General features: G+C 43.8%; 1 protein-coding gene and 1 long non-coding RNA gene across 2 annotated transcripts; both read right to left on the bottom strand.

Moving 5' to 3' along the window:
• Nucleotides 1–24,232: 24,232 nt before the first annotated feature.
• On the bottom strand, nucleotides 24,233–49,395 carry LOC133451310 (polyunsaturated fatty acid lipoxygenase ALOX15B-like). The gene is made up of 10 exons (XM_061730277.1): nucleotides 49,362–49,395; nucleotides 48,263–48,408; nucleotides 48,010–48,150; nucleotides 45,383–45,583; nucleotides 44,867–44,953; nucleotides 44,615–44,784; nucleotides 27,329–27,450; nucleotides 26,579–26,679; nucleotides 26,028–26,198; nucleotides 24,233–24,672 (listed from the first exon to the last, which is right to left on the bottom strand). Exons 1-10 carry the CDS (start codon nucleotides 49,393–49,395, stop codon nucleotides 24,493–24,495), a joined length of 1,353 nt encoding a protein of 450 aa, XP_061586261.1. The 3' UTR covers nucleotides 24,233–24,492.
• Nucleotides 49,396–63,839: 14,444 nt separating this feature from the next.
• On the bottom strand, nucleotides 63,840–66,288 carry LOC133451180 (uncharacterized). Its single transcript, XR_009783153.1, has 2 exons — nucleotides 66,011–66,288; nucleotides 63,840–64,668 (listed from the first exon to the last, which is right to left on the bottom strand). It is a non-coding gene; the product is annotated as an uncharacterized LOC133451180 (long non-coding RNA).
• Nucleotides 66,289–72,089: the final 5,801 nt, after the last annotated feature.

Below are 72,089 nucleotides of genomic sequence, written 5' to 3'. Positions count from 1 at the left end.
GCTCACCGCTGGCTTACTGAATAAATCTCACTACACCACAGCGGACTTCTGAACTGGATTTTATATTATTCTTCAACAGTATGAATCCTACGCACTCTTTTATAAATGAGGCCCCTGGTAATTTGTGTAGCTGAAAGGAACTTTCATTTCCACTGGACAGATGAGTCAAACTCCTGGGACCGCTGGAAAAAATACTGGTATTAAATAACTCAATAGCATTAACCTTAGCATCAGGTGAGTCAGTGGATTGAAAATCCTAAACCCAGAAACTCATAGAACACAATCAGTAGTACTGACATTACGGTTAACCCACAAATAATACCCCTCAAACTGAGACCCAGACTTCTGAAGAGATGCCAGGATCGATGTTGGTCCCCCGAAGACGCCATCTCTCCAACAGCAGGAACGGGAGCTAGGGCAGGAACAGGGGCAGGTGTGTGTCTCAGTGTCAGACTTTATTCAGAGCAAAACAATGTTCAGCCCCTCCAAAGTCAGCAGGAATCCTTAGGAAAAGGGGTAATCCCCTTGTGAGAAGGTGAGCAACCCCTCCCCTTCTCACCATCACCGTCAGACTTTGTAAACATGTGTGTGGCGTGTGGCTGTGCCGGCGACGGGAGCGTGCAGCGCTACGACTCGCCTTCACCACAACTACAACTCACCTGAAGCAGTTCTCTCCACACATTCATCCTGGCGGGTAGTGAGGTACCCATTGCTCGTCTCATTTTCACCCATCCACAGTTGACGACGCTAGTATAGCACACAGAATCTCAAAGATTCAGACACTCGCATAGACGCACACATTCACCTGCACGTCTCCCCCAGCTCCGCAGTGGAAGCGCGCGCTGCTGCAGGGGCGGGCTTTATCGAGCCGGGGCCTGGGTGGGCATAGCCCATGGTTGCCCAGGGGTGGTTGATTATTTTTGTATGTTTATGTTTGCAGTAATGATTATATTAAATTGTATTAGATATGTGGGCATTATATAAAGTGTTTAAAGTATAATTATTATTGTTGATTATATTATATTATCGGTGAGGTTATACAGCAGTTGGGGACCGTTATGTTGTCGGTGTTCTCCTCAAGTAATGGTTTGCCCCAATTAAGTTTGGCAGGCTGCTGTACAGTACTTAAAGAAGCCGCACTCAGCCCTTTTCGGCTCTGAGTGGAGGTAGCTTGCTGCGAGGCTATGCTCAAAGTGTCATTTTGAATTTTGCTTTTGCCCTCCGCTTGTATGTCTTTGTGCTTTTTTGCATAAAATAAAAAGCCTTTTTTGGGCATTCCGCTCTGCGTGTTCTCTCTTATACCTCATCACCCAAGTCCAGCTTGCCCTTATCCCCTTTTACGTGGGGAGGCCGCTCCGGTCCCTCACACCCCTGTTGCAGTGTTACTGAAATCAATCTAAAGTCTAAGGTTCTGGAACCATCTTACAGGGTCGCGTGGATCCAGGTCGCTCGCTCAGCTATCTTCCCAGCAGTCAAGATTACTAGAAGCACCTAGAAAGGACCATTCCACCTCTCGGTTCTCCAGTGTTTCCGACGAAGATTCTTTACTAGTACCATAATGAGTGTGTTTACATGGGAAGTTTAATTCCTCTTTAATTCAGAATTAAAATTAAATCCGATCCGGCTGGTTTATTCCGATTTTAAATCCGAATAGAATAATTCCGCGATCATGTTTACACTCAGTCCACTTTAAATTAATTCTGGTCTTTCTTTCTGCTCGTTCCCTCGCCCGTCTGTCTCCATGACGCTTATATTCCGCGCTGGGCTGGTTTTCCAAACAAAGTTTCAAGATGGCAGCACACAGTAAACGCTGGTCAAGAGCAGAGACCATTTATTTAATAAATAACTTGGAGGGACCTGGAAATAATTATAAGAACAGATGGAAACAGGAAACATAAAAATTGTGAGCTTTTCAAAGTTGTAGCGGCTAAGCGGCTAAGTTTGTCTTTCTTCCGCCCCTCTATCCAATCAGAACCTTCCCAACCCCCCAGATTGGATCAAACGTGTTTTCCATGTAGGCTAAACCTCAATTCGGAATTATTATTTCCATGTAAACTCGAAGGAAAATAGTTTAATTCGGATTTATTTAATTTGGAATAATTAATTCCGAATTAAAAAACATAATGTAACCGTGGCCATCGCGCCATTCTCCCCCAGGACTGATTTCAGGTGAGGGAGGCAGATATGGAGCTGGAGTGGATGTAACAGATTACATTTAAACTTGAACCTGAACTGACTGAAAAAAGTCACACTCTTTTTCACAAACTATTCTTTGTTCCTGAGTGTTTATCCTGCACTTTGATTTGATTTTTGAAAGTCAAAAATTGGTAAACTGTTCTACCCAGGGCTCCAGACTAACTTTTTCACAGGTAGCACTGGTGCCACCTAGCTTTTCATTTAGTAGCACCAAAACAAATTAGGTAGCACCATATTTTTCATTGCCAACATTAGTTAATTTATTAAGCATTAATTACCTGTTTACAGATTAACAATCATTATGTATAGGAAACACATATAGCCTACAGTTAGGCTAATTAATGTTTACTACTCAAAGTTAGTTAATAAATTAAAAGTTGGATAATATAATTTATATAAATGCTTAGTAATGTTAATGTACTAACGAATGTTAGGCTAATTAAGGTGACTTTATGGTAAAGTGTTACCTCCGTGTGTTTTTATAAGATACCTGATCATTTACCTACAAAAATGAGACACACTCCTTACCTTCTGCATGAGCGTGTTCAACCTCAATATGGCCAATAAGCAAATTGCAGATTAAACAAAAATAAGCAGAAAATTAGAATATTGTGATAAAGTCCTATATTTTCTGTAATGCAAAAATGTCATACATTCTGGATTCATTAAAAATCAACTGAAATATTGCAAGACTTTTATTATTTTAATATTGCTGATCATGGTTTACAGCTTAAGAAAACTCAAATATCCTATCTCAAAAAATTTGAATATTCTGGGAATCTTAATCTTAAACTCTAAACCATAATCAGCAATATTAAAATAATAAAAGGCTTGTAATATTTCAGTTGATTTGTAATGAATCCAGAATGTTTTTTTTAAATTGCATTACAGAAAATAAAGGACTTTATCACAATATTCTAATTTTCTGAGACAGTCCTGTAAACTTGCTGGCGTGGTTGTGTTTGAACCAGTTCTGAATATCCACGGTTACTTTGTGTTAACGGAGCAGCGGAGAGCAGCGTCTTCCTGCTGCAGGAAACTGCTGGAAGCATGAGTGACGTACACTGGCTGATTTATGGTTCCGCGTTGCACCAACGCAAGATCTTACGGCGACGGATACGCGGGGACGCGAAAGTACCGCGCGCGTCGCCGCGTACCCTACGCCGTCGATTTAACGCGGAACCATAAATGAGGCTTAACGCGCGCGCATTTGTTTTCTTTTCGTCTTTTCAACTGAGCCAACACATAAACTGAGGGTGCAATGCTGATGCACCCTCGTAGAACCGGGCCTGGGCCTGTCCCTCGTATCTTAACCACGGGAACCATTGTTGTTGAAAGCTGTACTTTTTTTTCTTCTCCCCACTCTCCCTCTCTTTCGCCAACCTATCACTCTCTTCATCAGAAGAAGAAGAATCCATGATTCTTGTCGCTCCCTCTGCTAACCCTTCTCTTCCTCCTCCACCAGCCTCGTCTGGCACATTTTTCTTCTTAAAATGATCGACTATAGACCGCTTCATCCTGCATCTGCTTTGTTTACCTTTTTGAGCGCGCTGCGTTTATGCGCGCGTTAACGCACTAACGCAGCCGGGTGAAAAAAAAAAAGTTTTTTTTTTTCCACTAGTCCTCTTGCAAGTAGCACCGGAGCGACCTCATTAAATTTTAACTCGCACCTTAATAAATTAGGTCGCATATGCGACCTAATAGGTCGCACTCTGGAGCCCTGGTTCAACCTGCGAAAAAAAAGGGAAAAGTTACCTAAAGAAAACTAAATAGGTGATCTAAAAATACTTACACAATATATCTATATAAAAAAATATAAATAAACGTAACCATATTTGACTAAGATCGTTTCTAAACGTAGGTAGAAGAAAAAGAGTAAAATACCTCTTACTATATTTACCTTTGATAAACTTGCAGGGTCAGGCGCGTCATTTCCACCGGGGACGGTGGGGACGCGTCCCCACCACTTTGTCTGACGAGCAGATTTGTCCCCACCACTTAAAAAAATAATAATAATAATAATAATAATAATTAAGTAAGACGCGATTTGTCCCGTATTTTCATTAACGCCCCATACACACGTCTGTCACACACACACATCAACACTAAATTTATCAATAATGAACAAAATAAAACACAGGAAACATTAAGGCCGGCAAAATCTTAGTGGCGGGACAACAGGACCTGCTGCGTCTGTGCCCAGATCTTTCTATGTGCCAGACAGCGCTGCGGGGAGGACTGAGCTTCACCTCCAGGTAGGAGTTGGGAATTGGGAATTAAAAGTTGCGTTCTGCAGGCCCAGTTCTACGAGGGTGCATCAGCATTGCACCCTCATTTTATGTGTCTTCATGCTCAGTTGAAAAGACGAAAAGTCTGAAAAAACTGACAAATGCGCCTGATTTATGGTTCCGCGTTAAATCGCGTTAAATAGCCTACAGCGTAGGTTACGCAGCGTCGCGTACCGTACGTTCGCATCCCTGCGTATCCTACGCCGTACGATTTGCGTTGGTGCAACGCGGAACCATAAATCAGCCAGTGCCCGTCACTGATCTGCTTCCAGCGCGCAGTTTCCTGCACCAGCAAGACGCTGCTCTCTGCTGCTCCGTTAACACAAAGTAACCGTGGATATTCGGAAGTGGTTCAGCACAACGACATAAACAAGTTTACAGGACTGTCTCAGAAAATTAGAATATTGTGATAAAGTCCTTTATTTTTCTGGAGTCCAAAAATGTCATACATTCTGGATTCATTACAAATCAACTGAAATATTGCAAGCCTTTTCTTATTTTAATATTGCTGATCATGGTTTACAGTTTAAGATTAAGATTCCCAGAATATTCTAATATTTTGAGATAGGATATTTGAGTTTTCTTAAGCTGTAAGCCATGATCAGCAATATTAAAATAATAAAAGGCTTGCAATATGTATATGATGTTTCCGACGACCTAAATAAGACCGCGCAGATGGCTTTTAATATGGGGACAATATCGCGTCAATACGCATCATCTAATGCAATGCCTATTATTTATCATGAAACCTCAATTCGGAAGTAATGGGCCTAGCTCGTACCCAGCACTTTTCAAACCTTACTCAGGTTTATGGTAAATGTCCCCAGCACTTCTGAAATCAAACTGACGCCCATGTGCAGGGTACATTATATTGGTGTTGATTTGTCTATTGTGTTTGAAACATTTGTTGAGAATTCACTAAATTGCTAGCCTATTGCATTTTAAAGCTGCAACCCCTGGCTTATTTTTTGCCCCCCCACTTCTAAAGAGCCTAGAACTGGTCCAGTGCACAGTTAAGGGTTGATACCAATGCTACATCGGCATTTCAGATGTATCTTGGTAATTTGGGAATATTTGAAATAAAATAGTGGATGTAGTGGTACAGCAGCTTCTATAGTTTGCAATTTTTGGTTATCTTATCTATGTTTGTGGATTGCCAAAGAATCAAATAATATATATATATATATATATATATATATATATATATATATATATATATATATATATATATATATATATATATCCCTCACTTATTCAGGTAAAACTTTTAGTTTCAAATTGCACCAAATGTCCGCTTGATTAATTGTAATATTTTATTTTCTAATGTTGATCGTGTTACTTATTTGAATTAGTTTATTATCCTTTTTATATTGTTTTTTTTACTTTGTCTATATACCTGGCTACTATGACAACTGACTTTCTCTCAGGGATCGATTGATCCATCCATCTATGGCTTCATTTCCTGTTCTCTTTGTATATCTGTTGTACCTTATCTTTCCCATATTGGATCATTGATTATAGATTTACCTTCATTATATATTTTTTTTAAATTATATTTAAATTGTAATTTATTTATATAGCTTGTAAATCATGGCAGCACTCACTCAGTTTAACAGTTGACCTGCTGGACAAGGTGCTATTACAAAATCTGTAAATTTTCTTACATCCTTCAGATGAAATTGCACAAGGAACCATCATTTATTTACGATGATAAAACCCCATGGACAAGGACCTATGGGACTTTTGTGACATCCTGACACTGACTTCCTGTTGTGTCCGTTTGACTGAGCTGGAAACTTAAATCTAGCAGACCAACCTGAAATAAGCGTTCTAGAATTCAAATTAATCTTTAATTACAGAACATAACTGAAGTTGAAGAACATTTTTCAATTTAATCGAAGATTAAAAATCCAACAAAACATTACAAGGAGAATTATACAGTTGTCACTGACAGTTAAAGTAGAAAAAAAAGATTATAATTATTATATAAATTATAATTTATTTTTATTTTTATTTTGTTTACATTATACCTTCAAATTTTACTTTTTTTAATGTATTTATCACGATTTTTTCCCCCATTTTATCACCCAGTGCTCCTACCTAGTAACAGTCCTGGGCATTGCCATCCTTTACCAACCCCGGGAGGGCCCTGCACTGAGCTCAGGTCTCCTCCTTAACCTGAGGAGTGAGCAGGCCGCATCTTTTCACCAGACAGGGTGGGGCTTTTCCGGCCGGACGTAGCGCGTGGAAGGATCACGTTATTCCGGCCGGATCCTCCCCACCCCATCTGGCGCCCCGGTTGGCCAGAGGGGGCATGTATAGCCCAGGACTGTGTGCATGTTTTTGTGAGGTTGCTACCCAAGGGAACACGGGGAGAACATGCAAACTCCACACAGAAAGGCCCTTTCGCCAAATTTTACTTTTCATAGAATGACAGAAACTCAGTTTTCCAAATCTGGTTATAGTTGAACAGCTTCCAACTGTATGATTCTGTTGTTGGTTTTTAGATTCAAAGCTTCCAAAATGTTAAGCACCAGTATTATTTATTTCCAACAGGTCCAATTTTCAAATGTTTTACTAAATCTCTCATAACAAAACCAATCAGTGTGTATAGGTTGGTGAGCCCTTTGATGATCCGATGTGACAAAAGTTGCTCCACACTGATCACATCTGTACGATTTATGATCAGTGCGAATACACTGGTGACTACTTAAACTACCTTGTTGGGTAAAAGCTGACGAACACTGATCACATCTGTAGTCTTCTCTTTAGTGTGTATATATTGGTGCTTCCTTAAATGACTTTGTTGACTAAAAGCTGCCCCACACGTATTACATTTGTATGGTTTATCCCCAGTGTGAATACGTTGATGACTCTTTAAATTACCTTGTTGAGTAAAAGCTGCCCCACACTGATCACATCTGTATGGTTTATCTCCAGTGTGAATACGTTGGTGACTTGTAAGACCATCCGGTCGTGTAAAAGCTGCCCCGCACTGATCACATCTGTATGGTTTATCTCCAGAGTGAATACGTTGGTGTCTTCTTAGATTATTCAGGTTGGGAAAAGCTTCCCCACACTGATCACATCTATAGGGCCTATCTCCATTGTGAGTTCGCTGGTGCACCGTAAGACTACCTTGTTGGGTAAAGGCTGCACCGCATTGATCACACCTGTACGGTTTATCACCAGTGTGAATACGTTGGTGATTTGTAAGACCATCCGGTCGTGTAAAAGCTGTCCCACACTGAACACATCTGTATGGTTTATCTCCAGAGTGAATGCGCCGATGAGTGTCTAAATGACCTTGTTGAGTAAAAGTTGCCCCACACTGATCACATCTGTATGGTTTATCACCAGTGTGAATACGTTGGTGATTTGTAAGACCATCCAATCGCGTAAAAGCTGCCCCACACTGATCACATCTGTATGGTTTATCTCCAGAGTGAATGCGCTGATGAATCCTTAAATCACCTTGTTGAGTAAACGTTGCCCCACATTGATCACATCTGTATGGTTTCTCTCCAGTGTGAACACGTTGGTGCTTCCTTAGAGTACCATGTTGAGTAAAAGTTGCCCCACACTGATCACATCCGTATGGTTTATCTCCAGAGTGAATACGTTGGTGACGTTTTAGATTGCTTGACTTGCTAAATGCTGCCCCACATTGATCACATGCATATGTTGGATCTCCAGTGTGAATCCTCTTGTGAATCATCAGACCTGATGAACTGGTAAGGACTTTCTCACAATGTCTGAAGCGGTAACTTCTGGATCTCTCTTTGCCTTTAGGTTTCTGTAAGGACAGAGAAGAAGACTTAGATCGTCCAAATGGCTGAGTGTCAAAAGCTTTTTCAGTTTATATCAAGTGTTCTGTTTAATGTCCAGTTTGTTTTGCTCCTGTGAAGCACAGCATTATTCTTTTACGTTGTTTTCACTGGTTGTTAGTCTGATGCTGCCATGGCAACCAACGGTCGCCAGTAGATGGCAGCATTGGACCGTTGGTTGGACCGTTATTCGGCAAGACGCTCTTAGCAACGGTAACGCGATCCGGGGAGAGAGCGTTTAACACGTCACAGAGCCTCAAGATTGCCTTTAAAGCATCGTTGGCATGTTTTTAATTGCATTTGTGGATGATTTTAATGCTGAGAAATATTCGGGTTATTATCTGGTTATAAATGTTACATAATCCACAACATTTCTCTGTTAATGTAAATAGTAACCTGACGTCACTCTGACGTTACTCTGACAGACTGTATGTAATTTAAGTCTACCTTTGTATTGTATATTTGTTCTAAATAGACTGTATTCTATTCTGTTTTCCTAGTTTTAACCTACTTCATCGTATCAATCATAAAAGTTCAAAGGAATTAGAACTTGTCTCCGTGGTTTTGCTTTGAAGAGGAGTTATCTGACTGTTGACCCTGGCAAGGCGTTGGGGGAGAACAGTACATCAAGTGTATCTTGCCATGTTTGCAGTGAAATAATGATTTTTATGTCTGAAGGTCATATTAAACATGTTCTTGCAAACTTCAAATGAAACATCTCAGCACATCAGAACAAAAGTGTGAATTGTGAAAGCTGCTGAAATATCAAGCCTCAGAATACATTTGTCAAATGTTTATAAAAGTCACTTGGGATGACTAAGGTTTTTTGAAAGAACACATTAAACACACCGCCAGTCAGCACTCAGCAGTCAGTTTTTTAAAACAGCTTGGGCTTCAGAACTTGATGGGGGCACTTCAGTTTCACTATCTGATAAATGTGATGTCAAAAATTCATCCTCAATGTGAGAGATGTAAAACAAGTACAATTTGAGCTGATCCAGTCAAACTGTCTGGAAACTGGAAGTATGCAAATTAGTATGTGAAGCCTCTACAAAATAATTTTCTTTACATGCAAACCTGATTTCACATCTACCAGGAAAAATAAATCTTTGTTATAATTAATTGACATCTATTAATTCCTACTGTCAAAGTATGTGAGAAAGAACAGACAGGATTTCTGATACTTTAAAAGGCACTTTGAGTTTCTCAGACTGGAACATTAAATGGTACCACAAGAGCTTTAATGAGCTGTGTAGCATGAAATAGAAACAGCTTAAAAATTGATACAGTGATGAAAATATTACTTAAAGCTGAAAGGTTACATGATGTGTGTGTTTTCGCACAGCAAAATTATCCTGCTGCATAATCACAGATATGTATTTTTTGTTGATGACTAATTCAGATTGAGATCCTGAAATGAGTAAGGTGTAACACAGGTTCAATGAGGAGTAAAATTCATATGAAAACCACAGACTTAAGTTTGGAAATAATAATTTGTATTGCAATGCTTCACACAATAAGTAAACAAAATTAAAGTAAACACACAAGTCTCAAGTTCTGAGATTTTGGAAGATTCTCTTCCTTAAAGAGTTCTGTTTTTAAAGTCATTTGTCCATTGAATCAAGGAACAAGACTCAAGTAATCTTCATTCAGTTCAACAAGGTTTGACCCTACCACCAGTTGTGGAGGTTTCATTGAGTCCAAGGAAGCTCGCCATCAAGGATTGAAGAGGGGTTCTTTGTCCAAACCCATTCAAAGGTTTCAACTAAAAAAAAAAACCTGACCTGGAAGAGGTCAGAAAAGAGTAATCAATATCTCTTAAATCAAAATCAAAGTTCATTATTAGTTGTACAACATGCCTTATCTTAAATTGTTTCAAAAATTGTTTCAACATTTACCTAATACAAAATGTCATAGGGAAAACCACTATATTTAAAGGGGACCTATTATGGCATCTAATACCTATTTTAAACAGGCCTTGGATGTCTTAAAAACAAGCTTTTGATTGTTTTTGCTAAATAAATTAGAAATTCAGCCTCTGAGCCATGTCTTTATCTTCTCATTCTCTAACCTCATTATCTATGAGGGATTCTGAGTGGGCGGGGCTATGATAATGAGGCTCTGTGCTGATTGGCTGCCTGAATTACGCGATACACTGCTACGAAAAAATGGCGGAAACTCCGGCGGGTGGAGTTACACCGTGTCATAACTGCATGCGATGCGAGTGAGCGCCAGCGACAAAATCAACTCCATCCATCCATTTGCTTTATTTTCTGTTGGACTGTCCTAACTGGCCGCAGCGACGCAGCGACACAGCGCGCCGTTTTGAGCTGAACATTTGTCGGACACCCTGCTTCTATTTTCTTCCTGCCGCTCGCGTTGAAAGCCGGTTGAAAGCGCTGTAGGAAACAGTCATGGATGAGGAACGGCTTATCCAGTTAGTTGAAATGAGAAGTTATCTCTATGATTCCTCCTCATTTCACTACAAAAACCTCAATAAAGTGGCAGCTGGCTGGAGGGAGATGGACAGAGAGCGTCCGATGTCACACAGTGCGACGCGATAGTGGGACGCTCTCATGCAGTTACACAGTTTTATAGTTGTGGGCGTGGTTTGCATTTTGGTTACGTAACGAAAATGAGCAGAATCTGAACGGCTCGTAGAAGTCACATCAGACTGGACGGCTCATCCGGGCGGCTGTACAGACACTGCAGAATTTGTTTACTTTCCTCCTTCTCTGAGTTGGCAGGCTGAGGGGAGACCACTTTATATATGTTAAAGCAAGAAAAAACCTGTTTTTCATAATAGGTCCCCTTTAAAGCAGCACAATGTAACTTTCAGCTTTTGCTGAGTTTGGCGGCTCCTTTGGACAAAAGCGGTAGTGCTTTACCAGAAAGAACACTACATTTCCCATGAGCACCAGCGCGTACTGCCGGAAAACTCCTGTCCCCGTCGCGTGCCTTTGTTTTGATACTGAATGAGAGAAGACGGGATGGACTTTCAAAACTACTTTTCTGTTTTCAGCGGTCGTTTGCAGGATGGATAGCGAAGAGGTAATGTATCTATTTTTGGCTAAACAATATAATATGACGATGTTGAAAAACACTAAGTTCACTAAGTTGTTTCAGCGAGATAATGCAAGATAATTACTACTGCACCTTTTTCCTGTCACGTTTTTTAGAGGGACTTCTTCATAAATTAGTAGTCCAACATACTTACTGACAAAATAAAAAAATACTTTATAACCTGTGAATAACTGAACGCCCATTCCTTATACTTTGCAGATCAGCCCTGCACAATTTTACAGTTCTCAGGAAAAATACTAGAACCCAAGACGAATCACCTGTATGTGAAAACATTCTAATGATGATTCTTATTGAACATAGAACTCTACATTTACATTTGTATCATAACAATTCTGTCTCTCTTGTCGGACATCCCTCCTCGTCTTACAGCTCACGCCAGCGAGTGAACGCTGGGCCAATGTTTATTCTTGTCCGGGCATTTAGCTTGTTACTCTTCGGCTTTCTTTTTTTCGCCTTCTCGGATAAAACTTTTATTTTCTTCGGTCTTTCCACTGCTTCGGCCATGACACCAGCTTCTCCTGAGCTCTGCGCTCCACGTCCCGCCCAGCTTTGTATCGACCACGAATCGGGAAGGAGGGGGAAGTGACGTATGCCGCAGTCAAAGCCGTAAAAATGTGTAGTTTTTTAGTGTGGCAGGGTTCCTACCATGCTCCTCAAAGTTACATAGTGCCAGTGAAGGCGATACAGACCCCTCAGACCATGACAGAGGTGTCATTAAACCTGTTGGAAGTTGATGTACCATCACAATGACTCTGGAAATATGATAGTAAGGTGGAAAAGTTACATAGTGCTGCTTTAAAGGAGCTTGAGGCCGGATTGTGGCAGGATTTATGAAAAAAATCCGTATACATTTTAAGTTTTCTAGTAATAATGTCAGATGAAGCGTTCCAAACCAAAAAGGATGAGCCCTCTAGCGTATCTCTCCTTTGCCTTGAACAGGCTGTGTGCTGCAAAATGTGCTGCAATTCGGTCCCGAATTTCCCGCGCTGGGCTGCGGATGTGACGTCACATGACGCTGCATGTGCGTTCTCCCCGTTCTCCCGTGCCGGCTTCACTGTTGGCTGCAGTACCCCCAACGGCCGTCGTGGTGAAGGGTGGCGCTAGAGAGTCTCATTTCTTAAAAGGAGCCTTAAGCTCCTTTAAGTTAAAGGAGCTGTCTGTAAGAAATGGCCAAAACTGGTACTGCAGTCACTTTCAAAATATTGTTGAGAGGCGTGTACCCTCCCCCTCCTCCCCCCGACCAGAGGTTGCCAGGTAGGCTGCAGAATGCAGCAGGAACGTAGGCTGCCATGGCTGCGATAATTAGAGCCGAGCTGGCAACCCGGATGCCAAAACAATACTGACTTGGTGATTGGGAGATAGGTGGAGGGTGGAGCTTCAGAAACAATACTGACTTGGTGAATGGGAGATAGGTGGAGGGTGGAGCTTCAGGCCAAAACAAAAAATGACAACATAAACATCAGTTGAGGGCTGCAACTCCTCTTTTTAAACTGGAATATCCTGGCTTGAGTGCTGTTGTCAGTGACATAAGTATTTGAAATGAACATGCTTTTTAAATGTCTGTTGACATATCGGGGTCATTTTATGATTAGTTTTATTATTGCTCTTACATACAGCTCCTTTAATAACGTCAAATGCACCGATGCGTTTTGAAAATGTTACATGGTTATATGGCATAGAAACATGTTTTAATGCAGCTCTTTTCTGCTCATATGTGAATATCTGTATTGTGTACTGATAGTCGAGACACTGCATTTATTTTATTGACCCCCCCCCCCGGGAAATTAGATGCCTGTATTTTGTCCCATGAGTTTGCAGTAATGTATGTTGATTACTTGTTGATAATGTTGATAAATCGGAAAGGCTGGCCTTCCTATGTCCTTCAGGCCATTGTGGATGACAGATTAATGTAAGTTTACTAAGCATTCCGTTTATGCACATCCCTTGAAAAGTCCCTGTGGCAGGGTGGATAGGTTGATGGGACACACGCACCTATGTCCCATCCACCTGAGTGGCTGCCCCGCCTCCACCCTGCCTGCCTTATAAGGCAGAGCTGGACAGCAGCAAGGGGACGGAGGAGTTGCTGCTGAGGTGCTGCTGGCGTGAGGTGCTTGTGCACTGTGTCCTGGGTGATTTGCTACAATAAAAAGGGTCTGCACTAAACTCCGTGTCCTCTCCATCCTGTCGGTCGGGCCCCTGTGGCACTCACACTGCTACACTGGCGCCCAACGTGGGGCCCGATAGGGTGGAGAAGGGGGGCACGGAGCGGGCCCTGGACGCGCTCGCCCAGGCCATGGCGGACCTGACAGCCGTGTTCCGTGAGCAGGGCGAGCAGCAGCTGGCGAGAATGGAAGCGCTCGTGGCCGCGGGGCGACCCACCCATGCGCCACGCCGGAGGGTCGCCGCAGCAGCGCGGGAGGAGCTGGCGGCGCCGCAGCTGAGGGCCGGGAGGCAGAAGCTGCGGGCCGCCAAGCGACGGCTCCCGAGGCGGCGGGACCCGCGGAGCGACCCATCCCTGCACCCCGCCTGAGGTTCGCGGCAGCGCTGGCGGCGCTGCAGCCGACCGGCCGTGAGGCAGTCGATGCAGCCCGCCAGGCGACGGCTCCTGGGATGGAGACGGAGGCGGAGTTGGCTGGGGAGGCGGCTGCGGAAGCGCAGCCGCCAGCGACGGCGGGTCCCGCGGAGACGGGGCCGGACCAGCGGCCAGAGCAGTGCGTTGTGGAGGAGGCGGTCCTGGAGGCGGACCGGCAGCCCGCGCAGGGCTGCGCCACGGAGGAGGAGGCAGTCCTGGACGCACCAGCTCCAGAACGGGGCTGCGCCGTGGAGGAGGCGGTCTCGGAGGCGCACTGGCAGCTGGCACGGGGCCGCGTCGCGGAGGAGGAGGTGGTCCTGGACGCACCGTGTGGCCCGAGGCCACCATGGGCCCGGCCCCGAGAGCGGCTTCCACGGCGGTCGGGCCGACGCCGGGGACGACCCCCCCGACCGTTCCGCTGGTCAGCCCGGCGCCGAGGGCGACCCCCCGACCAGGAAGGCCCGGGGGGTTCCGAGCTTCCTCTCCCGCTCCGAGGGGGCGGGGGGGGAGTAGGCTCCACCGGACGGACCCCGGCGCGAGATTGGCGTTGGGGGTGTGTGGCAGGGTGGAGAGGTTGATGGTACACACGCACCTGTGTCCCATCCGCCTGAGTGGCTGCCGCGCCTCCACCCTGCCTGCCTTGTAAAGGCAGAGCTGGACAGCAGCAAGGGGTCGGAGGAGTTGCTGCTGAGGTGCTGCTGGCGTGAGGTGCTTGTGCACTGTGTCCTGGGTGATTTGCTACAATAAAAAGGGTCTGCACTAAACTCCGTGTCCTCTCCATCCTGTCGGTCGGGCCCCCGTGGCACTCACACTGCTACAGTCCCATACAAACTTATTTTAATAGATAGCATTTGACAGCATGTATTCTTACTGAGTACATCACACGCAAGCCCACCCAAGCAACAACAAAGCGTGTTCAACCATTCAATACAACTTTACTGTCCCTCTTATGAACCCAGTGCCATGTGGCCTGCCTGCTACCATTACAGTTAGAAGCCCAGATTTAAAATGGTATGCTACAAGCACCATCTTGTCACTGGAATGAAAGCTTACATGCTTTATTATGTGCATGTGTTTTTCTGGTTGGTGTGCTATTATTCTAATCATTCGTGTCCTATAGTTTCAGGAACATCAGCTGCAAGATGCCCGGGTGTGCCCATGATTCATCGATATTCCAGAATTCTGACCTCTTTAGAAAAGCTCACCTGCTGCCACAGGTGGGCATTCAGAGACTAGATAGAGTAGCCTACATGTATACAGTACTAATATCACTTTTTCAGGCCTTGTTTTTTTTCCTTCTCTCCAAACTACAGTCGTATGCGTAAGTCTTGGCACCCCATCAAAAACAGCGTGTTTTGGTGATTTTTTTTTATTGAAAAGATGAAACATCAAAATAGCCTACTCGAAAACTGGAAAAATTCACAATACTATAAGGAAACATTAATACAAAGATTTTCAATTATGCTTAAGTCTCGATGTCTGCAACAACCCCAAATCATGAAGGATCCACTTCCAAATTCAACAGTTTGGCAAGGGGAACTTTTCATGAAATGCTGCTCCACCTGAAAGAAAAACCTTACCTGCACTCTCATCATAACATACAATGTCTAAAATATAGAACACGAGTTTTTTTTTTGGGGAGGGAAGAAAGCTTGGTTTTCCAGCTTTCCCTGGTTCTTAGTGCAAGTTAGTTGTAATAAAACTTCAGCAAAAATCTAATTATGTCTATGATGTATTGAATAACCATTTCACACAGCAAACTTCATTGCAATAAATAGCAACAGTATTTTGTGGCTGAGCACAGGCACTTTGACAATGTTTGACTCAGCCCTAAAGTAAAGTAACAAGTGAACAAGTCACAAAAATAAATCACAAAAATAAACAACTTCAAACAATAAGATACTTAGAGGAACAAAAAATACTGGTTGTACTTAAATATCACCACTATAAAAGTAATAAATCACAAATAAACAAGATGGTAGCAAGGTACCCGCTTTGGCATTTAAAGCCAAAAGGTGCTGCACTTGTTCAACTTGAAGGAACAAAAAGAATGTGTTATACAACAGGTTGTGCGTGTGTGTGAGAGAGAAACAGATCACATTTCTTATGTATCTAGTCTAGTGTAACTAAATTATAGTTCAGACTCAGCTTCTGGGTTTTCATTCTGTGTGGGGAAACGGAGTTGAGAGTGGACTTGGTGGGCGCGGCGGCGGGGTGGCACCATTCCCAGGTGTCTATGTCTTATGTTGTCAGTATGAATGGGATGGGTCTACTGGATGGCCGGTGGGGGAACGTGAGTATCTCACCAGGGCCGGCTCTGCTGGCCCTGCCTCCTGGCTTCGGCCTCTGCTCCCCCTCCTTCCCCCCCTACACGATTCATACGCACATAGGCGAAGGGCGGGGGGTCCGGGTCGTGGGGGGCATTGTCCCGCGTGGCCCGGCACTCCCCGCCTCACGGCTTTAACAGCAAAGTAGACACTGCACATTCAACACTTAATAAATACATTTGACAAGGACACGTAGTTCGGGAGGGGGGGGGTCGGTGTCAAATCGATACTTGGCCCTCCCCCTCCCTGTTTTTATGGCATTAATCACATGCACTCAACACCAGGGGCGGGAGGGGGTCCCAGATCACCCGCGTTCCCTCCCCCGGCCTGGGATAGGTGGGTCGGGTTACCCGGGCCTGGGGGGGCTCGCCGCGCAGCCTAAGGTGCCTTCTGGCAGAGCTGGACCCCCCCGGGGAGGGGGAAACGGTGCATGATTGTGTGTCTGCGTCGGTGAGAATGCGGTATGGAAGGGTCCTGCCATGGAGGATTTGAGCCTCCATTGGCAGGACATCAAAACTTAATAATTTATCAATATTATATTATACAAAGATGGTTATTATTATTATTATTATTATTATTATTATTATTATTATTAAATTTTAGTCTTGCAAATTCAAAGCTTGAATTTATGTATTTCTAATGTATATGGTCCAAATGTTGATGACTCCTCGTTTTTTCACTATTTTTTCACCTCACTTTCTGCTCACCTAGACAACACAGTCATCATCGGAGGAGACCTCAACATGGTTCTGGACCCTGGAGTGGACAGGCTCAGTAATGCAGGCGGACACAGGAGTTGGCAGTCAGCAAGTATTGTTAAGCAATACATGAATGATCTGGGTCTTTGCGATACAAGCTCTTTACACCCAACCCTTAGGAACTACACTTTCTTCTCAGCCGTTCATCACTCATACTCTAGGTTAGATTATTTTTTAGTCAGCAGCTCTCTGATGAGAGATATCTCAGAATCACAAATCCACCCAATCAATATTAGCGATCACGCACCTGTTTCTTTCACTCTGGGGAAGAGGGGGAGCGTATCATCCTCCAAAGTTTGGAGATTTAATACATCATTGCTTAAAGACCCCAACTTTACTAACTTTTTTAAGAAAGAATGGGATATATTTTTGCAAAATAACGACCAGCCGGAAATATCAGCGAGCGTTCTATGGGAAGCAGGGAAAGCAGTAATGCGAGGCAAAATAATTTCCTTTTCCTCAAATAAGAAAAGAAAAGACAACTTAAAAACAAAAGAATTAGAAGGTGAAATAAAAACGCTAGAGGAGGCCTTCCAGACCTCTGCAGATGAACGTATCCTTAACAGAATAAGGAAAACTAAAATAGACTTAAATAAAATAATTGACGCAAAAACGCAGTTTCTAGTACAAAGGCTTCGCCTGGAAAACTTTGCACATGCTAACAGATCGGGAAAATACTTAGCCAATCAATTAAAAATAAGCAAAGAAAAAACAACCATAACATCCATTAAGGACCAGTCAGGGGAAGTTACACATGATCCCTGTTTAATAAATTCAGTCTTTAGAGACTTTTACTATAAATTATACTCGTCACAAATTGAACCATCTGATCAATCCATTAATGAGTTTCTTGGAGAAATTAACCTGCCAAAGTTACATCAGGAACAGGTTACGAATTTAGACTCACCGCTCTCAATAGGAGAACTTCATGAAGCTCTTCAACATATATCCAATAATAAAGCTCCGGGCCCAGATGGTTTCCCAGCTGAATTTTATAAGGAATTCTGGAGCATATTAGCACCAACATTTTATAAAATGATTCTAAATATTAGGGAGAATAAAAGCTTACCCTTAAATATGAACTCTGCTAATATTAGTCTTTTATTAAAACCAGACAAAGATCCCTTGCTCCCATCGAGCTACCGCCCAATTTCATTGATAAATGTAGACCTTAAAATAATTAGCAAGGCCCTTACTGAACGTCTGAAAAGAGTCACCCCTTCTATTATACATCCGGATCAAACAGGCTTTATTAAAGGTAGACATTCCTCTACTAATATTCGCAGATTATTAAATATTATAGACTATTCGAGTATCAATAAACAGGAAACTACTATTATATCCTTAGACGCGGAAAAAGCATTTGATAAAGTAAATTAGAAGTTTCTATTGGCAACTTTACATAAATTTGGATTTGGCGAATCTTTCATTAACTGGATAAAAATATTATACAGCTCTCCCAAGGCACGTGTAAGGACAAATGATCAAATCTCTACAAGTTTTACCTTGCAAAGAGGCACTAGACAGGGTTGCCCTCTCTCTCCCTCATTATTTGCAATATTTATTGAACCTTTAGCAGCAGCTATTAGACAAAATCTAAATATTAAAGGTATACAATGCAAAATAGTAGAGCACAAAATAAGTCTTTATGCGGATGACGTACTCCTCTTCCTCCAGAACTCACGATCTTCACTATCACAGACAATCGCACTTATAGAGGGATTTTCATCTTTGTCTGATTATTCTATTAATTGGTCTAAATCCACTGTTTTGTGTGTTAACTGCAATTTTAGGAATATAACCAATACTCAATTACAATCAGGGAACATTAGATATTTAGGCATAAACATCTCCCCTAGGCTGTCAGAGTTAATAAAATTAAATTATGTTCAGCTTATCAAGAAAATAGAAGATGATCTTTCCAGATGGAGCTCTCTCCCCATTTCACTCATGGGTAGAATTGCCACCATTAAAATGATGGTTTTACCAAAAGTAAATTATTTCTTCTCAATGATACCATGCAAACCCCCTCTTTCCTGGTTTAAATCGTTGGACTCATATGTATCAAAATTTCTGTGGAAAAATAAAACTCCACGTATTAGTTTAAAGACATTGCAAAAATCCAAAGAATATGGAGGTTTAGAGTGACCTTATTTTCAGTATTACTTCATAGCCAATAAATTACAGTATATTGTAAAATGGTCAAAAGATCATCCTTTAGATAGTCAATGGCTGGACTTAGAGCAAGTGTTTTGCAACAAACTAGAAATCTCAGAGTTACCATTTATTAGTCAAAGTATCAAACGTCATCAATGTTTCAAAAGCATTAATATTAGCACAACTTTATCAGCTTGGTGGGAATTTCTTAAAGTAGCTCAAATTTAACTTTTTCCATGTGACCGTACACCCATATGGAACAACCCAGACATCCTGAAAAATTATAAAAAGATGGTAAACTTTGTTCAATGGAGAGATCAAGGAATACGGTATTTACAGCACGTAATTGTAGGAGGACAGTTTGTACCTTTCAATACACTTATTGTTCAATACGGAGTTAGCAGGAATACATTTTTAGAGTACCAACAACTTAAGGCCATAATAAATAAACATATAAAATTAGCCAATTAGACTTACAACTTCCCGCTAGGATAATAGATTTATTGAATCTAAGCACTCTAAAGTTGTTATCAAAACTCTACAGGTTAGTGTCTAAACTGGACAATTCAGTCTCTCTCCCGATCTCAAAGTGGGAGGCGGATCTCTCTCTTAATACCGACCAGTTTTCTTGGTCACAAATATACTTAAATACGTTTACTATGACTAAGAACCCAAACTTACAACTTATACAGTACAAAGTTCTTCATAGAATACACTATACTGGACAAAGGATGTTCCAGATGGGCTTTGTCACCTCTAATATCTGTTCACAGTGCACAGAGAACACCCCAGATAATTATATGCATGCTTTATGGTTCTGTACACCGGTACAGAGGTTCTGGAAGGAGATTTGTGAGGAGGTGTGTCTTACCAGGGCCGGCTTTGCTGGTCCTGCTTCCTGGCTTCGGCCTCCGCTCCCTCCTCCTTCCCCCCCTACACGATTCATACGCACATAGGCTAAGGGGCGGCCTTTGCATTAAAGTTAATAACATTTAACCAGTTAAATCTTCTTCAAACATTTCATATGATGAAGAAAAACACACTTATATCTGAATCAAGCCAGTCAGAGCTCACGAGGAAAATAGATGACTGGGACTGTAAAAACAAGCCCAAAACAGGCGACCCAGGACCAAAAAGGACGAAAAACACAACACAAGTTATTTATTGCTACTGTTAACGGGTGTGGCAAATAACATGAAGTCATGTGCTTTGTAATCTCAAATATTTCCCTGATTATTTCAATTAAATAACCTACTATTAACACAATGCAATTCAACCCATTGGCCATTCAAATTATTGGATACATTTATGAAGTTGAAAGTCTCTGTAGAATAGCCCCCATATTGTGGTGTGTAGAGCGAGGGGAGACCCAGGAGCGGAAGATGTTAGAAGCAAGATTTATTTCCAATAAGTAAACAGTCCAAAAAGGAAGGAAGCCCAACAAGTACACAAGGTCCACAAAAACAGCGTTAAAATGTACGGAGAGTGCAGGGCTGTGGGGGCATGGGAGGCACTAGAAAAGAATGGAGAAAAAAAACAACAATTACTTAACAGGGAAATCAATAGAAATCAGCGATCAAAACGTTACCATTTGGGTGACCGGGAGCCAACTGGTACCACGGTAGGTCTCTGTATAATCTGGCGTCAAGGAGGGCCTCAGCAGGCTTCAAGTAGGCATGTTGATTAGCGGAGTGGAACCAGTGATGTGCAACACAGGTAGCTTAGCTGTTCAGTTATCAGTGGTTATTAATAATTTTATTCAACAATTATTGATAATTAATAAAGTCGACTATTTATCAAATTTAATTATCAAAAGGATATAATCCTCGTGGGGCACCACCTGGTTTTCCAGGAAAATTATTTTAACAGCAGAAATCAGTCTCAGAGATTAGGGGTTATTCTGCAGAGTAGCAAACCTTACTATTATCACTTACAGAATAACGATTGAAGGCAATTAGTTCGGCACTAGCTCTGTCAAACAGCCATTGTGACCAAAATTTTGTATGGAACAACACAAACAACTCATTAAAAATCAATCAGAATTTATTTACATACAGGTGTCAAACAGATGGTAAACGCGACACCCCAAATAAATCCTGATGGCACCTACATTAACATAAAATCATCACTAAAAAGAAAAAAAACAACAACAATAAAAATGAAATGAAACGTTAAATGCATGGAATGTAAAAGGAATCAAAACAATAATAAACACGATCCAACGAACTACGGTTCAAACAACGTGGCTGCCAAAGATGGCTGCGGTGTTTAAAGAAAACGTGAATAACTGGCAGAAAATGGCGACTACAAAATAACGAACACAATAATGATGATAATGATGATGATGTATACAGTAATCTCAGCTCTGAAAACAGATGTAGACTGAAACGCTCTAAATTAAACTGATACACTCAGGACTCAAAACCTCATGCCTCCTCTGGGTCTCCGGGTGCTGATCAGGGGTTTCTGCCGGGTTGTTTGCGTGGGAGTTCTCAGTCCAAGCGATCTCCCGTCTCTCTGTCTTCTCCCTCCGACTCTGAAATAAAAGGGGACGGTGGTGCAGCGTGGCAGCAGCCGGCGGTCCCCCTCCCGGTCACGGAGCCTGTCACGTCGCCTCGGTGCGCGCGGGGCCGGTCCACTTCGTCGGACGTGCGGGCTCCCGTCTGGGCTGATGAGCGCGTGGGCCTCCCGGACGTCGGGATGCGTCGGGGTCCTAGCTGGGCAGGCTGACCGGAGGATGCAGCTCCTTTGCAAGAGAAACTCAGAGCGGAGATGGAAGTTAGAAAGACAGGAAGCTCAGGAGCGCAGTGCGCTCCTGATAACGGTTCTTACGCTCCGCCGGACACTCCAAGCTTTGAAGCGGCTCCCCGAGAGAAGAAAAGAGCGCTGCCGCGCTCCGTGGGCCGCAGCTTCCGCGTACAGATCCCCGGGCAGTCCCGACCTTCTTCCCCCCCACCCGGTGGCGGAAGGAGACGTGGTCTTTGGCCAGCTGCTCAGCATAAAAGGTGAGGAGAAGAGAGTGATGGGAGCACGCAGCGGAGCTTTGTCCTCCGCGCGCTGCGGTGACGTCACCAGCGCCTCGCTTGTGATTGGATGCACGCTGCTTTAGGCGCCGCCGCCGCCCCCCACCCGCAAGGCATGCTGGTCTTGTAGTTTTGGACAAGGCGGCCATTTTAGGAGGCACATTAAAGCGGGGTTGAGGCGGCTTTAAAGTTGAAATACACACATTCACAAAATGTTCATAAACATTTATAAGAGTTCACATGACCACATGACGTGGCACAACACCAGGTTAGTCCAATCACTCGTCAACGCAGCTGGGAAGGTAGGCTCCAGCAACATGAGAGATTAGCTGCCAAACAACCACCACACATATGAGCTAAGAGTGACTTGCCCTTGTTTTCTTTAATATTTGCTCAAGAGCCATGGTTTTAGTAAAAAAAAAACACTATATAAATGAAATTGAATGGCACCAGGATTATGAAGTAAATATTTTTAAGGTATATCATGTAAATCCCTCTCAATTAGATCAAAATCAGTAATAATAAATGTTGTTTCCCATGGAATCATAGTTAGCGAGGGGTTAAAAAACACAACCTCTGTGTCTGTGGGAGGAAACAGCAATGTGTAGTCGTATAGTAGCCATTACAAAAGTTCAATGGGAACATTGTGGTACTCAGCAAGAGGGCTTTTACTCACTCTTACATTTTCTATAGATATGAGAGAAATGCCCAATACTTATATCAGATCACTGGTAAGTAGTGATAATGAGACGAATTTGGAATAAACGAACTCGGGGACGCTTGGTCACGTTGACTTTTGCCGCATCGTTCTTTTTTCCACCTGCCCTGTCGCTCCACACCGAGGGTACGTGTACCGCTCATTTCTGCTGGGAGAATATCAGATGTTCTGATACTCCAATGTCAACCAGAAAGTAAAACGATGACCATTTAAAACCAGTGATAACTGAGGAAAATCTTTGGATCCCTGTTGTATTGAACAGAGCAGGAGCACATGACACTCTGATTATTTTTGATCACTTGAACAGTTACATAGCAGAATGTAGCCAACGATTAGTTTATTAAGCAAAACAAGAAAAGTATCAATATTATTGATGGAATAATCATCTGTAGTACATGATGTTCCTCGCTTGATCAAAGTAAAGTAACAAAGATGTGACATGTTGTCATTGATTAGGGAAAAAAAGGCAATAAATCTTTAAAGGTATTGTGACATCATTTTTAACATGCTTTTAACACTATTAAAAGTCTTGGCCAACATCCCTCAAATGTGTCTAAAAGAGTGTAACAAGAAAAACTTCACTCTTAGTACTCTTTTCCTGGCTTTTTATTACAGTGTTTTTTTGCGCCGTGAAAAATGCTTCCTTTCCCCCCTTTCCTGTCAATCATTGCTCCGCTCCTCCTCCAAACCTCCTCCAGCCCAACCATACGCTCACAGCGGCGTCGGAGCGACAGGCGAAGCATGCACGGAAGAGCAGCAGGGAGAACCACAGCAAACAATCATAAAAATAAAGGCATACAAGCAGCACTGTCCCCTTATCTTAAGTCCAGTCAGTGGCCGCGGGTCTTCTTAGCAGTTTTCCTCCGGTGATTAGAACAAAAGACGCTCTAAACAGCTCCGTGTTAAGCCTCATTTATTGTTCCGCGTTAAATCGACGCAGAGCCTACGCCGTAGGGTTCAGCGTATGGTGCGCGTCGCAGCGTAACCCTACGCCGTAGGCTCTGCGTCGGTGTAACGCGGAACCATAAATCAGCCTTTATGGTGCGCTGGAGAGGAGGCAGGGAGCTGGGTGGAGGGGGCGGTGATTTAGCGGGCCGTTACGTAACGGCCCGCCACCAAACCACATGCGCCGTTTTTGCACAGTTATGCGGAAAATCCCAGAAAGCACACAATACACTGAATGTTAAAAGTTCGTTGTTTTTTGGGTGTAATTGATGTCAAGACACCCAACAAAACACAAAAAATCAAGAAAAATGTGTTTTTCATGTCACAATCCCTTTAATGAAACTAAAAATTCCAACTGAAAACACCCTTGAAGCAGCTGCTAATCAAAAAGATCTGCTTCAAATTTGATTATGTTTTGTTCAGAACTGTGAGAATATGATGCGATTAAATCACTTTTACACAGCTGCATTAATGCACTTGTATGCAGCCTGATCAGCATTCAAAGATCATAAAAAGCATTTTCCCTCCACCAAAGTATCAATTAAAATCAGACTCTTGGTCTCTTCTCCGAGTACAACGAACAGCTGACGCTGAGATTCAAATGCTCACGCTGTTTTCCATCACCAATGGGTCCAGGTAGTTGTATTTTATCTCCATGTTCTTGTTTCGGTCGTTGATTTCGGTGCTTAACTTCTTAAGCTCTCGTTGGAAGGCTCTTATCTTCAATCGGGAACATTCTTCGGTGAATTGTTTCTGCGGGTAGTCACCAAGATGGACCTGCAGAGGTTAAAAACACTTTTAGTTTGTCTTCTACAAGCGTTTATCAGCAGATAATCTTAAAGGTCCCCGTAGTCGCTCTTGTCTCATCAGGTGGACCCTGCAACGTTGTTTCTAAACTAAATCTTAAGTGACAGTGGTGACTGATTGGATGTTGAGTACATGTGAACAAGACAAGACTTGAAATGTATCATCTTCATGTGTCTAAAACTAGTGAAACATGAACATGAAAGGCCTACTGCCCTATTGGTTAGCATGTGATTACCTTAGCTGGAGTTCAACAAAATGCCACTTAAACCAGAAACATCTTGATTCAAAGCTGCAGCTCAACTGGACTTTAATGTGACCGCAGTGTTACAATGTCAGGTTCAGCTGATCTGTAGTAAACCATATCTGAGGATGAAGTCTTCAGGACATCTAATGATTCTGTCAGTAGGTGTGAAAGGAGGCACCAAAATGCCCTGTGACCATGTGTCTACTCCCTGGACCTGGTGCACCAGGAAACATTACTGCTCCTCCTGAATCTTTTAGAGAGGTCTGAATTAGAGGTCACTCAGGACAGAAGCCTGATTTAAGGTTCTGCATTAAACCAACGCAGAACCTACGCCCTTGCCGTGACGCCGTCGTGAACCCTTCATCTTCTCCGTCACTCCATTTCTCCGCGGTGCAGTACCCCCCAGAGCGCTAGTTGATACTTTGTTTAGCTTCCGGCTTTTCCGGTCACAGTGAATCAAAGAGATAAGGACAATTATTGTGGTCTGGGTGTTGGGAAGGTTCTGATTGGATAGGGGGGCGGACCGGAAGTTACGTCTACCGGAAGAAAAACAAACTTAGCCGCTACAACTTTGAAAAGTTCACAATTTTTATGCTTCCTGCCATCTGTTCTTTTAATTATTTCCAGGTCCTCCAAGCTATTTATCAAATAAATGGTCTCTGCTCTTGACCAGCGTTTACTGCGTGCTGCCATCTTGAAACTTTGTTTGGAATACCAGCCCAGCGCGGAATATAAGCGTCATGGAGACAGACGGGGGAGGGAATGAGCAGAAAGAAAGACCGGAATTAATTTAAAGAGGAATGAGTGTATACATGATCACGGAATTATTCTATTCGGATTTAAAGTCGGAAAAAAACTACTTCAAGCCACTTACTTCGGAATTAAGTTTAATTTGGAATGGCCATTTTCATTCGGAATTAGGCTTTACATGGTAATTTTTACTCATCTTAAATTGGATTTAATTTTAATTCTGAATTAAAGAGGAATTAAACTTCCCATGTAAACGCACTGATTGTGGTGTATTAGAACCTCAACATTATGTTCAGTTGCAGACATTTTTCATGAGGTCTTGATGACTTACCGCATCACCAAATGTATTGCTGAGCAGCCAAACAGTAGACATGGCATTAACTGTTGTTTCCATGTTGGGGAATGTGGCCAGAATTCTTTTTTGAGTCACTTCCCCCTTTGTGGTTGGTGGCGGCAGCTGCAGGCTGCTGGGGCCGTTGGGCATCCAGCCGTAGAAGTCATACTGCAGTGAACCAAGACAGGTAACATTAACTGGTGATCCATTTTCCAAGTTTCCATGTTGACGCAGTAGCTTATTATCCCAGCTTAAACCAGCCATCTGAAGTACTTTTATTAGTTTGTGTGTATTTAAAGGCTGGAAATGCTCTCAGCACAAAACAAACAAACAACGCAGTTGTCAGAAAAAGTATGAAACCCAGTCCCTGAGGGCCAATGCCCCTGAAGCTTTAGAGGTTTTCCCTGCTCCTGCACCTGAATCAGATGCATTGTTCAGCATTGTTCTGCAGCCTCCAGGACCAGAAGTAGAAACACTGATGAAGATTAATCTGTTTGTTCCTCAGACAACTGAAACATTCAACGTCTGGGTAAAATAGAGAGATTCACCTGTCCAGTGTTCACAGCCGAATGCTGAGCAGAGCAAGTGTACATCACCATGGTAACGAACTTGACCAAATCAGGCAGACTCTCAAATTTGTCTGGAATTCCTAATAATAATAATAAAAAATGCATTAGTTAAAGACATTCATGTGAGTACATTAAAGGTATTCTATGCAACAAATCCCTGATCCCTGATCAGCTAGCAAGATCTAAGCCCCGCCCATTCGGTCCGAATGATATGGATTGGTCCAGGTCCAGGAAGGGAAAGAACCAATCAGATGTCTTCATTCTAAACCACGCCTCCCCCGCCCTGTCCCATGCGCGCACTCGCTTCCAGCCCCCGTGTCCACTTCTCACGGGTCCTCCTGGGCTCACAGTGTCCCAATGTAACCCCCCCCCCCCCCTCCCTGCCACGGACCCCAGTATATAGATATTATGTAGTTATTTCCAGAGCAGCTCGGTCCCGCTGTGTGTGACCGGGGAGCGGGAGCCGTTAGTCCGCTGCTGCTGCTGCACGTGAACAGCCGCAGCCGTGAAAAGCTGCAGCAGCTCCGGCTCGGAAGCTGTATGGGGTCCGTGGGGATGTAGGCGTCTCACGGCGAGAGCGGAGAGCGCCGGTGCACGGCACGGCAGCGCGCTTAGAGGAAGCGCCACTTTCAAATATTGCTAGCTCTAGGAAGTTGCATAGAATAATTTTAATGGTGTGTAGTCTATGAAGTGAACCTAAAGCCTTGCGACCATCATGAATTCACCCACCATGCTCTTTACAAGAAAGGAATCCATGTTTGAAGATGTCCAAAATCCAGTTCTGCACTTCACAGTCTTGCTTGACCTGATTGTCATCTTTGTAGTAGAGGCCGAGCATTTCCTCCACAAACCTTTAAAAAACAAAAATACAATGAGTAAAATAGATTTCCACGCCTGTTGGAGGACACATGTAATGTGATGTCACTGGATGCTGCCGTCGCAACACTCAGGTCAGGTCAATTCAGTTCACTTTAGCAGAAACAGCTGAATGTTCAAAAGGCATAAATGGGAGGACTCGTCTGATTGAATCTGAACTTTAGTTTGGTAATCGGAATCCAAATATTTTTAGGGGAGTATGAACACTTCCTGTAAGATAAGAGGGCCATTCTTCAACATGCATACTTGTTTGTTGTTGTTGCCAAAGTAACATTTCAATTCTCAAGCCCAGATCTGGTCTCATAAGGGCCTAAATCCACGTTTTAACTTTAAATATTTTAATCAAATACAATACAAAGCTGACATCAGCCCACTTAATCGAAAATAAAAAAAAAATAAAAAGTATAATTCTTCAACTTGCAAGTGTTTGCACTTCTGAAAAGTAGAAAAGCCACAGCTAACAAGTGCCTTTTCAGTTTCTGGCAGGATATTGATGAATGTCCTCAATATTGAATTCTATTGATTTGGATTCTACTCTACTTTTATTATGACGCTGAAGTCGTTCTTTGATTCACCATAAAACTAAATGAAACCTAAAAGAAACCTTTTTTCAAATTGTGAAAACACAACAACTGTTGTTTTTTGTAATGGACCACATTCTACTAGGTCCCAGCAATCGAAAAACAATTTGCAATTCATCAACCCATTATTTTGACTAAAGGCGATCAATCATCAACTATGTAATTTGTATTACCGGATTGATTCAAAATATTAAAAAAGGAGAGAAATCTGTTTGTCTGTTAGTAACCTTGTTTTGTAAATCATCTTTTTCCCTTTATGGAGGTTGGACAGCTATTCGTTTGTGGTGCTGAGTGACCTGGTTTTAGTTCTTAACATAACAATTATCCATCTTTTGTGGATTCATTATCAGTATTAGAGTTTAGCAATCTTGAAGTAGGCTAGTGTATGAACATCTCATTCTCATCTTAAACCTACTTTTTGGTAAAATAAAATCTGATTTTAGCCCAAACCTCCATAATATATCAGGACTTCCTGGGCATAAGAATGCCTGGTACAGTGGAACCAAGAAAATCGTTTCAAGCTAGTTGCAGTACCTGTGTCAGCAGCTTCCAGGTGTGGAATTAACCGGTAAGTGATAGCCTTTGTTTGTACACCCGATACCCACGTTGTCATTCCATTGAATAGGCGCATTATCAATGATATCATGCCATATCTACCAGTAGGTTCTGGTAGATTGATATCACCCATTTTTAAGGCTGACATAATGTTAGTGTATGTGCTGTGACGTTACTGGCCCACCAGTAGGTTCTGGTAGATTGATATCACCCATTTTTAAGGCTGACATAATGTTATTGTATTTGCTGTCACGTGACCCAACCCAGTCTCATATAAAAACGTACCCTGGCTACGTTGGTCCAAAGTGCAAAAACGTAGAGGGGTTACAATATTAGCCCTTGAAATGTATAACTGTTACATTTTTCTAGCGCTTGAAATGTATAACTGTTACATTTTTCTGCCTATTCGTTTTGCGTCCAAGTCACGTGACTTTTAAGATTCTGGCCGTGATACCAACAAACACTGTGGACATTTTTCATTTTTGAGTGAAAAAAATCTATATTTTGAGTTAACAAACACGGTGGACATTTTTCATTTTTGAGTGAAAAAAATCTATATTTTGAGTTAGTTTCTGCATAGAAATGCGTTTTGATTACATTTCTAGCAATATATAAATGTAGATAATCTCTTGCTTGCTCGTGGTTGCAACGTTTTTTTTCAGATCTCGTCAGAATAATGTAAAACTGGAACGTTTTAATAACGTGAAATGGTTACATTTTTGGTTGCTGGACACGCTGTGAAAAAAAATCTATATTTTGAGTTAGTTTCTGCATAGAAATGCGTTTTGATTACATTTCTAGCAATACATATTTCACTTTCATAATATTCACTCAGTAAATGTATATAATCTCTTGCTTGCTCGTGGTTGCAAGGTTTTTTCAGATCTCGTCAGAATAATGTAAAACTGGAACGTTTTAATAACGTGAAATGGTTACATTTTTGGTTGCTGGACACGCTGGGAAACAAATCAATATTTTGAGTTAGTTTCTGCATAGACATGCGTTTTGATTACATTTCTAGCAATACATATTTCACTTTCATAATATTCACTCAGTAAATGTATATAATCTCTTGCTTGCTCGTGGTTGCAAGGTTTTTTCAGATCTCGTCAAAATAATGTAAAACTGGAACGTTTTAATAACGTGAAATGGTTACATTTTTGGTTGCTGGACACGCTGTGAAAAAAAATCTATATTTTGAGTTAGTTTCTGCATAGAAATGCGTTTTGATTACATTTCTAGCAATACATATTTCACTTTCATAATATTCACTCAGTAAATGTATATAATCTCTTGCTTGCTCGTGGTTGCAAGGTTTTTTCAGATCTCGTCAGAATAATGTAAAACTGGAACGTTTTAATAACGTGAAATGGTTACATTTTTGGTTGCTGGACACGCTGGGAAACAAATCAATATTTTGAGTTAGTTTCTGCATAGACATGCGTTTTGATTACATTTCTAGCAATACATATTTCACTTTCATAATATTCACTCAGTAAATGTATATAATCTCTTGCTTGCTCGTGGTTGCAAGGTTTTTTCAGATCTCGTCAAAATAATGTAAAACTGGAACGTTTTAATAACGTGAAATGGTTACATTTTTGGTTGCTGGACACGCTGTGAAAAAATCAATATTTTAAGTTAGTTTCTGCATAGAAATGCGTTTTGATTACATTTCTAGCAATACATATTTCACTTTCATAATATTCACTCAGTAAATGTATATAATCTCTTGCTTTCTCGTGGTTGCAAGGTTTTTTCAGATCTCGTCAGAATAATGTAAAACGAAAGTTACGCCTGTAACTACGGTTCTATGAGTCCCGGATGACCGCCAGGCGGTGCTGTAAGCACTGGATATCTCCCCCTCGCGCATGCGCATGTCGAGTACAATACCAACAATGTCACGTCACCCGTGACCCCTGCATGACCCCCGGAAGGGTATATCTTCCGGCGTCAGCATGGGATCGGCTCCTAGAATCTTCTCGCGAGAGCACGAGGATTCGGAGTGACCGGCAGGCCTGGCGGTCATCCGGGACTCATAGAACCGTAGTTACAGGCGTAACTTTCGTTCTATTTCGTCCCTACTGACCGCCAGGCGGTGCTGTAAGCACTGGATGACGAATACCAACAATGTCACATAGAATCCCGGTCACATACCACACTGATCAGGGGCAGAAGGACCCGGGAGTAGAACCACGCCCAATGGTTGGGGAGTGGCGACATTGATCCGGTAAAACCTGGAGAACGTGTCTGGCGACGTCCACGAAGTCGCGGTGCAGATGTCCTCCAGAGGCACCCCCTGCAGGGCAGCCAAGAAGCTGCGACGCTTCTGGCCGAGTGGCACCTCACCCCCACTGGTAAGGGGCGGCCACTGGCCCTGTGGGCGCGCTCGACGGTGACCACCACCCAGTGGGACGGCGCTGTCCAGAAACAGCACGCCCCCTGTTGGGGCCACCATGGCAGAGAACAAGCTGCTCCGACCGTCGCACAGGCGCGGTAGCATAAGCAGCAAGGGCCCGTACGGGGCACAAAGGGCTCGGCCCACTCTCTGCAGGACCTAGGGCAGGAACGCCACGTTCGGCCACAACATAGCCCCTGAGCTGACTGACAGGGCATGTAACTCATCGACTCGCCGATGTCATGGCGAGGAGAAAAGCTATCTCCGTAGAGAGCCACTTCAGGCCCACCCGGGCCAAGGGCCCAAAAGGGTGGAGAAGAGAGGGCACCTAGCACCATGGGCAGGTCCCACACTGCTCGGGGGTTTATATACATGTTTATGTTCAGGTTCTCTGGAAAGCGTCTAGAGACAACATCTGTTGTATTAGACGCTATATAAAAATCGAATGGAATCGAAAACTGGGGCCTTTGGGCTCCTCGGGGGGGGCAGCCTCAGAGCCCCCCTGAGAAAGAGAAACCAGCCCGTGGCACCCCACGGTGGCATTCTCAACCAGGGCATGTTGCGATGAAATGACCGCCACATACACCCTTAAAGTGGACTGAGCACGGCCACCATCCAGGAGGGACCGAAGGGACCCCAGGATCGTGGCCACGGGGCAAAGAACAGGGTCCTCTGCCCCGTCTGCACACCAGGCAGAGAATCTCCCCCACTCGCACTCATACCAGAGGCGGGTGGGAGGCACATGGGCATTCGAGATGCCAGCCCTGACGGGTTCAGGACAGCTTGACAACAATGGGTCGGGCGCCGCAGCGGCCAGACTCAGAGCCAAAAGCGACGGGGTCGGGGTGCAAAACCTGAATCCCCGGCTGGAAAAGACGGTCCCTCTGGGGGGCGTCATGTTGTGTCGCAGCAGAGCCCCCGCAGCAGTGGAAACTATGTTTCCCCGGTCGGAAGGGGGCCACCAAGAGGAGCCCGTGAGCCCTCTGGAGGACCCTCTGCAAAGGCGGCTTGCGCCGGGAGAGGAAGTCCGTCACCCGGTTCCCGTCTCCAGGCAGGAACATCGCCCGAAGGCCGGGCAGGCGAGAAGCTGTCCACGCTAGGAGGCCCCGGGACACCTGCAGCAGCTGTGCAGAGTCGGGGCCCCCCCTGTTGGCCGATCAAGGAACAGTGGACACACTGTCCGACCGACCCGGCACGTGCCTCCCCCACAGGAGTTGCAAAAAATGTTAGTGTGAAGTGCAGAGCCCAGAGCTCCAGCACGTTGATGTGGCCCGTGCGGACCCGGGAGGACTACTGATGACAGCCTCCCGGCAGGGAGGGGACAGCGCCTAAGGGCACACCCCTCAGCCGGAATGTCCCGCCTTTCCAGGGTGCAAGGGTATAGACACACACCCGCGAACCCTGACCAGCCTGCGCCCGTGCCTCTTGGCATCCAGGCGAGGCTGTCCAGCCACATTGCAGGGGGCGTAGCGACAGCAGGCCCAAAGGTATAAGAGGGGCAAGGGTTGCCATCACGCACCTGGTAAAAAAAATCCTCGGTGACAGGGAGAGCCCGCACAGGAGCACCCTGAACCGACAACGGTGGCCCCGGTAGGCTAGCCCCCGGAACCACCGGTGACGTGCCGCGACCGGCACGTGAAACAAGCGCCCTGTAGGTCCACAGTTGCAAACCACTTCCTCCTGACCTACGCAGAGCATCTGCTGTGGTCAAGCCTCCGGAAGGGCAGGACCTTCATGTATTCGTCGAGGTCCCTCAAGTCCAAGATGGGACGACGTCCGTCGCCTCTCTTGCTGATGAGAAAGTAGCTCAAGTAGAACCCCCAGGCCGCGGCGGGGGGTCCACCGGCATGATGGCGCTCTTGGCCAGTAGGGCGGGCAACACCTGAGCCCAAGCCGGAATGTTTGCCGGGTCTCTGACGATGGTCATCTCAACCCGGCCGGAGATAGGAGGCCGGTGTCGGAACAGCAATACGTACCCCTGGGCTAGGGTGGAACCCACCCGGGCCCCAATGAGCAGGCAGCCCAGTAACCGAGCTGCTGCCGGAAAAGTAGCTGACGACCGGCTCCGTGGCCTTAGCGCCGTCTCCCCCGGGCTCCGGACGTCCCGGGGGGGCGACGGTCGGGATCAACGCCCCGACGCTGGTGGGACGGTCCGCGCACAGGGGGGGCGAAAGTCACCAGCAGGCTGACTCACAGACCGCTGAAAGCCGCGCCGGCCGCCGTGGGCAGGCGGCCGGGGGCGAGGCCCGGGGGCCGTTGAAGGGCCTCCCGGTGTACAGGAGGCGGCCGCACCCCTGTGAAGGTACACCAGCCGCTGCCTGGTCTCATCAGCCAGGGCGGTGCGGTTCAGAGCTTCCAGGGCAGTTGCCCCAAACAGCTCCCCCGGTTCTGCCGGTGCCTGACGAAGAACCCTACGAGCAGTCTCCGTCAGGGGTGACTGCGCCAGTCAGACATGACGGCGCGTGTGCACCAGGGTGGACATCAGCCGCCCCAGTTCCCTCGTTCGGGAGGCAAAAAGCCTGTAGGGATATGTCACACATGTCCTGTGTGGAATCACCCACCTGTGCATCCTGCAGGGAGGTGGAGAGAGCCAGTAGCAGATGAAAAAAGGGTGTTCCCCAGCCGGCCGATGCGTGCCGCTGTTTCATAAGCCTTACGAATATGCCCATCAGTAACCCTACTCTGGGTAGAGGGGCACTTGGGATCTGGCTTCAGAGCCTCATCAGGAGCCACTATCAGTGCTGCAATGGAGGGCTCGATGGGGGGGGGGGGGGGGGCATGTGGTGGAGACCAGCCACAGCAGCGTCCTCCATCGCCGTCAGAGCACGGTCATCAGCCGGCTGTGACATCTCTCCAGCATGAGTGCAGCTCCCTCAAAAAAAATCCGACGAAGACGGAATGTGAATTCCACCGGAGAAGGATTGCGCCTGTGGAAGGCGCTAGAGGCCACCTCCGCACGCGGTGCATTCGGCTGCAAGTGTGCCAGGGCTGCTCAGGGCCGAGGCACGACATGCAGAGGTCCTGGTCATCCGCAGGGTCCAGGGCGGCCATGCATCCTGGGCATGAACGCTCCATCACAGCGACCGGTGGGAGAGGGAGCGGACACGCCGCCGTCACCACGGATGTGCTGGCAGGAGAGAGGAGCGGACACGCTGACGTTCACACTAATGTGTCGGTGGGAGCGGTCACGCTGCCGTCACCACGGATGTGCCGGTGGGAGAGGGGAGCGGACGCGCTGTAGTCACCACGTAGGTGTCGGTGGGAGAGGGGAGCGGAAACGCTGCCGTCACCACAGCGAGCACGCTGCCGTCACCACCAATATGAAGGCGGGAGAGGGGAGGGCCACGCTACCGTCAGCACGGATGTGTCAGTGGGAGAGGGGAGCGGAAACGCTGCCGTCACCACAGCGAGCACGCTGCCGTCACCACCAATATGCAGGTGGGAGAGGGGAGCAGCCACGCTCCCGTCAATACGGGTGTGTCAGTGGGAGAGGGGAGCGGAAACGCTGCCGTCACCACAGCGAGCACGCTGCCGTCACCACCGATATGCAGGTGGGAGAGGGGAGCAGCCACGCTACCGTCAATACGGGTGTGTCAGTGGGAGAGGGGAGCGGAAACGCTGCCGTCACCACAGCGAGCACGCTGCCGTCACCACCGATATGCAGGTGGGAGAGGGGAGCAGCCACGCTACCGTCAATACGGGTGTGTCAGTGGGAGAGGGGAGCGGAAATGCTGCCGTCACCACAGCGAGCACGCTGCCATCACCGCCAATATGCAGGCGGGAGAGGGGAGGGCCACGCTGCCGTCACCACGGCTATGAGAAAAGGCAAAAATAGGCGTCTTTACTCAAAAAGAAGAGAACAATCCTCTTTCGTTTCTTTCCTTTTTTTTTTTTTTTTTTTTCAAAAAAAGAAAAAAATAATCAGCAAGGAAAAAACAATGTCACATCAATAAAGTGGGAGAGGGAGCGAAACGCTGCCGTCACCACAAATGAGCCGGTGGGAGAGGGGCGTGGCCTTCACCACGGCTGTAAGAAAGACCAAAAGAGGTGTCTGTGTTGTTTTTTTCAAAAGAAAAAAATAATCTACAAGAAAAAAATAATGTCACATTAATAAAGTGGGAGAGGGAGCGAAACGCTGCCGTCACCACAAATGAGCCGGTGGGAGAGGGGCGTGGCCTTCACCACGGCTGTAAGAAAGACCAAAAAAGGTGTTTGTATTGTTTTTTCAAAAGAAGAAACTAATCAGCAAAGGAAAAAACAATGTCACATTAATAAAGTGGGAGAGGGAGCGAAACGCTGCCGTCACCACAAATGAGCCGGTGGGAGAGGGGCGTGGCCTTCACCACGGCTGTAAGAAAGACCAAAAAAGGTGTTTGTATTGTTTTTTCAAAAGAAAAAAATAATCCTTTTCTGTCTTCTTTTTTTTCCTTTTTTTTTCTCAAAAGAAAAAAATAATCTGCAAGGAAAAAATAATGTTGTCACATTAATAAGTGGGGAGAGAAAGCGAAACGCTGTCTCCCTGCGCAGATTGTGATCAGGTGTCAGGCGCAGCTTGACAGCTTACCTTCTGTCAGCTGGGCAGGGGGGCGGGGCGGGGAGACGCCGCCGCAACCCGACACCATCAATACCGCGCCGGCCACAGCTCCTTGGAGGACGAAAAAAAAATCGTTACTCCTACCTGAATGGCACGAAGCTGCACAGGGCCGGCGGGTTTCTTAGGGAGGAAAGAAGAAGCTTCAAAAAGCTCCTATTTCCGTCCTGTACTTCAGACGCGCGATGCGAGAAGAAATAAGGAGCCGATCCCATGCTGACGCCGGAAGATATACCCTTCCGGGGGTCATGCAGGGGTCACGGGTGACGTGACATTGTTGGTATTGTACTCGACATGCGCATGCGCGAGGGGGAGATATCCAGTGCTTACAGCACCGCCTGGCGGTCAGTAGGGACGAAATAGAACTGGAACGTTTTAATAACGTGAAATGGTTACATCTTTTGTTGCTGGACACGCTGGGAATAAAATCAATATTGTGAGTTAGTTTCTGCATAGAAATGCGTTTTGATTACATTTCTAGCAATACATATTTCACTTTCATAATATTCACTCAGTAAATGTATATAATCTCTTGCTTGCTCGTGGTTGCAAGGTTTTTTCAGATCTCGTCAGAATAATGTAAAACTGGAACGTTTTAATAACGTGAAATGGTTACATTTTTGGTTGCTGGACATGCTGGGAAACAAATCAATATTTTGAGTTAGTTTCTGCATAGAAATGCGTTTTGATTACATTTCTAGCAATACATATTTCACTTTCATAATATTCACTCAGTAAATGTATATAATCTCTTGCTTGCTTGTGGTTACAAGGTTTTTTCAGATCTCGTCAGAATAATGTAAAACTGGAACGTTTTAATAACGTGAAATGGTTACATTTTTGGTTGCTGGACACGCTGTGAAAAAAATCAATATTTTGAGTTAGTTTCTGCATAGAAATGCGTTTTGATTACATTTCTAGCAATACATATTTCACTTTCATAATATTCACTCAGTAAATGTATATAATCTCTTGCTTTCTCGTGGTTGCAAGGTTTTTTCAGATCTCGTCAGAATAATGTAAAACTGGAACGTTTTAATAACGTGAAATGGTTACATCTTTTGTTGCTGGACACGCTGGGAATAAAATCAATATTGTGAGTTAGTTTCTGCATAGAAATGCGTTTTGATTACATTTCTAGCAATACATATTTCACTTTCATAATATTCACTCAGTAAATGTATATAATCTCTTGCTTGCTCGTGGTTGCAAGGTTTTTTCAGATCTCGTCAGAATAATGTAAAACTGGAACTTTTTGATAACGTGAAATGGTTACATTTTTGGTTGCTGGACAGGCTGTGAAAAAAATCAATATTTTGAGTTAGTTTCTGCATAGAAATGCGTTTTGATTACATTTCTAGCAATACATATTTCAATTTCATAATATTCACTCAGTAAATGTATATAATCTCTTGCTTTCGCGTGGTTGCAAGGTTTTTTCAGATCTCGTCAGAATAATGTAAAACTGGAACGTTTTAATAACGTGAAATGGTTACATTTTTGGTTGCTGGACACGCTGGGAATAAAATCAATATTGTGAGTTAGTTTCTGCATAGAAATGCGTTTTGATTATATTTCTAGCAATACATATTTCACTTTCATAATATTCACTCAATAAATGTAGATAATCTCTTGCTTGCTCTGGTTGCAAGGTTTTTTCAGATCTCGTCAGAATAATGTAAAACTGGAACTTTTTAATAACGTGAAATCGTTACATTTTTTTGTTGCTGGACAGTGCTGTGAAAAAAAAAATCAATATCTTGAGTTAGTTTCTGCATATTAATGCGTTTTGATTACATTTCTAGCAATACATATTTCAATTTCATAATATTCACTCAATGTACACAATCTCTTGCTTGCTCTGGTTGCAAGATTTTTTCAGATTTCATCAGAATACCCTGGCTACGGTGGTCCAAAGTGCAAAAACGTAGAGGGGTTACAATATTCAACCCAGTCTCACAGGAAAACTTGGTACAGGCTACATTTGTCCACATTGCAAAACGTGGCCAATGTTACGATTTGCCCTCCTAAAACGTGAGATGTGAACGCGTTCCGTGGCTCATTCATTTTAATAGGTTTCGTTAGGTTTCGTTTCTGTCACGTGATTTTCAAGTTTTCGGCTGTGGAGGAAAAATAAAATTGCTGCCATTTCTTTGATTCTCGGTCTAAATTGCAATATTTTAAGATAGTTTCGCCATGAAAAGCAGATTTTATCATATTCATAGCAAGAAATATATTTTGGTTATTTTACCCTCATTTAATGGATCTTATTGACGGAAATGTATGAACCATGTGCTTGTTTTACTTCCTTTGAGTAATAAAACCACCAATTCTCTTGCATGGCCCCGTTATTAAAATATATGCCAGGCCCAGTGCTTAATTTCTAAAGTGGGAGGTCCCGGAGCGCAGACGATGAGTGGCTCCGGTGCGAGAGAAAAAAAACACACACACACACACACACACACTGTTGAACTGTCCGTTTTGACGTTAACGGCGATTTTCACAATGATATCTGCAACATTTCTTAAGGCAAAAACACCACTGTATCATTGTTAATTACACAACATTAGTGGGTTAATTTCCTGCACACCAATTTTCATGTTTTTCCCTTCGATTGTGAGAAAAAAAAGTTGTTTCACGCTGAGAGCATCATGCCAGCCAATCAGAATCCTGGAAAAAACATCAACAAATGACACGTGTGACTTCCAGCCTGATTTATGGTTCCGCGTTACACCAACGCAGAGCCTACGGCGGAAGTGATACTAGTAGCTGATTGGCCGATATGTGATCATCATCATCATCATCATCATCATCATCATCATCATCATCATCATCATCATCATCATCACCATCCTTATCATCATCTTTATCATCACCTTCATCGCCTTCATTGCCTTCATCATCACCTTCATCATCATCACCACCATCATCATCATCATCATCACCATCACCATCATCATCATCATCATCATCATCATCATCATCACCATCATCACCACCATCACCTTCATCATCATCATCATCATCATCATCATCACCATCATCATCATCATCATCATCGCTACCACCATCATCATCATCACCATCACCATCATCATCATCATCATCAGTCAAGTCAAATTTCACGTGCGAGGTCCCGTTCATCGCTGCTTGCAGCTTTAATTTATATATAACTATTTTAACATTTCCAAACACAAAAACACGAAAGTGTCCTTGATAATTCAATAATACAATAGGTTCATTTTAAGGACATCCGTTTTAATTAGTTCTCCTTCGATTATGAGATGTTATTAATGCTCAGTAGACACAGGAGGTTTGTTATGTATTGTTATGAGGCCTATTTCGTGTCTATTTTTGAACAATTCACTAATGCTTTGAGCTAGGAAGCTGAAATTCTAGACTCTGTATCAAGAGGTGACTTTCATCCACTGTGCAGATTTTCAGATCTGTGTGATCTTCGGAAGTGTCAAAGGTCACCGCATCTGTTGCTTTTCGGCCTGCTAAGACTATTTTGTGTCTTTTTTTGCATAGTTCACTAACGCTTTGAGCTAGGAAGCCGAAGTTCTAGTCTCTGTATCAGGAGGTGACTTTCATCCACTGTGCAGATTTTCAGATCTCTGTGACCTTCGGAAGTGTCAAAGGTCACCGCGTCTGTTGCTTTTCGGCCTGTTAAGACTATTTCGTGTCTTATTTTGCATAGTTCACTAACGCTTTGAGCTAGGAAGCTGAAATTCTAGACTCTGTATCAGGGGGTGACTTTCATCCACTGTGCAGATTTTCAGATCTCTGTGACCTTCGGAAGTGTCAAAGGTCACCGCGTCTGTTGCTTTTCGGCCTGCTAAGACTATTTCGTGTCTTTTTTTGCATAGTTCACTAACGCTTTGAGCTAGGAAGCCAAAATTCTAGACTCTGTATCAGGAGGTGACTTTCATCCACTGTGCAGATTTTCAGATCTGTGTGACCTTTGGAAGTGTCAAAGGTCACTGCGTCTGTTGCTTTTCGGCCTGCTAAGACTATTTTGTGTCTTTTTTTGGATAGTTCACTAACGCTTTGAGCTAGGAAGCTGAAATTCTAGACTCTGTATCAGGAGGTGACTCTCACCCACTGTGCCAGACCCATGCAACCTTCGGAAGTGCCAAAGGTCACTCAGATTTCTATGACTTCTGCAACAGTGTTTCCTCTAAAACGTTCTGGCTGGTTAGGAGGGTTCAGAAACCTCTAGCTCTGAGAGCCTCCTGACTAATGGAACAGGGCCTATTTTGTGTCTTTTTTTGCATAGTTCACTAACACCTTTAGCTAGGAGTCTGAATTTTTTATATGTTGTTTGGGGGCATCCCCTGATCAGACAGACGTTAGTTTGGTGCAGATCAGACCTGTACTTTTTGATGGGTGGGGCTTTGAAACGTCACCTTTTCCAACATTCGAACGGACACCGTTGCCACAATATTTGACCAAACCAAGTAAAACTTGACCTGTGGCCTCCATATGGGGCTTAAATTGGGCTTGCCAAGTCTCAACTCTGTAAACCCTCTGCAATGCCAACTAGCTCTGTGGAAGTCGTACAGCCACGAGACCAAAAGATCCTAGCAAAGGGCCTTCTGCATTGCAACATAGTCTAAAATCAGTCTCCCAGCTCAAAGCGTTAGTGAATTATTCAAAAAACACACAAATAAGGCACGAAAAAGGCACCACACACGGTGACCTTTGGCACTTCCGAAGGTCGCATGGGTCTGGACCTCGGCACAGTGGATGAGAGTCACCTCCTGATACAGAGTCTAGAATTTCAGCTTCCTAGCTCAAAGCGTTAGTGAACTATGCAAAAAAAGACACAAAATAGTCTTAGCAGGCCGAAAAGCAACAGACGCGGTGACCTTTGACACTTCCGAAGGTCACACAGATCTGAAAATCCGCACAGTGGATGAAAGTCACCTCCTGATACAGAGTCTAGAATTTCAGCTTCCTAGCTCAAAGTGAACTGTTCAAAAGTAGACACGAAATAGGCCTCATAACAATACATAACAAATCTCCTGTGCCTACTGAGCATTAATAACATCTCATACAACTAATTAAAACGGATGTCCTTAACATGAACCTATTGTATTATTGAATTATCAAGGACACTTTCGTGTTTTTGTGTTTAGAAATGTTAAAATAGTTATATATGAATACAAATATAAATTAAAGCTGCAAGCAGCGATGAACGGGACCTCACGCGTGCAATTTGACTTGGATGATGATGATGGTGATGATGATGATGATGATGATGATGATGATGATGATGATGATGGTGGTGGTGGCGTTGATGATGATGATGATGATGATGATGATGATGGTGATGATGATGATGATGATGATGATGATGAAGGCGATGAAGGCGATGAAGGCGATGAAGGTGATGATAAAGATGATGATAAGGATGGTGATGATGATGATGATGATGATGATGATGATGGTGGTGGCGATGATGATGATGATGATGATGATGGTGATGATGATGATGATGATGGTGGTGATGATGATGAAGGCGATGAAGGCGATGAAGGTGATGATAAAGATGATGATAAGGATGGTGATGATGATGATGATGATGATGATGATGATGATGATGATGATGATGATCACATATCGGCCAATCAGCTACTAGTATCACTTCCGCCGTAGGCTCTGCGTTGGTGTAACGCGGAACCATAAATCAGGCTGGAAGTTACACGTGTCATTTGTTGATGTTTTTTCCAGGATTCTGATTGGCTGGCATGATGCTCTCAGTGTGAAACAACTCTTTTTTTTCTCACAATCGAAGGGAAAAACATGAAAATTGGTGTGCAGGAAATTAACCCACTAATGTTGTGTAATTAACAATGATACAGTGGTGTTTTTGCCTTAAGAAATGTTGCAGATATCATTGTGAAAATCGACGTTAACGTCAAAACGGACAGTTCAACAGTGTTTGTGTGTGTGTGTGTGTGTTTTTCTTTTCTCTCGCACCGGAGCCACTCATCGTCTGCGCTCCGGGACCTCCCACTTTAGAAATTAAGCACTGGGCCTGGCATATATTTTAATAACGGGGCCATGCAAGAGAATTGGTGGTTTTATTACTCAAAGGAAGTAAAACAAGCACATGGTTCATACATTTCCGTCAATAAGATCCATTAAATGAGGGTAAAATAACCAAAATATATTTCTTGCTATGAATATAATAAAATCTGCTTTTCATGGCGAAACTATCTTAAAATATTGCAATTTAGACCGAGAATCAAAGAAATGGCAGCAATTTTATTTTTCCTCCACAGCCGAAAACTTGAAAGTCACGTGACAGAAACGAAACCTAACGAAACCTATTAAAATGAATGAGCCACGGAACGCGTTCACATCTCACGTTTTAGGAGGGCAAATCATAACATTGGCCATGTTTCGCAATGTGGACAAATGTAGCCTGTACCACGTTTTCCTGTGAGACTGGGTTGAATATTGTAACCCCTCTACGTTTTTGCACTTTGGACCACCGTAGCCAGGGTATTCTGACGAAATCTGAAAAAATCTTGCAACCAGAGCAAGCAAGAGATTGTGTACATTGAGTGAATATTATGAAATTGAAATATGTATTGCTAGAAATGTAATCAAAACGCATTAATATGCAGAAACTAACTCAAGATATTGATTTTTTTTTTCACAGCACTGTCCAGCAACAAAAAAATTTAACGATTTCACGTTATTAAAAAGTTCCAGTTTTACATTATTCTGACGAGATCTGAAAAAACCTTGCAACCAGAGCAAGCAAGAGATTATCTACATTTACTGAGTGAATATTATGAAATTGAAATATGTATTGCTAGAAATGTAATCAAAACGCATTTCTATGCAGAAACTAACTCACAATATTGATTTTATTCCCAGCGTGTCCAGCAACCAAAAATGTAACCATTTCACGTTATTAAAACGTTCCAGTTTTACATTATTCTGACGAGATCTGAAAAAACCTTGCAACCACGAGCAAGCAAGAGATTATATACATTTACTGAGTGAATATTATGAAAGTGAAATATGTATTGCTAGAAATGTAATCAAAACGCATTTCTATGCAGAAACTAACTCACAATATTGATTTTATTCCCAGCGTGTCCAGCAACAAAAAATGTAACCATTTCACGATATTAAAACGTTCCAGTTTTACATTATTCTGACGAGATCTGAAAAAACCTTGCAACCACGAGCAAGCAAGAGATTATATACATTTACTGAGTGAATATTATGAAAGTGAAATATGTATTGCTAGAAATGTAATCAAAACGCATTTCTATGCAGAAACTAACTCAAAATATTGATTTTTTTCACAGCGTGTCCAGCAACCAAAAATGTAACCATTTCACGTTATTAAAACGTTCCAGTTTTACATTATTCTGACGAGATCTGAAAAAACCTTGCAACCACGAGCAAGCAAAAGATTATATACATTTACTGAGTGAATATTATGAAAGTGAAATATGTATTGCTAGAAATGTAATCAAAACGCATTTCTATGCAGAAACTAACTCAAAATATTGATTTTTTTTCACAGCGTGTCCAGCAACCAAAAATGTAACCATTTCACGTTATTAAAACGTTCCAGTTTTACATTATTCTGACGAGATCTGAAAAAAACGTTGCAACCACGAGCAAGCAAGAGATTATCTACATTTATATATTGCTAGAAATGTAATCAAAACGCATTTCTATGCAGAAACTAACTCAAAATATAGATTTTTTTCACTCAAAAATGAAAAATGTCCACCGTGTTTGTTAACTCAAAATATAGATTTTTTTCACTCAAAAATGAAAAATGTCCACTGTGTTTGTTGGTATCACGGCCAGAATCTTAAAAGTCACGTGACTTGGACGCAAAACGAATAGGCAGAAAAATGTAACAGTTATACATTTCAAGCGCTAGAAAAATGTAACAGTTATACATTTCAAGGGCTAATATTGTAACCCCTCTACGTTTTTGCACTTTGGACCAACGTAGCCAGGGTACGTTTTTATATGAGACTGGTTGGGTCACGTGACAGCAAATACAATAACATTATGTCAGCCTTAAAAATGGGTGATATCAATCTACCAGAACCTACTGGTGGGCCAGTAACGTCACAGCACATACACTAACATTATGTCAGCCTTAAAAATGGGTGATATCAATCTACCAGAACCTACTGGTAGGCCAGTAGGTGGCCTACTGCCCTAAAGATATGGCATGATATCACTGATAATGCGCCTATTCAATGGAATGACAACGTGGGTATCGGGTGGTTTGTATTAGTACATTCTCACTTTCCTCAACATTTAGAGTAATTAGGGCAGTCGTGGCTCACCGAATTTCCTGATTCCCACATGTCAAAGTCAAATTAAACAGTAAGCCTACAAATTGAGAAGCTGATCTGTTAATACAATACACCTTCTGTAATATGTTATAAAATAACTCCTTTTACATGAAAAGAAGACCTTTTCCATTCTTTCTCCTTTCATCAAATGAAAATTCAGAAAAGGATGGTGGTGTCCTCAACTGAGATATCTGTTTAGATAGTTGAAGTACTTCAAGTACCAAGACATTAACCTTTCCCATTTTATCCAAGCCTTCACTTTTTAATAATGAAAGAAGGATAATGTGTTTTTTTTTCCTCTGTCAGACTTAAAAATGGAAAAGTTAAGAAAAGTTCCTGGGGATTGTGGATGTGGTTCTGTCCCCAAATGCTCAGGATTAGGAATTGAGTGGAAGCCGTACTGATCTGGATTGTATCTAACTGCATTTACACTGAAGCTGTTAAGTCTGTCCGGAGAAGACTTCTGTTGGGAATGGGCTTTGTACTGATAATCTGAAGTAAATTAACTCATAGGAACCCAGACCCATTTCTACTGGGGTTACCTAACACAGACCAAGTGGACTGTGTACAACCTTTGCAGTGCATTTAGTAGCAGTGTGACACCTTTATCACCATTGGTCCTTATGGGTTAACGTGTTTCTGAGTAGAAACTGTGTGTAGGACCTGTGGATGATGTCCCAGAGCTTCTCTCCATCCTCCTTGTAGTAGAAGTTTGGCACATCCTCCAGCCCACGATCCTTGATGTCATCTTTTATGCAGAGGGACCTGTACGTCAGTGTTTCGAGGGATCTCCTCAAGATGGTCAACATGCCTTCTCCACCAGAAGCTGCAAACTGGACAGTTCAATCTCCTTTAGACGCTTTGCATGACATTGGAAAGGGAAACACTGTTGGAATCAGAGTCATGCTTTGATACCTTGGTGAAGGTTCCATCTTTAGATATGAGAGACTTTCGAGCTTCACTGTTGATGAACAAAGTGTAGCGAAAGTGTGGAATGAGAAGCTGGAAGAGAGAAGAAACATCTCATTATTTTCTCTAACTGTTTAGGACGTGTTACTTTTACAGTACTGAGAAAAAAAAGTCCTAAGAAGCCTCTCAGAAGTTTTCATGTTTTATCAAAGGTTAAATGACCCTTTGTGTTTATTTTCCAGTCTCTTTATCAGTATGACAACAAAATAAAATGCTAATATCAGAAATAGACCAAAATATACATGTACAAAATCAAATCAAATCAAACTTCAGAACGAGTCCCAGACTGAACTCTTTCTAGGGACACAGTCCCAAACATAAAACAAGAAGGTCATTCAAACATTGCTAGAACCAGACTGGAATGCCAACAGTTGTGTATGTGTTGTGTTTGTGTGCTTTTTGTGTCCTTGTACGGGTTACAGAGAAATAATCAGAACATCACGTTTCGTCAGCTGTAGGTACCTTGTACAAAGGATGCACCATGGGAAGGTTTCGCTTCAGTGACACTGCAAAAACGTCAGCCAGCAGGTGAGTGCTCAGCAGGTGACTGTTGAGTTCATGCAGGTTGAAATCTGCACTTCGCACAAAGATCTTTGCCAACAGCCAGTCGCTACGATCGGTGGGACGAAAGACAGGATTGTCCTGTCCTGGAGTCTGCTTCAGCTGCAGAGGAAATGACAGCGGGGACATAGTTCTGGTTAAGACTGAGGTGGACCGACGGAGAGTGTTTTTTTTACTACAGGTTTGTCTTTCTTGGCTGATCACTAACAGGGAATTTCCCATGAAACCTCTCAGCGTGGTGATAGAAGCAGCAACTATTAAACTTCCCAGACATGTTGGGCACACATGCTGAAGACTTGTTGAGACGAAAGCTTTGCCTGTTTGGTTTTCACAGGTCACTATGCTTCACACGTGTTTGTGCGCTGCTGGTGAAATCTATCTGTGAAAGCCAGGGGTGGAAAGTAACAAAGTACATTTACTCACGTTACTGTAATTGAGTACTTTTTAGGAGTAATTTGTAATTTTCTAAGTAGTTTTTGAAATATGTAATTTTTACTTTTACTCGAGTACATTTTGACCCAAGTATTTTACTTTGCTACATTTGAACCCCCTCACGTTACTGAGTACAAAATTTATGGTGAAAAAATTAAATGCGGGCAGAAACAAGCCACGAAAACAACCAAAACCCTTGGAAGACTTATTCGCATTCAAACACACAAAAGGCAACAACATTATAATGCAGTGTAAAATGTGCCTGCCCGGCAGAGCGGAGCTTTCAGCATTCAAGACTTCAACATCTAAAAAAATGTACTCGAACAAGTGTGGATGTGTACTTTAATACGCCTCCAAGTTGATTAATTTGATTTGTGACTCATCCTTTTTTTTGCATTAAATAACTGAAAGTAACTTTTACTCAAATTACATTTTAAATGAAGTACTTTAGTACTTTTACTCGAGTAAATTTTTAGATGAGTACTTTTACTTTTACTTTGAGTAGGATTTAAGCAAAGTAAAGATACTTTTACTCAATTACAATTTTTCAGTACTTTTTCCACCTCTGGTGAAAGCACCCTAAATTGTATAATTCTACTGAGAGTTCCTGCTGAAGGAAACACCTACTGAGTTCCTGCTGAAGGAAACACCTACTGAGGGCTCCTGCTGCTGTAGTTTGAATCTACAAGCTGCTGAATTATGGGGTTGATTGGTACTCCCCACATTTGTTTTATCTTCTTTCAGGCTTAATCTAATTTCTCGACTTTTGGCTTGTTGTGCTGCGACATGCCCAGGGATGGAGCTGTTTTACACCGTTGAGGCAGAATTAAATTCCAAACATTCACAGCTACCACCTATACACGAATCCGGCGACCGGTTTGTGTGCGCCGCCATCTTGCGGCGGCGCCATTGCTGCGGTGGCAGGTGTCAATCTGCCACCGCAGCGCTGTTATTGTAACCTGGCGCTACAGCATCATTATAGCTGGATTGATGATGTTAGACAGTGGCCTTCCATAAATAATGAAGGTATCTTAAATTAATGCTGATGTTAATTTATAAATAATGATTTGTTTGAGCGATAAGCAGGAAAGAATAGAGGAATAGGGAGATAAGGGAGTGTATGATTAAACACTGTAATATAGCTCTCTCCACCTCCTCTCCTTACGAGGCACGTCTGCACAATTAAATATTACCTGTGTATGTTTTGTTTAATTTTAGGTATCCAAGAATATTTTATTGATCGCCTGGCGTCCGATGACGAAAAAAAACGCAATTACAGGTCTCTAATTGAAGGGCAGAACTATCTCAGCTCCGGATGATACAGAATACATACATACATAACCCCAATCTGCAGATAAAACTAGTTTGTTGAGGAAAAAATATTAACTCTATTTGTAGCTGCAGAAGAAAAAAATAATCTCACGAGGAAAAGAAAAATATTGCTCACGCCTCTTCAGCATAAAAAAAAAGAAAAGATAAGTAAGAGTAATAAAAAAGATGTACTGTATGTTGTACTATTATACTAATTTATTGAAACACATGGCGAGTCAAACATTTACCAAAGCAGCTGCCAACACTAAACAAGGTAGTAAGACGTGGGTTGTGCAGAACTGCGGCAGTAAATCCTCATCGGAGCTCCATTCTTTAGTAGGGATTTCATGAACCCAAACCGTTAATAATCATTATTTTCTCCATATACCGCTCCCTGGCTTCCTTTTTTAAGGTATCCAGGTAAATTCCAGTTCCTTTCCAGCAGTTTAACATCTTTTTTTGCGTTCCGTCTGTTCACTTGGTGAAACAGAAAAGTAGTTTTTAAAGTCCATCCCTTCTTCATTCACTATCAAAACAAATGCACGTGACGGGACAGGAGTGTTCCGATGATACAAATACATTAAGAGAGCCTGGCAGGGAGCGGAGTAATAGATCCATACGTATATATGTCTATGGGCTGGAGCGGAGGAGCGCAGCCGCCACCGCAGTAATGGCGGCCGCTCGACTTCCGGGTTTCGCCGGATTCGTCTATAAGCATCGCTACTCATGTCTTAGATTTTCTTGTTGCAGGAAGCGTCTCAGTCATATTTGAACTGTTGTCTCACCTGAATGGCGATGGGCTTCATTTTTCCACCATCCAAGCGGAGCAGAACAAGAGGAGCCGCCAAGTACTGCTTCTTCTCATTGATGGTGTTTGTTTCCACTCCGTCCAAAATCTTGTAGTCACACAGGAAAATGTTTCCATTCTGTTGGGAATTTCAGGAAGAATAACACATGATTTGATGCAGAGGCAGACATGAACCTGTAAGGGGTTCTACATGGACAGTGTCAGTCTCATTAGCCTCAGTTTCTACGTACCTTTATCTCCTCCTGGAACAACACATTACTGCACACAGGAAAGTTTTCAGGCAAGGCTTTACAACGTTGGATCAGCCTGGGGTTGATGCCATTTAGAAACTGGTAGCCAAAGAAGTCATCATCCTTCCAGTGGTCACGGACATAATCTGAAGAAAGAACTTTTTACTCTTCTGCTTTTATATTTGGACTAGAGCTGTCAGCTTAGCGCGTTAATTAGATTAATTAATTACACTGCTAATTAACGCATTATGAAAATTAACGCAATTAATTATGAGTGGCGAAATGCGTGAGCATTTTAAATTTGTCCCATTGAGGGAGCCGTAGTTCACTTGGCAGTAACAGGTCACTTCCCTCCTGCTGCTGGTCAAACTAACAAAGCAGTGACAGACCTGGACGACTCAGGGGAGACTCAGCAAATCTTTGCTAGGGCCTTTGAATGGCAAGTTTATGTATAAAAAGAAAGAAGACAGGACTATCAACAAGAACGTGGTGATTTGTACATTTTGTAAAAAATAATTTTCCTATCACCGGAGCTGCTCCAGCCTGAATTATCATTTAAACGCTAAACAAGTTCCACTGTAAACGTTACAGGTACTAGTACTTGAATCGCTGTATTGAGTCAGCTTTAGTTTTAATTTTGAATTGAGTCTGCTTAAGTGTCTATTTGAGACTCAGCCTTATTTTATTTCTGAATTTGATTTATTTAACTGTATTTGTATTATATTTGTGAATATTGCACCTAGCCTAATTGGTTTGCTGATGTGCTTGAACTTTTTCTTTTGAAATTCATTTATGAAACACTTCACCAATAAAAATGTGGATTTCAAATCTTCTCTTCTCAGTGTATTCAATTGATTAGTCATGCACTGCAATTTTAATGTCCTAGAATTCGAATTCTTTATTTGGGGACCTTTAGCAGATATGAGATTAAAATGTGATTAATTAGATTAATTAATGATAAATACTGTAATTAATTAGATTATTTTTTTTAATCGCCTGACAGCACTATTAGTAATATCAAAAATCCTATCACAGTACAAGACGCAGTCACATTAATGGAACAGTACCAGAAACGCGAGTCCCTGGCTTCTCATGATACTTGGATTCGATATCACTGATAGAAGTCCACTCATCCTTGCCCCAGTACCATTGTTTCAGTCTCCGCCATAGAGAGCTATAAAAGAAGAATTCAGTGATTTGATTACTTTAATTAAAAAATGTTCACAAGTGTGTAGTTGTATAGTAGTTTCTTACGCTGTGAAATTGTGAATGTAATATGAAAAGTATGTGTATCCTGTTTCTATTTTCCTGCTCCGGGAGTATTGGTCATCATAAGGCAGCGAAGAGGGGCCATCAGCCTCCATCCCGTAAGGAATTCCTTCCTCATCTTGACCCCAGCTGAGACAATCAGAGAAGTGCAGTTTTAACAGAGTCTGCAGGATTCTGTATGTTTGTATAGATGCTGAGCCGATGCGACTGAATAACAACAACATATTTTGAGCTTTTATTCAAACAAGGATGAAGGTTTTTAGATCTTCCAGCTTGTTTGTTGGAGCTGAACATCTTCTAAAACCTAAAATATACATTCTTTGATGGGTTTGATGATTGTTGCTATGTTAAAAATAAGTGAAGTATAGAGATAATGATAGATGTTTAATGTGAAACTCTCAAGAGGAGGAATGTAGGAAGAGAGGACGTGGACTTAATTAAAACTGATGTTAAAGTGTTCAAGGTCTCACAATAAATACTAAGTTATTTTATAGTTACAACCTCAGGTCTTCACTCATTTCTCTCACAGTCACTGATTTAGTCTTTTTCCATAGTTGTTGTTAATATTCCACAAACTGGATTGATGGAAAACAGCGAAGCTTTGCTGTCATGATAAAGGTTAAGTTTCTCTGTTCTCATGTGTATTTCCCTACACTGAACATCAGGGGGCGCAACATGAATGTCCAGCACAGTTACGAAAAAATAAATCTAGAAACAGGTTTTAGTTTTTGGAAACACAGAGCTGTCCTCGTAGAAGCACTGAGGTCTTACCAGTAGATTGTCCTTCGCTTCTCAATCTCCTGCTCCCGAATCCTTCTGAGTTCCTCACTGTCCTGAGACCACAAAGCAGCTAAAGAGAGAAAAAACAAGATGTTGGAGTTTTCTTCAGCCTCCTCATCTCCTCCTGATTGCAGGAGTATCTATCATTACTGTTCAATTCAATTCAATGTATGTATGTAGCGTCTATTACAGAAGTTGTCTCCAGGATCTTTCCAGAGACCAGAACATAAACCCCCGAGCAAATTATTACATAAAGATAACATAAACACTGGCAGGTAAAAACTCCCCTAGTGGGAGGAAAACCTTAAGCCAAAAAGTGGCAAGAAAAACTCCCCGTTTGGGAGGGAAGAAATTGAGCGGGACCTGGATCATAAGGAGGGACCCTTCTGATGAAGACCAGTTGGGCAGAGCAGGAAAAGAGAGAACAGACAGAGAGAATGAAGAACAGAGAAAGGAGAGACACAGACACAATGGCTAACTGGTGCAATACAGGGATGACTATAGAGGGAAAGCGCATGACGTCACAGATGCGACTTCACAGCAGGTTTCGCCCACTGAGTGTCAGAAAGACTGAGTGTCAGAAAGACTGAGTGGCAGAAAGACTGGGTGTCAGAAAGACTGAGTGTCAGAAAGACTGGGTGTCAGCGTAAACTTTCAGTTTGAGCAACTGGAAAACATCTAAAATGGGAAAGAGCTGTTGTGCGATCGACTGTACTCATAAGCCCCTTTCACACAGAGATTCCGCAATATTGGTGTAAAGAAGTCCTGCCAATACGCCGCCTTTGTTGGTTCACACAGAACCATACAACGCCGGCATAACGCCGCTCCCGTCTGTAAATTCACACAGCATGCCGGCGTTCCGCAATCAGAGGCGTGACGACAGCGTCAGCGCTGGCCCCGGCTGGCCCATGGATGTATTAGGGCTGGCCCCGGCATGCCGGCTGTGTCATTCACACAGACCCCGTTTCGTCTCTGTGACGGCTCTGTGACTACCTCCGCTGCCGGCTTATTGGTGGGGCCACTTGGCCCCCCCATTCCGCCTCCGTGACTTTCACACAGAACAGCGAGGCGGCTTAAAGGCGCAACGTTCCCGCCTCGAACTGGCTGTGTGAAAGGGGCTATAGATTTAGCAAGAAATCAGAGTTATCGTTTTACAGACTGCCGAAAAATCAGCTTAAGAGAGACAAATGGATCGCTGCAATTCACAGAAACAACTGGATTCCAGGCACCGAAACGTGGATTTGTGGTTCCCATTTTGTATCAGGTAATGTTGGATTTTTGGGTAGCTAACGTTAAACGATCAAATCATAAAGTTCGGTGTCCTCATCACTTTAATTTCTACAACAAATCCTGCCTTGAAGTCGGACCAAGCGTCAAGACTTTTGTAAGCCTGATTTCTGAATCTGATTCTGATTCTGATGCCTTCAAGCTTTGCTTCGTGTAGTTCCCCAGTGTAGAAATTAGGTACATATAAATATCAGGAAACTGGATTCGTGGCCAAATATTAATGTCCATGGACCACTGGTTCTTGGGGTAACTGTACGGGTCAATGTCAAGTCCAACTGCCTTTAATTTAGGCCCATAATCAGCTGTTATCCCGTCTTCTCCACTAGTTGCAGCTGTTTTTGCTGATGTTTTGCCACTCAGTGTGAGTAAGGGGGCTGGTCCAGTGAGGAAGTGACGTCAATGCAGTCCCTCTATAGAAACAGGTGTAGACAGCAGACACTGGGGGGTCAGAGGGGCTCCAGGTCAGTGGATCATGTTGGAGTCCCCCTGCAGCGTAGCTCTGTAGCAGCGTAGCTCTGTAGCAGCGTAGCTCTGTAGCAGCGTAGCTCTATATCAACATATCTAGGATGAAGCTGTTTCAGAGCAGCTGCTCTAGTCTGGTCCTGCAGCTGCAGCTAGGACTACTGGCCCTAACACACTACAGTTACACTAACTAGAGGTTTACTAAACACTAACTAGAGGTTTACTAAACAGAAACTGTTCATCTTCATCAAACGTGTTGAGGATCTCCAAACCTGTTCCTTCTCTGAAGCAATGCCCTTCATCATCAGTGATCCAGCGGTAGATGGGAAAGCAGAACTTCTTTCCGATGGGAGATTCCACCTCTGCAATAGTAGGACACCATGGATCTTCAAACCCTATAGACCATTTATCAAGCTTAATCAGCAAAATTTTCCCAAGGTCTTCAGGGCAGGATATGGCACCACTGTACTCCTACAATAATAAGAAAGAACTTTGAGAACATGTACAGATGAAGCTGATGAATATTTGATCAGCAGCATCAGTTGAACAATGTTATCACTACAAAGATGAACTAAACCAGATGATGTTACATGAACTCCTGGCTTAGACATCTCTGCGGTCACAACTTGCAGCGTTGCTTTAGCCATGACTAGACAAAGGTAACAAAGTTGTCTTTAAAATGTATGCAGACTTACATTTTTCCCTAAGAGTGAAATGCCCCCGTTGATATACTGGCTTTCACTCTTCCCCTTTTCTCCTACCAGGGTCACATAGACCCGGTTTGTGGTGTCTGCCCCACTCGCATCTGACAGGTGAATGGTCACGTGATATTCCACTGGCATTTTCACGAAAGAAGGATCCTGACTGGAAGACAGCTGTCAACAAAAACAGCAACAACCATCAACATCTGGACTATGATCCAGCATCCTTCAAGTGACATGTTAGAATAAGTTCTTACCTGTTTTAATCACACCAAGAAGTTCTTTGAGGAACTGCTCTGCAGGTAAAACTCTACGGCCGAGTTCCCTTTTATACTTCCAGAGTTGTGGGAGTGGTCTGTAGTCAGCCCTGATAACGTCCCGTTAGACAGGTATGAACCTGAGATACGACAGAAAAATGATGCAACACTTCTTGGTGAAAGATGTTTCGGTTAATTTTCAGAAGAAGTTGATAACAAACAAAGTCAATTGAGCTTCCAGTGAATCGACTTTACGTCCCAACATATGTTTAATTCATCCCATAATGATGTCAGGAGGAACGGGACGGCCCCCTGAGGAAGACGAGGTGAAGAGTCTGCACCCTCATGGAAGTGTGCACTCTTCATCTCAGCATCACCAAGTCGGGAAAAAGTACATGAAGAGAAAAACCTCCTAAACAAATTAGGATCAAATTCATAGTTGAATTAAATCTTTAACCCAGGCTTCTTTATTGTCATTCGACCCATTTACAGGCAGGACAAAAAGCAGATTCTCAGGTCTTGGTTTAGCTTATAGAAAAAAAGTTAATTGGACTAAGAAATAATGATAATAGAAATAAAATAACATCCTAAAATAGTAAGATAGTAATTCAACTTATAGCACAAAACCTGGATACCTGATACCTCCAACTCCAAGAACTAATCTACTCAAACACTCAGTTATTTATCGTTCAATAATGTCCTGGAACTCTTTACCTCCTCACATATCTGACAAAACAAATTAACTTTTAAAAAACGACTTAAGGCTCACCTAATACTGCAGACCATATGACTGGGAATGTACTATTGATATTGAAATTAGTAGAATTATTATAATGATAGCAGTGACTGAAAATATATTACTAATGTATGGTATTATTAGTGATATTATAGCGTATTAGTAAAGTTATAGTGTTATTAATATATTATGATATTATGCTTATATAACTGATGGTGTGTGTGTGTGTGTGTGTGTGTGTGTGTGTGTGTGTGTGTGTGTGTGTGTGTCTGTACATGTATGTGTATTATTGTTGTTTTTATTATAAGTATAGTTGTGCTAGGAATGCATGACTGTATGTATTTATGTCTTAGATGTTATCATTTATGTAATATTTGATGTACTTTACTGTACCTAGTATATTTATATGTACAGGGCCAGCAGCAGCAATACAGGACTGTCTCAGAAAATTAGAATATTGTGATGAAGTTCTTTATTTTCTGTAATGCAATAAAAAAAAAAAAATGTCATACATTCTGGATTCATTACAAATCAACTGAAATATTGCAAGCCTTTTATTATTTTAATATTGCTGATTATGGCTTACAGTTTAAGATTAAGATTCCCAGAATATTCAAATTTTTTGCAGCGTCCTTCCGGAGGGCAGGGGGGTGAACACTTGGTGTGCAGGGTGCGTGGAGTCTTGAAGGATGCCGGTGGCTCCGTCCCTGCACCTGGAGATGTAAATGTCCCCCATCGGGGACGATGTAAACATCTCAGTCAAATGAGTTCCAGCCCGTCTTTATCCGTCAGACATATGTCTTCACAGAGGAGTTCATGGTCCACTCAGGGACTGACAGGTGTCCAGGTCCACACCATCATCCCTCCACCACCGTGCTTGACAGTGGGTCTGGGGGGTTTCTCCAAACATGGTTCTGGACATGAAGACCAAACATCTTGGTGTCATCTGTCCAGAGGACATGGTTCTAAAAGTCTTGTGGGCTCAGAGCTGGTCCTTGACTCAGTCCCACCTCCACCTTGTACTGCTCTGTTACACCTCACCAGTGTCTTAGAGCTCCAAAACATGTCCTGCATCGATCTCCAAACACGTTCTGGACAGTAAGAACAAACATCTTGCAAGATCACAACGTAAGAATTTAAAAAGGCTCCATTTTCTTTTTCAAACAGTCGATATATAAACACGATGCTCAGAAATACACATCAGAGTGTGTGTGTGTGTGTGGGGGGGGGGATTTAAATCTTTCTAAAAGTATTTTATTTAAAGCAACCAAACACTACGTTGCTGAGGTGCAGAGGACGCTCTGTCCTCCAGCAGGTCGGTAAGGTCGACACTCCTCAGCTGCAGAGGCGGAGCCGTTGGGATGCCGGTTGTGTTGCGTAGGCGGATCCTCGTGAGTTTAAGAAATTTCTGCTGAAAAGCAGATGTTACACCATTGATCCTTTGTTGGTTCTATAAGTCAGTTACAAACCATGTCTTCAGCAACGTAGACCTCTGAAACCACGTGGGAACAGCTCCAGAGCAGAAATCTGTTGGGAACCGTGGACAGAGGTCAAGTTTCAGGCTGAATTCATGTGTCACACCTCCGACCATCGGTTTTCCACAAACAAATATTTGCTTTGATTTGATTTGATTTTTATTTTGTACATGTAAAAGACAACAATTAAAGAGAATAAATACACATTCACAAACTGGTTAAATGTTATTAACTTTAAGTTAATAACTCAGAATCCCAGAGCAGCACTGGTGACCCTGGTGGAGCTTGGTCCTGCACCACCGCCTGTCACATGAGGCATCCCTCTGCAGGAGTTTTAATCGCACCGGACGGTTCAACTCTGGTGATTTCTGGTCAGTAGTGCCTCCAGTCATGGACAGCCATATTTTTCTCCAGACTGCAGGTTCCAGATGTTTCCACAGATGTTAATCGGGATGTAGATCAGTAGAGTGGTTCTTGGCTGGTTTTAGTTGTGTGTTTTGAATCATTATCCTGTTAGAGGACCCATGTCCTGCGACTGAGCTGAGGTGGAAGGTGGAAATTATTGCATCTTAATGGAGGGATGAAGCCAATTGGGCAGGATGGAGAAGATAGGCCTTGATGAGCTGTAAAACCAACCTCTCAAGGACTTTATCATCACCTGAACATGGAGATATGCAGGCTGCTGTGTATGAGCCTGATGATGGTAATCGATTTATTACGTTCAGTTTCATTCATACAGCGTCTACTACAACACAAGTTGTCTCTAGGACTTTCCCAGAGACCAGAACATGATCCCCCATCAATTATTACTTAATCAATAACAGGTAACAATTCCCCTGTAAGAGGGTAGAAACCTGGACCTGGATCACTCAGATCACCGCCTAAAACCTTGATCCCCCATCAACCCCTCATAGCCCCCATCAAAGCTGAAGCTCCACCTCCACCTATCTCCCAATCACCAAGTCAGTATTGTTTCTGAAGCTCCACCCTCCACCTATCTCCCAATCACCAAGTCAGTATTGTTTCTGAAGCTCCACCCTCCACCTATCTCCCAATCATGAAGTCAGTATTGTTTCTGAAGCTCCACCCTCCACCTATCTCCCAATCACCAAGTCAGTATTGTTTCTGAAGCTCCACCTCCACCTATCTCCCAATCACCAAGTCAGTATTGTTTCTGAAGCTCCACCTCCACCTATCTCCCAATCACCAAGTCAGTATTGTTTCTGAAGCTCCACCCTCCACCTATCTCCCAATCATGAAGTTGTCAGGGTTTTGACACTTCCTCCCAGTTTTAGTTTCAGTTCTGTCTTGCCCCGCCTGTGTCCCATCTGCCCTGATTGTGTCCGCACCTGTGTCTCGTCTTGTCTCGTTATCCCTTCAGTATATCTTGTCTTGTCATTCCTTGGTTCCCTGTCGGTCCGTACTGTTCTCTCCTCCATGTCTCCTCGTGTTTTGGTCCTGATCCTGTTTTTGTATTTATCCTGCTCTGCAGCGCTTTGCTTTACCTTTTTGGATTAAAACCCTTTTGTTTTTGAGAACTCCTGACTCCAGCCTCCCTCTGTCTCCTGCACTTGGGTCCTTTACCAACCAAACCATGACAGAACGGACCGACCATATGGACCCAGCGGGAGACTACCTCACCTTTATGGAGTTTTTGCGCCAGGAGGAGTATTGGAACCCCTTTTGGGGAACACGCCTGGCTCTGGGTGGGCCCAGGAGCCTGCAGGCCCAGGGGAAGCGACGGCGTCAGCCCCAGCCCCAGCCTGTTCCGGTGGGGGCCCTGGACGCACCTCTTCCTGTTCCCGAGGTGGTCCTGGACGCATCCCAGCCTGTTTCCCCCTTCTGGGGAACACGCCTGGCTCGAGGCGGGCCCAGGGTTTCTCAGCCCCAGGGGAAGCGACGGCGTCAGCCCCAGCCCCAGCCTGTTCCTGCTCCAGCGGTGGTCCTGGACGCATCGCCCCCTGTTCCGGCTCCAGCAGTGGTCCTCGACGCATCGCCCCCTGTTCTGGCTCCAGCGGTGGTCCTGGACGCCTCAGCTCCTGCTGGAGTGATGGTTTCGGACCCCCCTCAGCCAGCTCCGAGGACCCGTGCCCCCCCTCAGCCAGCTCCGAGGACCCGTGCCCCCCCTCAGCCAGCTCCGAGGACCCGTGTTCCCCCCCAGCCCGCCCTGGATGTGGACTGTGGGGACATCTGGGATCTGTCCCTTGAGGGGGGGCCAGCGCCCCGGACCCGGGTACCCCCGCAGCCGGCACCTCGGACCCGGGTACCCCCGCAGCCGGCACCTCGGACCCGGGTACCCCCGCAGCCGGCACCTCGGACCCGGGTACCCCCGCAGCCAGCACCACGGACCCGGGTTCCCACTCGGGCAGCTCCGGGGATCCTCTGCCCCCCGACGCCGGCTCCCCGCCTCCTGTCTGCCCCGGTTCCGGCGCCCCGCCTCCTGTCTGCCCCGGTTCCGGCGCCCCGCCTCCTGTCTGCCCCGGTTCCGGCGCCCCGCCTCCTGTCTGCCCCGGTTCCGGCGCCCCGCCTCCTGTCTGCCCCGACTCCTGTTCCTGAGGCGGTCCCGCAGCCCTCTGTTCCTGAGGCGGTCCCGCAGCCCTCTGTTCCTGAGGCGGTCCCGCAGCCCTCTGTTCCTGAGGCGGTCCCGCAGCCCACTGTTCCTGAGGCGGTCCCGCAGCCCACTGTTCCTGAGGCGGCCCCGCAGCCCACTGTTCCTGAGGCGGCCCCGCAGCCCACTGTTCCTGAGGCGGCCCCGCAGCCCACTGTTCCTGAGGCGGTCCCGCAGCCCTCTGTTCCTGAGGCGGTCCCGCAGCCCTCTGTTCCTGAGGCGGTCCCGCAGCCCTCTGTTCCTGAGGCGGTCCCGCAGCCCTCTGTTCCTGAGGCGGTCCCGCAGCCCTCTGTTCCTGAGGCGGTCCCGCAGCCCTCTGTTCCTGAGGCGGTCCCGCAGCCCTCTGTTCCTGAGGCGGTCCCGCAGCCCTCTGTTCCTGAGGCGGTCCCGCAGCCCTCTGTTCCTGAGGCGGTCCCGCAGCCCTCTGTTCCTGAGGCGGTCCCGCAGCCCTCTGTTCCTGAGGCGGTCCCGCAGCCCTCTGTTCCTGAGGAGGTCCCGCAGCCCTCTGTTCCTGAGGCGGTCCCGCAGCCCTCGGTTCCTGAGGCGGTCCCAGAGCCCCGCCAGGTTCCAGAGCCCCGTCAGGTTCCCGAGCCCCGTCAGGTTCCCGAGCCCTGTCAAGTCCCCGAGCCACACCAAGAATCCCCGTCACGCCCCCCGCCAAGACCCAGGCCTAGGCCTCGGGGACGCCCCCCCGAGCTGTCTCGCTGGTCTGCCCGGTCCCGAGGTCGGCCCCTGGAACTTTGGCCGTGTGTGGCTTGGGCCCTCCTCCAGGCCCCCTCCGCCCACCCTGGGTTAGGACTCTGGGGACATCTGGGATCTGTCCCTTGAGGGGGGGGTACTGTCAGGGTTTTGACACTTCCTCCCAGTTTTAGTTTCAGTTCTGTCTTGCCCCGCCTGTGTCCCATCTGCCCTGATTGTGTCCGCACCTGTGTCTCGTCTTGTCTCGTTATCCCTTCAGTATATCTTGTCTTGTCATTCCTTGGTTCCCTGTCGGTCCGTACTGTTCTCTCCTCCATGTCTCCTCGTGTTTTGGTCCTGATCCTGTTTTTGTATTTATCCTGCTCTGCAGCGCTTTGCTTTACCTTTTTGGATTAAAACCCTTTTGTTTTTGAGAACTCCTGACTCCAGCCTCCCTCTGTCTCCTGCACTTGGGTCCTTTACCAACCAAACCATGACAGAAGTCAGTATTGTTTCGGCATCCGGGTTGCCAGCTCGGCTCTAATTATCGCAGCCATGGCAGCCTACGTTCCTGCTGCTTTCTGCAGCCTACCTGGCAACCTCTGGTCGGGGGGAGGAGGGGGAGGGTACACGCTGCTCAACAATATTTTGAAAGTGACTGCAGTACCAGTTTTGGACATTTCTTACAGACGGCTCCTTTAAATCATGGTGGCATCTCCCTCACCTCTCTCAGTTGTGGGATTATGATCATGTCGTGCTTCCAACGATAATGTTTGGTCATCATTATCACCAGCTGTATCTGTAGAAAGGTCTTTATTTTCACCTTCTCCTGTATTTGTTGTTTGGCTGGTGTTATTAGAGTGGGCGGCAGCCGCTGCTGTAGTCGGTGGAGATGCTGGACCAAAGAAAGAGGTCACTTTCGGAAGACTACTCACAGCTTTCTTTTTTATATCTGCTCATTTTCGCTTTTCAGCACCACTCTGGTATGTTCATTTCATTTTTCTTGGATGTTAGCTGGTTAGTTTAATGGCGGGTAGTGATTTATTATTGTGTCTTCCTTGCGGCATTTATTTTTTTGTCAGTCAGTTAGGGGCCCCCTGGTGGCCGGGGCCCGTTTCAACTGAAACAATTGAAACATAGGTAAGAGACACAAGCTGTCTCTAGGACTTTCCCAGAGACCAGGGGCCTCATCTATAAAGCTTGCTTGCGCAGAAAAAGCGCCTGAAAGTTGCGGAAGCCACCTTCTACGCAAATCCTCGGATCTAAAAAGAAAAAAATAACCGAAAAATCTGCTTATCTTTACGGCAACCCTGACCCTCCCGTAAGAATTTACTTAAGACACGGGGAACTGGCGACGCAGGGATTGAGGTGGTGAAATGAAGCCAGATTCATGTCATACTCTTAATAATGTCATCACACATTACAACATATATCAGACTTAAAATAATAAAATAATAAGATAAAATAAAATAGCGCTGATCGTGTTCCTGTGTGAAGCTCAGTCAGTCAGGACTCTGGTGCTGCTGGAGCTGCAGCCTCTTCTTCACCCGCTTTAGGACAGAACAAATGAGGGGCTGCATTTAGGGAGCCCCACGGAGCCCCTAAAGGGACTCAGATTTTTTTTCATATGAGTTTTACGCGCGCGTGAAACCTTTACGTGCAGGTGTATGGTGCCTAAATTAGGGTCCCGCGTTAAAACGACGCAGAGCCTACGGCGTAACGTACGCGGTGACGCGCACCTACGCCGTAGGCTCTGCGTTAAAGGAACGCGGAGCCATAAACCCACCCTGAGCAGCTCTGAGGGGAGACGGGAGAGGAGGAGGGGGAGCGGGGGGTGAAGCGGGGCTGCGGGGCCGTTCTCGTATCGCTTTCATACAGTGTCTTGATAATTTGCAATTTAAGGCTGAGCCTACCGTTAGTTTTTAAACTGTAAAAAGTAAGGGGAAAAAAAACATGATTTAGAAAAGAGGGGGGACGTGTGTCCCCCTGTTGCGCCGGGGAACTCACAGCGTTTAGCGCAGCAACGGCGTGCTGCCACTCACTCGCTTTATTTTATTGTATACTATTTATATACTTATTCTAACTTTTACTGTGACCACCAAATAATGTGGTTTTCCTGTCCTCCACATCATCTACAACATCTCTGTCTCTGTGAAAGTCAGTGTGACGGTGGCTGCTACTTCTAATTCATTCTGACGCCAAACAGGCTGGAGGAAGCCACTGCGCATGCTCAGTAGGCTCATCCATATGCATTTATGGGCGTGTAGAGGGCGGGATTAGAGGCGAATTCAGCTGCGCAGGTCTGTGATTCATAAAGGAACGTTGCGTGCAAATCTGCGTGCACATGGTTTTATTGATCCGGATGAATCCTACGCAGTTCATTTTAAATGAGGCCCCTGAACATGATCCCCCGTCAATTATTACATAATCAATAACAGGTAACAACTCCCCTGTAAGAGGGCAGAAACCTGGACCTGGATCACTCAGATCACCGCCTAAAACCTTGATCCCCCCACAACCCTTCATAACCCCCATCAATCCCACCTCATCACTAAAACCCCATCAACCTCCTCTCACCCTTACAAACCCCTCCACAACCACACCTCACCCCCTAGAATCCCATCAACACCAGCTCATCCCTACAACCCCAGCTCAACCTTACAATTCAACGTCATCCCTACAACCCCCCCTAAACCCCTACAACCCCAACTCATCCCTACGCCATCTAAACCCTTACTACCCCACCTCAACCCCATATAATGCCCTACAACCCCACCTCATCCCTACAACGTCACCTGATCCCTACAACATGTAAACATCTATTTGACAGTACATAATTGTCCTACGCAAATGCAGATGCTGCTGTGGCCGCTTCACCAGCGGTGCAATGTTCACAGACCAGATAAAGTTGTTTGTGGACCCTCAGAAACTTGGTACTACTGTTGGGGTCACTTTGTCTCCATGTGTGTTGGAGTCACTTTGTGAAATTTAAACATCTTGTAAATAGTCCCTTTTTTCAAAGTAGAGGTAAACTATAGGAATCAGTTTTATAAAGGAATGGAGCAAGAAGGGACACCACAAGAAGGTGGGGACAGGGACAGGGACAGGGACAGGGACAGGGACAGGGAAGAGCCACGGAGACATCAGCAGTCACAAGAACACTGTGTTTGTGTTGTGTCTGGGAGATGCAGAAACATGGAATGGAAATCATGGCCACCACCTAGACAGAAGAAAAAACACACGTGAGTTTATGTGCTCCTTCTCAGTTTGACTGAAGAGTCAATAAATAAACTGTTTCCTAACGAGCTGCCATCCTCCCACCTGTTCTGGAGAATCTTGCTCCACATGGCTGAAGCACACACACACACACACACACACACACACACACACACACACACACACACACACACACACACACACACACACACACACACACACACACACACATTTGTCACAAGTTGGGTCTCTCAGAGTTACAAACAGAGACGGAGGACGAGGGACCGTGACCTGCTGGACAAGGACCATGTCTCTGAAGCAGCAGAAGACGGACAGTAATCGCGTGACGTGTACTGTTAGCGGGGCAACAAAAACCCTTAAAGAAAGACGACAAAACCAGTGAAAAGAATAACAGGGTGGCAGTTTTAACTTAATTCAAATTAAAGTTGGTGCTTCCACCACAACGTGGTGTGAAATCAGTAGCTAGACTCTTCGGCTGAATTCCAATCTCCACCCTAAACCCTCAAGCCCTGAACCCTCACAGACTTTAGTGATGTCAGCTGTAAGTGATTAAGTGTGCGAGGGTGTGAGGGCTCCAAATGGTAGAAATAAGAATGGGACAGCACTTAGCAGAAACCGAAAACACGTCAGATCAAAATGTTTTTTTTTAATAAACTTTATTTAAAATTTCAATTTACAAAATTCCTAGTCAGATCAAAATGTTACGTACCGGTATTATAAATTTGGGAATGATCATCCTACGGATGTTTGAAAACAAAGTGGTAGCCTATATCCACCTTATTCCTACGCCCCATGAGGCTTTGCGCGAATTGTGGGAGCTCCTTCCGGTGCTGCCAGAACCGCGTTTGTTTACATGCTGAGTGAACGCGTTAACCCTCTTTCTCTGAGCGTTGGGGATATAAAACATGTGGAAACACCACCTGTCACAGCTCAAACGGGACAATATCATCTTACCGCTGCCTCCTGCTGTTGAGGGATGGGAGGACGACCTGAAGAAGTGAAGAAATGCTTAGAAGATGAGAAGTATCTCATTCTTCCCAATGGGCAAAGTGGATACTCCTCCAGGTGGGTAAATATTGTTACTTATCAGTACTCGAGATGAGAAATAAAAACGGTCCAAATCATCCCCCCTTTCCATCCCTTATGTCATTTCATTAATGAATGTGGTTTTACTGCTATTTCAACATTTAGAGTCATCACCAGAAAAATAACATTTGACAATTTTCACCTGAAATAAGTAGAAAAATCTGCCAGTGGGACAAGATTTATCTTCTCATTACAAGCAATAACATCTTGTTCCACTGGCAGATTTTTTTTACTTATTTCAAGTGAAAATCTACTTGAAACAGGTGAAAATTGTTGTTTTTCCAGTGATGAGTCTTGTTTTAAGTGTAATGACATTTTTTTTTACTAAAATGAGACATTTTAACTAGAAATAAGACAAATATTCTTGTTAAGATTGTGAGTTTTTGCAATGATCCATGTTACTTATCCTGTGAAGGACAGAGTCATATTGATAAGTTCAGAAAAGTGTTTTTTATTGTTGTGTTTTGATGTATTTGATGTAAGCCCAGTGGATATTTAAAGCTTACAGAAGGCTGCATTTAACTGCTGCTATGTCATTCCTGCAGTATTTCTGCAGGTGTTTTGGTCACTGCTATTATTTGTAATATATTATATTATTTGTAATCAGCACAAATTATCTGTCCCCATATGATAAAATCCACCATCCCCCCCTGGTTTTTTTTTTTTTACAACTCGAGTACTGCTTATAATCTATGAACTAATGTGACAGGTAGGCTACTTGTGAACCTTCATTAAGACAAACTGTAAGCCATCTTTTATATTTATTCTTTCAGGTCCAACTGGCAGTGATGTTCCTGGGGCTGCAGAGCTGCAAGCTGCTTATCTGGACCAACTGAGCACCTGGAGTTCCAAATTTCATTTGACAAAGACTTCAGATACACACATGAAACACCTCCAGAACTTTCACATACTTCCAACATTTGTAGATGAATTTGGTACAAAGAAGATTCAGCTCTGCCCCTCTGTATAAAGCTAGGGGGAAAACAGTACAACAGACTTCATTTTTGTTTTCAGTTTTATTAAAAACAGAACCTGAAAGATCCCCTCCTGACATATTAGGACATACAATATAGGGACATGAATCAAAACATTTTAACACAAAAATATTGTTTAACAAAAGCACATTACATTTGTGTCTTAAGTGAGAGAGATTCAGTTTACTGTCAGAGGACTATTTGAACTTTTATTTCCTCAAAAAAAATAACAATTGCAGCTGGACCTCAGTTGTTTTCAGAAAATGTTAAATGAATGAAATATGTAAGTGCAGCTCTACAAACTACATACAGCACTTAACCTGTTGAGAGTTATGTGTTAAAGATACTGTAAGTTTAACTGAACCTCAATTGTTTTCAGAAAATGTTAAATGAATGAAATATGTAAGTATGTTTAAGTGCAATATTAAATGTCTTCTCACTTTTCACTTGAAATAAACTCAGCTCTTTAATTCACTAAACCAGCACAGATCTTGAGCATTTTGTCAATTTTGGGCACAAAGTTAATTTGGTCCTGTTTGAGAAAGAATCTTGTACACCTCCAGGTGCCTTATTCAACATGAATGCGGGCGTGAGCAGTGCGGCGTGTGTGAGTGACCTCCTCACTGGTCAGCTGGCATCCTTTGTGTGTGAATGCTGGAATGATTAGCTTCCCCCTACGCTCCTCCAGCAAGTCTCTAACTGTGAAACCACGGTCACCCATCACCTCATCTCCAGCACGTAAATAATAGAATAGGTGTGGTCCTCCATCCCTGGGTCTGACCACTGTGTTTGGGCATCACAGGAAGCTTTGGTGTTGATCACAGCTCCTCGTTCTGATCCATCTGGTCAGGCTCATCTGAGGGAGCAATACAGTACACAATTATTAACCACTAACACCCCCAGCCCCCTCATCAAATGTACCTGGGGGAAGACCCACAACCCCCCACCTGCAACACATCACCTAAGCCCTCCAGAAGTTTAGGAAAAAACCGGTACATTATCACAGCCAGTACTGGAGTTGAGGGGGGATGAGGGGGATGGCATCCCCCCCTGAAATAAAAACGGTCCAAATCATCCCCCTGTAAAACTGCCACCCCCCCTTTCCATCCCTTGTGTCATTTCATCAATGAATGTGGTTTTACTGCTATTTCAACATTAACATTTAACATTCTGGTTAGAGTCATCACCACAAAAATGTGACAATTTTCACCTGTTTCAGGTAAATTTTCACTTGAAATAAGTAAGAAAATCTGCCAGTGGGACAAGATTTATCTTCTTATTACAAGAAAAAAAATCTTGTTGCACTGGCAGATTTTTCTACTTATTTTAAGTGAAAATCTACTTGAAACAGGTGAAAATTGTTGTTTTTCCAGTGATGAGTCTTGTTTTAAGTGTAATGAGATTTTTTTTAACTAAAATAAGACATTTTAACTAGAAATAAGACAAATATTCTTGTTAACATTGAGTTTCTGCAGTGATCCATTTTACTTATCCTGTGAAGGACAGAGTCATATTGATAAGTTCAGAAAAGTGTTTTTTATTGTTGTGTTTTGATGTATTTGATGTAAGCCCAGTGGATATTTAAAGCTTACAGAAGGCTGCATTTAACTGCTGCTATGTCATTCCTGCAGTATTTCTGCAGGTGTTTTGGTCACTGCTATTATTTGTAATATATTATTTGTAATCAGCACAAATTGTCTGTCCCCATATGATAACCCCCCCTTATTTCTTTTTTACAACTCGAGTACTGATCACAGCTAAGATTTAAAATTAAATTAACAAAAAACTTTTTTCTTATCAACATGTCTGTAGTGAAACTATTGTATTTTTATTCTAATGCTGCCCTGCAGTCCGTGCCATAAACACACTTTGTATTTTAACTGCACAGAAAATAATAATAAAAAATACTAAAGGTTGTCATTACAAATACTACAATGCTGTGTCCTCCATACACCTGAAATCATACCTGATATTTCATGACATTAACCTGAAATCATACCTGATATTCTCAGGACATTAACCTGAAATCATACCTGATATTTCATGACATTAACCTGAAATCATACCTGATATTTCATGACATTAACCTGAAATCATACCTGATATTTCATGACATTAACCTGAAATCATACCTGATATTTCATGACATTAACCTGAAATCATACCTGATATTTCATGACATTAACCTGAAATCATACCTGATATTTCATGACATTCCTGTCATTCCTCTGAGGATTCGGCGTGTCTCCTCCGGTGGTTTGTCGGATCTCAGCCACAAAGTATGATGCAGGTTTTCCTCCACAAAACGACGTACCCGAGCTCCGCAAGGACATTTTAGTAAATGCTACGGTTGATAAACATGTTAAACATTAAATGTCAGAAAACAAAACCGTAACTTCTCTGCTAGATTGAAAGCAAATTGCTTTAAAATAAACCGCTGTTCATGCTCAGCTGCCCATGTTAGTCAATGGCGTTACGCAACTTCCGGCGTCTAACCGGAAGTTACTCCCACAGCGGTTTCTACAGTAGAGCCTCCAGGAATAAGGTGGATAGCCAACGGCTAATTTTCATCTTTAGTCCCTTCGGCAGGTTAATGTCAACAACATAAAATAATAAAATCAATGAAACAACAGTAACGACAAGTAGAATAGTTAGCTTCCATGGATAGTAGGCAGGAGGAGCAATTACAAGAGAGAAAGCAATTAGAGCAATTAGCTGACATTAAACAAATATACATGTTTTAGGCACGGTTGTGGCAACAGTGTTGTTCTTCCAATAGCCAAGCTTTAAGATGTTTGGTAAAAGAGGACAGATTCGGGAGTTCACGTATTGTGTTTGGTATTGAATTCCAGGTGTGGGAAGCACGAACAGAAAAAGTGGCTTGGCTAAAGGCACTCTTTCTAAAAGGAACTACACAGTCTGTAAAGCATTGTGTTCTAATGCTCAGCGGCTCCCTGCGTGGAATATTGAAGTAGTCTGACTCGGTACACATTTAGCCTTGCTGGCTTATTTATTTGCTGCTGCTCACATGCAGGAAATATGCAGAATGAAAGAACGCGCCGGCAGTGCGCTGAGGCAGAGCTACCGTAATACCCCTAATACACGGGAACAATATATTCACAGTCACATAGACAGAATGGGAAAGGACGTATTACACCTAATACTTTACAACTTTACACCCCCACTCGTCCTTTGCTTACTGGCTTCATCAAAAATAAATGAAGAAAAATAAACATATTCACAACTTAACAGTGTGATGGACATTACTCACTTGGAGCACCAAACATGTATCTGGCAAAGTTCTTTAACTTTAACTTGGTTACAGGTTTGGTTAACACATCTGCAATCATTTTGTCTGTGGGACAATACTCCAAAATCACATTTCCCCCATTTACAACCTCTCTTATGAAATGATACCGTATGTCTATGTGCTTGCATCTCTGTCTGCTGACAGGATTCTTTGCGAGAGCTAGAGCACCTTGGTTATCCTCATACACTATTGTCTTTGCATAGTCATATTTGTCAATGCCTTTAAGAAGCTGTTCTAAATAGAGGCATTCTTGCATAGCTGAAGCTAGGGACATGTATTCTGCCTCACATGTGGAAAGAGCCACTGTTGGCTGTTTTCGTGTCTTCCATGAGATCAGCGAGGTGTTTTCACTGAGACTAACACAGTAGCCTGTTGTGCTGCGCCTGTCAGTCAAATCAGCTGCCCAATCTGCATCAGTATACACCCGTAGGCCTAAACCTTGTTTGTGATTCTTCCTGAAACACAGCTCTTTTTCAGATGTCCCTTTTAAATACCTGAGAACATGTTTTACAGTGAGCCAATGTTCTTCATTTGGTTCTGAGAAGTATTGAGACAGCCTACTCACTACAAAACTCAAGTCAGGTCGAGTGCACGTAGATAGGTAGATTAAACTGCCTACTGCCTCCCTGTACCTCTTGGGATCTTCCATTTTTACATTGTTAGTGTATTCTAACTTTGGCTCACAGGGGGTTTCTCTCGGTTTACAATTGAACATGTCAAACCTTTCTAGTATTTTGTTTACGTACCTTCCCTGTGACATTTTGACACACCCTTCTGTCTGTTCAAAATCAATACCCAGGAAGTTTTTCAGTTTTCCTAAATCCTTCATTTTGAATTTAGCAGTAAGCATCTCCTTCACTTCTTTAAGTACCTTTTCGTTACTTGCTGCTATTATCAGATCATCCACCCATATGATAATAATGACCTTGTCACCAGGTTTCTCCCTTGAATATACACAGTGGTCAGCAGGATTTTGTACAAAGTTATCATCAGTTAAGCATGCATGTAAGATTGTATTCCAGTTCCTGCCTGACTGTTTTAAACCATACAGTGATTTCTGCAATCTACACACCAGCTCTTCTCCTGTATGAGACACTTTTTCGTAACCCTCTGGTTGTTCTATGTATATTTCACAGTCAATGGGCGCGTGCAAATAAGCTGTCTTTACATCCATTTGGTGTAGAATGAGATTTTCTTGTGCAGCTTTTTGCATGACCACCCTTACACTGGTCATGTCGGCTGTGGGAGAAAACGTCTCTTCATAGTCCGTACCCTTTTTCTGGCTATAGCCCTTTGCCACAAATCTCGCTTTGAATCTGTCTGACCCATCCATGTCATTTTTCACAGCGTAGACCCATCTGCCCCCCACTGGCTTTTTGCCTGGTGGCAAAGTGGTGAAAGCAAATGTTTTGTTTTCCTCTAGGGATTTTATTTCCTCATCCATAGCACTTTTCCATTGCTTTGATTTAACTGATGTTATAGCCTCCTGATAGGTTTGGGGAACATCAAAAACAGCTCTATAACAGAAATCTACACAAGTTTGTAGTTTATCATCGCTGTCATCAGTCACGTAGTCATCTAGGTAACCTGGCTTTTTCTTGCTCCTAGATGGATTCTTTCTAGTCGCTGTTTCAGCACTTTCAACCTCAGCTCCATCTTGAGTCTGCACACTTTGCTCATGTACATTTTCACCAGCAATATAGTTTCCATTGCTGCTCTCCCCAAGGTACACCTGCTCAGTGTGTTGCGTTTGGGTTTCTTTTTCCTGAGTTGTCTTACTCATAAACTTCACCAACCGGTGTTTCTGAACCCTCTCTGTGTCTGGGTAATAGACCAGGTAGGCTGGGCTATTTTTGTCATAGCCTATGAAGACACCTTGGTCACATTTTGAGTCAAGCTTTCGTTTTTCTTGTCTGTATGTGAAACAATCACACCCAAATTTTTGCATTTTTGCCACATTTGGTTTTCTGCCTGTTAACATCTGGAATGGGGTTTGCTTAGTGCGTCTGTTATAGCACCTATTCCTAACATGAGCAGCTGTCTGGATAGCATAATTCCATAACTTATTTGGTAGATTGCTTTCTAGCAGCATACATCTTCCCATCTCGTACAGCGTTCGCCAGCCTCTTTCGGCAGTGCCATTTTGGTGAGGAGAGTAAGGCGCTGACGTTTCATGTCTTATCTGGTTCCTAGTTAATAGTGACTGAAAGCCACTGCTTGTGAACTCAGTTCCATTATCCGATCGCATACATTTTACTTTCCCATATGGTGTGATGTCTGCTAGGAATCTTTCAGTAGCCTGTATTGTATCGCTTTTGGCTTTTAGGAAGTATACAAATACAGCGCTGGAGTAGTCGTCTGTAAACGACTGTGCATATTTATATCCATCTATGGACTCTGTTTGCATAGGACCAGCTAGGTCAGTATGTACTAGCTGTAGGGGTTCCTTTGCCCTCCTATCTGGGTCTCTATTTCTCGTCTGAGAAAACTTCCCTTGTGTACATATTTCACATAGTGGTGGCCTTGTGGCTTTGCCTTTTATCTGCATACCCTCTACCACTTCTTGCATTTTATGCACATCTTCATAGTTACAATGACCCATAATCTCGTGCCAAGTTTGCATATCATGACAACCATTACATTTATCCACATTTTCATCAACTGTGTGGAGGTAGTACAATTTACCGTACTCATGGATGTCAAACCTTGTACCATCGTTACATATCATGACATTTTCACCTTTCTTGAAGACAACAGTTGATCCTTTGGCTGTGGCTGTTGCGACGGAGAAGATGTCCTGAGGGTAAGAAGGCATATACAACGCCCCACTTAGCGTTGCAGTAACCTGTCGTCCAGTGTCATCAAACATGCTCACCACAGCATCTCCCCTTTGCTGTGCGATGCCGCTGCATCTGGTCCCGTCTGCCAGCTCCACTGAATGCTTTCCAGCCTGGAAAGTGTCGTCAAAATTCTTGAATTTCCTGATGTCGTTGATTATGTGAGACGTTGCTCCAGCGTCCACCATGAGGCCTCTCATCTGGACACCGTCCGGTGGCTTCCATCTCCGGGCTGGTCGGCCTCCGCCATCCACGCCTCCCGCTTTGAAGAAGAAATCTGAAGCGCTCTTCTCGTCAGACACCTTCCGGACACCATCACGACGATCCTGTTGCTCTTTTCGCTGGCATGTTGAATCTTGGTGTGTGTTGCTTTTGCAGTTGCTGCACCACGTCTTTTTGCGTCAGTCTCTCGCCCTGTGGCCTTTGGTACCGCACTTGTAACACACCAAGCTGACATCTTCACCCTTTGTGGGCCCCCGACCTTGTCTCACCTGTGTTTTCATCACGTTGTCTGTTGATTCTGCTGCGTTCATCTTTTCTGTTTGTTCGTAATTTCTCAGTCTTCTCTTGAAGTCTGTGAGTGTGACTTGATCTTCATTCTGAGTCACATGAATGGCTAGGGGCTTATATGATTCAGGTAGACCGTTCAGGATCATGGCTACGGTCAATCCGTCGCTCATAGCTTCACCTGCATCTCTCAGGGCTGTGATGATGGCCTCCGCTCTTATCATATAGTCTGTTACGCCTTCCCCACTTGCCATATGAAGCCTGGTCAGCGAGGTATATAAACCTATTATACGGGGCTTTCCCTTCCCGGCATAATGTTCTCTCAATATTTTCAAAGCTTCCCTGCCTTTGTCTGATGCCTCATGCATGATCAGTGATAGGCTCTTGTCATCTATGAGCCGGATCAACTCTGCATAACAGTCCGCGTTTTTCTTCGCGTCGGCTGCCAAGGCCGCTTCGGTGACTTCGGTTGGTTCATGCAGAATTGTATCTTTTAACTTCATAGTGTGCAAACGGCCCAAAAACCTGGTCTCCCAAAGTCCATATTTTTCTTCATTCCCATCGAATATGAGATGATTCGACGTACCGTCCGTCCCTCGACTCGCCATGCTGCTAACGTAGCTCCGACTTTTTCTTGCCAAGCTATCTCGTTAGCCTCTTAGCTTCCGCGCGCCTTTTGCCCCGCGTTATATTCTTCTGACGGTATATAACTACTCACTTCGTTTCCTTTATCTGGGCCCATAACCTGTAAAGCATTGTGTTCTAATGCTCAGCGGCTCCCTGCGTGGAATATTGAAGTAGTCTGACTCGGTACACATTTAGCCTTGCTGGCTTATTTATTTGCTGCTGCTCACATGCAGGAAATATGCAGAATGAAAGAACGCGCCGGCAGTGCGCTGAGGCAGAGCTACCGTAATACCCCTAATACACGGGAACAATATATTCACAGTCACATAGACAGAATGGGAAAGGACGTATTACACCTAATACTTTACAACTTTACACAGTCACCTCTAGAACCAGCTCTTGTTGATCTGTTTGAATTTTTTTTCACAAAATCTTGTAATGGAGGAGGTGCTTTGCCATGGAGGATTTTGTAAATCAGGATAGCGTCGGTGTGTTTAACAGTGTTGTCCCAGCTTAAGCGCTCATGTTTTTTTAATATCTGACAGTGATGGTGCATTTTTGGTTTTTTATCCAATACTTTCAGAGCTTGTTTATAAACTGTTTCAATCAGCTTTAGTCTCGTCTTACAGGCCGATGCCCAACTTGTTACGCAATAGGACATGTGTGACATGATCATAGTATCAAAATACAATTTTGCTGACTCAAGAGTTAGATTGTTTCTAATAAACCTAAAGTTGGACAAGTTAAACTTAATTCTATTCACAGTGTTTACCTGTCGTTTAAAAGGAAGTTGTGAGTCAAGAGTGATTCCCAAGTATTTAAACTCTTGCACCACCTCAATTGTTTTGCCTTGCACAGAAACGTTGGTATCGCTGTCAGTATTTGCTCTTTTTGAGAAGTACATACACACACGCGTATCGACAAGGACTTTTTTTTTTTTTTTTCAGTAATTCTCTGCCAAGCCATATCACATGCTTTGGCAGATGTATTGGTGTG

The sequence above is a fragment of the Cololabis saira genome, chromosome 9 (genome assembly GCF_033807715.1).
Source record: "Cololabis saira isolate AMF1-May2022 chromosome 9, fColSai1.1, whole genome shotgun sequence".
Lineage (NCBI taxonomy): Eukaryota > Metazoa > Chordata > Actinopteri > Beloniformes > Belonidae > Cololabis > Cololabis saira.
The sequence above is the reverse complement of the archived record's forward strand: the minus strand, read 5'-3'. Positions and strand labels throughout refer to the sequence as shown.

Coding starts and splice junctions, on each gene's coding strand:
- LOC133451310 (XM_061730277.1), bottom strand. CDS start 49,395: ATGAGTGGACTTCTATCAGTGATATCGAATCCAA. Junction 48,151..48,262: donor TGTTCCAGGAGGAGATAAAG/GTACGTAGAAAC, acceptor AATTCCCAACAG/AATGGAAACATTTTCCTGTG. Junction 45,584..48,009: donor TGAAGCCCATCGCCATTCAG/GTGAGACAACAG, acceptor TTTCCTCTGCAG/CTGAAGCAGACTCCAGGACA.